Source organism: Salmo salar, chromosome ssa09 (assembly GCF_905237065.1).
Source record: "Salmo salar chromosome ssa09, Ssal_v3.1, whole genome shotgun sequence".
NCBI classification, from domain to species: domain Eukaryota; kingdom Metazoa; phylum Chordata; class Actinopteri; order Salmoniformes; family Salmonidae; genus Salmo; species Salmo salar.
The window spans coordinates 37,562,383-37,615,392 of NC_059450.1; the positions used below are offsets into that span (position 1 = coordinate 37,562,383).

At 44.9% G+C, this 53,010-nt stretch overlaps 2 protein-coding genes across 2 annotated transcripts in view; one reads left to right on the forward strand and one right to left on the reverse strand.

The window, feature by feature from the left end:
- The window catches only part of LOC106611282 (cysteine-rich protein 1), a 12,247-nt gene extending 3,544 nt beyond the window's left edge, over positions 1-8,703 (forward strand). Inside the window, exons 2-5 of the mRNA XM_014211328.2 lie at positions 6,546-6,640; positions 7,095-7,152; positions 7,886-7,939; positions 8,414-8,703. Of these exons, the coding sequence (XP_014066803.2) occupies positions 6,546-6,640; positions 7,095-7,152; positions 7,886-7,929 (197 nt within the window). The 3' untranslated portion in view covers positions 7,930-7,939; positions 8,414-8,703. The remainder of the gene's footprint in view (positions 1-6,545; positions 6,641-7,094; positions 7,153-7,885; positions 7,940-8,413) is intronic.
- Positions 8,704-19,813: 11,110 nt separating this feature from the next.
- Positions 19,814-50,355, reverse strand: LOC106611283 (cysteine-rich protein 2). Its single transcript, XM_014211329.2, has 8 exons — positions 50,073-50,355; positions 30,690-30,784; positions 25,549-25,606; positions 25,122-25,253; positions 22,793-22,861; positions 22,421-22,515; positions 21,957-22,014; positions 19,814-21,624 (listed from the first exon to the last, which is right to left on the reverse strand). Exons 1-8 carry the CDS (start codon positions 50,113-50,115, stop codon positions 21,557-21,559), a joined length of 618 nt encoding a protein of 205 aa, XP_014066804.1. The 5' UTR covers positions 50,116-50,355; the 3' UTR covers positions 19,814-21,556.
- Between the last annotated feature and the right edge of the window lie 2,655 nt (positions 50,356-53,010).

A 53,010-nucleotide genomic window follows, 5' to 3' on the forward strand; every position in this document is an offset into this window, starting at 1 on the left:
GTCTCTTTCTCTACTCACCCCATCTCGACTCTCCAGAGCCCCCAGCTCCCTGTCTCTCTCTCTCTACCCACCCCATCTCGACTCTCCAGAGCTCTCACCTCCCTGCCTCTCTCTCCCAGGGGTGGCTGAGCTCTCAGATGGAAGCAATCGTTCTACTGATGCTTAAGTCAATGACTGATGGAGGGAAAGTACTGTCTGCTTCCAGAGAGAGGAGAGCGGGAAACAATCAAACTTACCCCTCTCCCTGTAACGACAGAGAGACAGCTAGACAGAGATAGACAGAGACAGAGAGAAGAGAGAGTATGAGCCAAGGAAGGGCACCAACTATCACAGTGTGCAGAGATTTACCCAGGAACCACAAATAGAGGTCATCTTAACTACGTGTTCCCTCAATACATTATCTTCATGGACCATTTAGATTCAGATCTGAGCCAATCCAGGGTTATTCAGGGTAGTTGGAGTGGGGTAAGAAGGGTTATTCAGGGTAGTTGGAGTGGGGTAAGAAGGGTTATTCAGGGTAGTTGGAGTGGGGTAAGGAGGGTTATTCAGGGTAGTTGGAGTGGGGTAAGAAGGGTTATTCAGGGTAGTTGCAGTGGGTAAGAAGGGTTATTCAGGGTAGTTGCAGTGGGGTAAGAAGGGTTATTCAGGGTAGTTGGAGTGGTGTAAGAAGGGTTATTCAGGGTAGTTGCAGTGGGGTAAGAAGGGTTATTCAGGGTAGTTGGAGTGGGGTAAGAAGGGTTATTCAGGGTAGTTGGAGTGGTGTAAGAAGGGTTATTCAGGGTAGTTGGAGTGGTGTAAGAAGGGTTATTCAGGGTAGTTGGAGTGGGGTAAGAAGGGTTATTCAGGGTAGTTGGAGTGGGGTAAGAAGGGTTATTCAGGGTAGTTGGAGTGGTGTAAGAAGGGTTATTCAGGGTAGTTGGAGTCGTGTAAGAAGGGTTATTCAGGGTAGTTGGAGTGGTGTAAGAAGGGTTATTCAGGGTAGTTGGAGTGGTCTAAGAAGGGTTATTCAGGGTAGTTGGAGTGGGGTAAGAAGGGTTATTCAGGGTAGTTGGAGTGGGGTAAGAAGGGTTATTCAGGGTAGTTGGAGTGGTGTAAGAAGTGTTATTCAGAGTCGTTGGTCTTTCTCACACACACCCCCATTACAGTAGACACACCCCCATTACAGTAAACACAACCCAATTACAGTAGACATACCCCAATTACAGTAGACACACCCCATGACATTGACATCAAGGGGACTGAAGGATCTGTGTCTGTATATAAACTTCATTCACACACCCACCTACAGACAGACAGATGGACAACAGCTCTGAGTGCCTGAGGAATGAGCTGCCCATTCATAACCAATGGTGACAACAGAAGTGAAGGAATGTTGTTCGATGAATCACAATAGACCTTATTAACGTGTCGGCCATGATTGCTCCAGAGTAGGAATGAAAACCCCTGTGTGAATAAGTAACCCAACAGCGTTGCCTCTGTTACCCTCTGACACTGTAAGTCAACCTAGAGCACTTGAGACACAGCAGCACCATTATATTCTGTCCCAGGGTAGTGGAGAGGGACATCCTTTCTCTGTTTCCTCATCTTGTTAGTGGAAGTACAGTAATTACCAGAGGTGGGACCAAGTCATTGTTTTACAAGTCACAAGTAAGTCTCAAGTCTTAGCACTCAAGTCTCAAGTCAAGTCTCAAGTCAAGACCGTCAAGAATCAAGTCAAGTCTCAAGTCCTAAACTTTAAGTTTTGAGTTCTAAACAAGTCATAATGTGCTCTTCACCAAATGTAATACCATTTCATATTTTTAACAAGAGTAATAGTATATTACATTTACGCAAATCATGAATGCTTTTAAAAATATCTATATATTTATTACTTTCCAAATAAATGTTATATTTCCATGGGTAGCCATGAGAAAAACACCGCCTCCCCCCCAATAGTGATCGACTATCGAGGAACGCTATGGGGCGCAATCGGGCGACGTAGGCTTGTACACAATCGTCCAACCTTAACACACACACACACACACACACACACACACACACACTCTGTGTGGTTACAGTAGGCTAACGTATGTCAATGGTTTAAGGAACAGCAGTAACATCAGGCAGGATTTAGGCTACCAACTGCCTAGCCAGTTGTAGCTCAATCTTGGGTGCAATGATCACGTTCCCGCACTGACTGACTCTGTGGAGGCTCATTGACTTAACATTACGTTAGCCTACATGATACACCAGTAAAGTAATAAAATATATAGCTGTCGGCTATATTAGCCACGACTTACCATTCTTTGTGCAGCTTCCAATGTCAAGCAAAATTGGAAATTGTTCCGCCTCCGTCTGTAATTTTCTTCCCGCATGTTTTGCAAGTTGCAATCTGTTTTTTATTGATACAGCGTCGTCTTTATATCCGAAAATAATAATTTTGGGTATCATCTTTCCAAGGGCTCCATGTGAATTCACCCGCCGACGTTCCTCTGCACTGCCACGCACAACTTTTTCTCAGCTGACACAATTTGATTGGCTGCAGTCCGATTCAAACTGTAATCCGTTAAATGAAGAGTTGATGCGCTGCACACTTTTTTTAATAGCATCATTTTTAATATTTGGGCTTGGGGAGGGTATCAAGTCAGGTCGAGTCAAAAGGCTCAAGTCACGAGTCATTGGTGTTAAAGTCAAAGTCGAGTTGCAAGTCATCATATTTGTGACTCGAGTCCACACCTCTGGTAATTACTGTGGCCCAGAGGGAGGCCAAACCTTGGACCTGGTTCCATTCCACCCAGCCTCTACAGAACCAGCTGGAATGATGTAGGACTGACTGACTGGCTGACTGACTGACTGCACTGAGACACTGATTGACTGACAGATTTTTTAAAATGTAACCTTTATTTAACTAGGCAAGTCAGTTAAGAACAAATTCTTATTTTCAATGACAGCTTAGGAACAGTGGGTTAACTGCCTTGTTCAGGGTAGAACAACAGATTTTTACCCTGTCAGCTCTGGGATTCAATCTAGCAACCTTTCAGTTACAAGTCCAACGCTCTAACCACTAGGCTACCTGCCGCCCCAGTAGAATTTGATTGCTGACTGACTGACTGGCTGAGTGGAAGACTGACTGACTGGCTTACTGACTGCACTGAGACAGTGATTGACTGACTGACTGACTGGCTGACTGACTGACCGACTGATTGTACTGAGACACTGGAACAATAATCTGACAGCAGTTGCCAGAATGGATCCATACTCACACTAGGGGCTCGATTTAATCCGTAGCGCTGAAGAATTGTGCTACAGCTCCATAGAAATGTAAAGGCAATGTTCCTGCGTTCACAGAGACTGGATTCACGGTAAATGCTGCATATGTCGGCTCAATCGGGAAATTATCTTTACATTGAATTTGCGCTACAGTGCGGTTCTTCAGCACTACGGATTGAATCGAGGCCTAAATCACTGACATGACAAATACCAGTGGTGTAAAGTACTTAAATAAAAATACTTCAAAGTACTACTTAAGTGTTTTTTTGGGGTATCTGTACTTTACTTTATTATTTATATTTTTGACAACTTTTACTTTTACTCCACTACATTCCTAAAGAAAATAATGTACTTTCTACTCTACATTTTCCCTGACTCCTAAAAGTACTTGTTATATTTTGAATGCTTAGCAGGACAGGAAAATTGTCTAATTCACGCACTTAAAGAGAAAATCCCTGGTCATCCCTACTGCCTCTGATCTGTCAGACTCACTAAACACAAATGCCCTGTTTGTAAATTATGTCTGAGTGTTGGAGTGTGCCCCTGGCTATCCGTAAATTTAAAAAACAAGAAAATTGTGCCGTTTGGTTTGCTTAATATAATGGAATTTGAATTGATTTATACTTTTACTTTTGATACTTAAGTATATTTCAAACCAAATACTTTTGGACTTTTACTCAAGTAGAATTTTACTGGGTGACTTTCACTTTTACTTTAGTCATTTTCAATTAAGGTCTCTTACTTTTACTCAAATATGACAATTGGGTACTTTTTCCACCACTGACAAATAACTAATGATACATATGCCTACCGTGCAGGAACTCGGTAATACAGTATAGTCAAATGCAATTCTACAATATGTAGAGACCTTCAGAATCATTTACAGTAATTCCAAATACGAAGCAAGAGTTCACATGATGGATCTGTCATCTATTGGTTAAACATTTACTTTAAATGGTGTATTGAGTAAGACTTTAGCAGGACCCTCATTCATATCCATAGATGGTAGAGATAACGTTACGCTCCAGTGGGTTTTGAATTTTCTCTACTTTATTTATGACCAAAATTGATTAGAATGTCATTTTGCTTTCAGCACCTCCTGTCCTTATGTTTTGAAATTGTGTGTGTGTGTGATGCGTGTATGTGTATATGTGCTCAGTGTGTGTGATGTATGTATGTGTATATGTGCTTGAGTGTGTGTGATGTATGTATGTGTATATGTGCTCAGTGTGTGTGATGTATGTATGTGTATATGTGCTCAGTGTGTGTGATGTATGTATGTGTATATGTGTTCAGTGTGTGTGATGTATGTATGTGTATATGTGCTTGAGTGTGTGTGCTCAGTTTGATGAACTTTACAGCATTTGGCTCCCATCAGACACAGCAGATGCTTAGTTGGCCCTCTCTCCCATTGCATCGTGGGATAGGTCTCAACAGACAGCACTCCGAGCTTTTCTGCTCATAAAAACCATAAAACCCATGACTATGGCTTACCCCCCTGTTTAACGACCGGCTCCATGATGGCTGTTTGTTGCAAATCGTTCCTCACAGCTCAGCCCGAAGATAAATACTCTCTTTATCGGGTTTTTATATTTACAGGGAAGGAGAGGAAATAGGGAGGGAATGGAGGGCGTATTCCTCAGGGAGTCTCCTCTCTCTCTCTCTCTCTCTCCTCAGACACTCAGCCAAGCACCACACCCTCCCAATATTCTTGTGACTAAAGTGTTATCTGTGTGCTGGTCTAAACGAGGCCTGTAACATTACATCATGGAGCACACAAGCAGTATCCTCAGCAGACTACAGCCTGACATCCAGACAGTATCCTCAATAGACTACAGTCTGACATCCAGACAGTATCCTCAATAGACTACAGTCTGACATCCAGACAGTATCCTCAATAGACTACAGTCTGACATCCAGACAGTATCCTCAATAGACTACAGTCTGACATCCAGACAGTATCCTCAATAGACTACAGTCTGACATCCAGACAGTATCCTCAATAGACTACAGTCTGACATCCAGACAGTATCCTCAATAGACTACAGTCTGACATCCAGACAGTATCCTCAATAGACTACAGTCTGACATCCAGACAGTATCCTCAATAGACTACAGTCTGACATCCAGACAGTATCCTCAATAGACTACAGCCTGACATCCAGACAGTATCCTCAGCAGACTACAGTCTGACATCCAGACAGTATCCTCACCAGACTACAGTCTGACATCCAGACAGTATCCTCAATAGACTACAGTCTGACATCCAGACAGTATCCTCAGCAGACTACAGTCTGACATCCAGACAGTATCCTCAATAGACTACAGTCTGACATCCAGACAGTATCCTCAGCAGACTACAGCCTGACATCCAGACAGTATCCTCAACAGACTACAGTCTGACATCCAGACAGTATCCTCACCAGACTACAGTCTGACATCCAGACAGTATCCTCAATAGACTACAGTCTGACATCCAGACAGTATCCTCAGCAGACTACAGCCTGACATCCAGACAGTATCCTCAACAGACTACAGTCTGACATCCAGACAGTATCCTCACCAGACTACAGTCTGACATCCAGACAGTATCCTCACCAGACTACAGTCTGACATCCAGACAGTATCCTCAATAGACTACAGTCTGACATCCAGACAGTATCCTCAGCAGACTACAGTCTGACATCCAGACAGTATCCTCACCAGACTACAGCCTGACATCCAGACAGTATCCTCACGAGACTACAGTCTGACATCCAGACAGTATCCTCACCAGACTACAGTCTGACATCCAGACAGTATCCTCACGAGACTACAGTCTGACATCCAGACAGTATCCTCACCAGACTACAGTCTGACATCCAGACAGTATCCTCACGAGACTACAGCCTGACATCCAGACAGTATCCTCAATAGACTACAGTCTGACATCCAGACAGTATCCTCAGCAGACTACAGTCTGACATCCAGACAGTATCCTCAGCAGACTACAGCCTGACATCCAGACAGTATCCTCACCAGACTACAGTCTGACATCCAGACAGTATCCTCACCAGACTACAGTCTGACATCCAGACAGTATCCTCAGCAGACTACAGTCTGACATCCAGACAGTATCCTCACCAGACTACAGTCTGACATCCAGACAGTATCCTCACGAGACTACAGTCTGACATCCAGACAGTATCCTCAGCAGACTACAGTGCCCTTCTCGTGTGGTGTGGGAAGATGCATGTCATTGTGAGTGGGCCATTGTCCATTAGCTAAACGTGTCCTATTATCTCTTTGTCTCACAGCGGAGAGAGTGACATCGCTGGGGAAGGACTGGCACAGACCCTGTCTGAAGTGTGAGAAGTGTAACAAGACGCTGTCGGCCGGATCACACGCAGAGGTCAGCCGACACACACACACACACACACACACACACACACACACACACACACACACACACACACACACACACACACACACACCTACGCACGTGCACACTCAAACACACACACCCATGCATGTGCAAGCACGCACGCGGGCAAACACACAAGCATGTGCAACCACACTTCACACATAACACACAATTCATTATTAGATGAGAAATATTTTAAGGAAAGAATTAAGGATATTGGAAACATTTATTTATGATATGTGTTCTCTTGTCATAGATCGTATTGGTCATAAACTACAATTAAGCCCACATTCTGGTCCATTAATCTTTCATGTAATTGTTTGGCTTTTTATCTGAATACAATCACATGCTGGTATTTTCAGTCAGTCAGGCTGGTTCTAATACAGCCTGTACCCTCTCTTTCATTCTCTCTCTCTCTCTCTCTCTCTCTCTCTCTCTCTAGCACGATGGCAAGCCTTACTGTAACAGCCCCTGCTACTCTGCACTATTTGGGCCTAAAGGTGAGTTCCTATTTATAATGATCCTACATTAGAGGTGACAGGTGTCTTAACAATCTATCTTAATGAGGATATCATAATTGAGAGAGATCACAACCCTATTATCGTAACCATATTACCTAGGGTTGTTATCTGTTTTTGGTTCAAGGTACATGTCAATGTAAGAAGGTAGTTGATATATAAGTTGAGTTCAGTGATATGGGAGCCGTGTGTCTATATACGTACTCTGATAAAGCTCCACGCTGTAATCTTTGGGAGGAGAACCTCACTATCGGGTATTCCTGACCCTAACATCCTGTATGGAAAGTCTGTTCATTGTGAACCTGTGACAGAATGAGCTAATTTGAACCATTTACGATACCCACCTCAGTGGGTAAGGTTCACGCTTCCACAAAGAACATTGGGGTCATTAACATCTTATCAATCAATATATTTTATATTTTATCTACTGATAACCTAGAAACTCTCTCCTCAAAATACAGTCACTGTCTCTGAAAAGTGGGCTAGTCGATCCCCTTACATTGACAGATATCCTGAATGTGAGAAATAGTTGGAATGTTCTGTTGGAATTGGAACAGCGGTAGTCATAGGACATGTTGGTTCCGTGTGGTGGTTCTAGAAGAGCTGCTGTGGAACGGGGTCAATGTTTTGTCGACGTACAGTATGCAGTCCCCTGACCCAACACTCTCTCTCTTTCTCTCTGTCTCTCTTGCTCTCTTTTTCTCTCCCCCCAAAGGATTTGGACGTGGGGGAGCTGAAAGCCACACATTCACTAAGTAGACCAACTCAGGTACAGTACAGGCCATTCAGTGTACTCATTCAAATATAGACCAACACTGTTCATTTAAGTCACATTCAACTAGATCTTCATTATAATAACAATTTCAGGGTGCTTATATTTGTCCTGTTACACACAAATGTGTAATAAAAAATGTATTTCTTGCACCTCCCAACTCCTTCTGAGATACCTGCAGGTTAACCATTGTCCAGCACCCCTAGAGAAATTAGGGTTAAGAGCCTTGCTCAAGGGTACAGCGACAGATTTTTCACCTTGTATCGTTCGGTACTCGAACCAGTGAACTTTTGATTCCTTTCCCAACGCTCTAACCTCGAGGCTACCTGCCACCCCAGAATCAAAGCAAATACACAGAGAAAAATATACACCTTCACCACCAACCTCAACCTTACAAATGCTACAAACATTAAAGATTGTTGTTTCGTTATGCAAAATACAAATCTAACATGTTTTCTCTTTTGTTTGCAGGTTCATCCACCACACCAAATGGGTTGCAAGAAGAAGGCAACTCAGCATTCTACAGCATCCTCCATACTATGCTAAACAAAAACAAACAACCAAAAAGGCTCCTTTTTGGAACCACCGTTTTGTGTTATTTTCTGTCTTTGTGTTGTCTGGAGGAATCAGTCTTAATACACATTTTAATTGGCTATAGTGAGATGTTTACTATAGTCCCACTAGTGGATCGGAGGGTTAGACAATAACCTCTCTGTTCCTGTACATGTTTTTAAATTCTGATTAAACAGTCTTTTTCAAAATGTTTTTCTCTCTTATTCATTCATTCCTCATTGGCTTACTCAGATAGTACTTCAGTCTACTTTTTATATTATGGCATGTCTCCTGTCTCATTTAGGCGTTTCCTCCTTAATACACCTGATAGTTACATACAGAGCAATATGAGAATATTTCTGTGACTTCCACTTGCTACAATCCATGGAAACTTAGGCATGTCCACTATGTCCACTATGTCCACCGTGTCCACTATGTCCACCATGTCCACTGTGCCCACTATTTCTACTATGTCCACTGTGTCCTCTGTGTTCACTATGTCCACTATTTCCACTATTTCCACTGTATCCACTGTGTCCACTGTGTCCACTATTTCCACTGTATCCACTGTGTCCACTGTGTCCACTATTTCCACTGTATCCACTGTGTCCACTGTGTCCACTATTTCTACTATGTCCACTATGTCTACTGTGCCCACTATGCCCACTATGTCCACTATGTCCACTATGTCCACTATGTCCACTATGTCCACCATGTCCACTATGTCCACTGTGCCCACTATTTCTACTATGTCCACTGTGTCCACTGTGCCCACTATTTCTACTATGTCCACTATGTCCACTGTATCCACTATGTCCACTGTGTACACTATGTCCACAATGTCTACTGTGTCCACTATGTCCACTATTTCCACTGTGTCCACTATGTCCACAATGTCTACTGTGTCCACTATGTCCACTGTGTCCACTATGTCCACTGTGTCCACTGTGTCCACTATGTCCACTATGTCCACTGTGTCCACTATGTCCACAATGTCTACTGTGTCCACTATGTCCACTATGTCCACTATGTCCACTATGTCCACTATGTCCACCATGTCCACTATGTCCACTGTGCCCACTATTTCTACTATGTCCACTGTGTCCACTGTGCCCACTATTTCTACTATGTCCACTATGTCCACTGTATCCACTATGTCCACTGTGTACACTATGTCCACAATGTCTACTGTGTCCACTATGTCCACTATTTCCACTGTGTCCACTATGTCCACAATGTCTACTGTGTCCACTATGTCCACTGTGTCCACTATGTCCACTGTGTCCACTGTGTCCACTATGTCCACTATGTCCACTGTGTCCACTATGTCCACAATGTCTACTGTGTCCACTATGTCCACTGTGTCCACTGTGTCCACTATGTCCACTATGTCTACTGTATCCACTATGTCCACTACGTCCACTATGTCCACTGTGTCCACTATGTCCACTATTTCCACTGTGTCGACTATTTCCACTGTGTTCACTATTTCCACTGTGTCCACTATGTCCACTGTGTCGACTATGTCCACTATGTCCACTGTGTCCACTGTGTCCACTATGTCCACTATGTCCACTGTGTCGACTATGTCCACTATGTCCACTGTGTCGACTATGTCCACTATGTCCACTGTGTCCACTGTGTCCACTATGTCCACTATGTCCACTGTGTCGACTATGTCCACTATGTCCACTGTGTCCACTATGTCCACTATGTCCTCTATGTCCACTGTGTCGACTATTTCCACTGTGTTCACTATTTCCCCTGTGTCCACTATTTCCACTGTGTCCACTATTTCCACTGTGTCCACTATTTCCACTGTGTTCACTATTTCCACTATGTCCACTATTTCCACTGTGTCCACTATTTCCACTGTGTCCACTATTTCCACTGTGTCCACTATTTCCACTGTGTTCACTATTTACACTGTGTCCACTATGTCCACTGTATCCACTATGTCTACTACGTCCACTATGTCCACTGTGTCCACTATGTCCACTATGTCCACTGTGTCGACTATGTCCACTATGTCCACTGTGTCCACTATGTCCACTATGTCCTCTATGTCCACTGTGTCGACTATTTCCACTGTGTCCACTATTTCCACTGTGTCCACTATTTCCACTGTGTCCACTATTTCCACTGTGTCCATATCTGCAAGAAGAAAAACAGAACACATCGGCATCAGGCCACCGTAGATAATACTTATTGTCCACATTCCTTGGCAGTTGGCACAATCACTAACTCAATCAGTAATCTAATTTGATTAGGATCTGGACACAGGATTATGTACGTGAGCAGGAACAGAAAGCTTTCCTTCAACATTGCAGTAAATACATGGGTAATCTGATGATTAAAATTCCAGCTATTGATGAGGATGGACTCTTGAAACTGTCATCCTCTCTGTATTCTACCGTGGCTTCGTAACCTCACACATAAACTAAAGTTAACATTTTTGCTAATGACAGCAACATAGATATTACGACATTATCCTTCTGAATAAGTCCCTATCCACTTCCACAGTACATCAATTATGACATTATCCTTCTGAATATGTCCCTATCCACTTCCACAATACAAACATTATGACATTGTCCCTCTGAATAAGTCCCTATCCACTTCCACAGTACATCAATTATGACATTATCCTTCTGAATATGTCCCTATCCACTTCCACAATACAAACATTATGACATTGTCCTTCTGAATAAGTCCCTATCCACTTCCATGAAACAAAAATTATGACATTATCCTTCTGAATAAGTCCCTATCCACTTCCCTTCGACAGCCCCATCCACTCTTAGAGACATGATTCAGGGGACACATCCCTCTACTCCTTCTCACACCCACCCACTCTGTCCACTTAACAGCTGGACCCGTCTTGAAGGGAGGGAGGTTAGGGGAGGGAGGGATTGAGGGAGGGAGGGAGGGATGTAGGGAGGATGGGAGAGATGGAGGGAGGGGAGTGAGCAAGGGAGGCCAGGCTATTCCAGAGTACTAAAGGGAGATGAAGGGAAAGGAGGGTCTGGGACTTTTCCCAAACTATCCCATGGCCAGAAGGGCAGGCCAGAAGGGCAGTCCAGAAAGGCAGGCCAGAAGGGAAGTCCAGAAAGGCAGGCCAGAAGGGCAGTCCAGAAGGGCAGGCCAGAAGGGAAGTCCAGAAAGGCAGGCCAGAAGGGCAGTCCAGAAGGGCAGGCCAGAAGGGCAGTCCAGAAGGGCAGTCCAGAAGGGCAGGCCAGAAGGGAGTCCAGAAGGGCAGGCCAGAAGGGCAGTCCAGAAGGGCAGGCCAGAAGGGCAGTCCAGAAGGGCAGTCCAGAAGGGCAGGCCAGAAGGGCAGGCCAGAAGGGAAGTCCAGAAAGGCAGGCCAGAAGGGCAGTCCAGAAGGGCAGGCCAGAAGGGCAGGCCAGAAGGGCAGGCCTGAAGGGAAGGCCAGAAGGGCAGGGAAGAAGGGAAGGCCAGATCCTCCCTCGTGGCCTTTGTGGCTTCCACTGCCACACCCTGTTCCGAGGACATTGCCTTCAGCTCAGAGTTTACGACCAGCCGCCCATCCGCCCTCTGTCGCCCAGCAACTGGCTGGCAGCCACCTCACTAACCTCCCTCCCTCCTCTCCACTGTCACAGGGCCGACCCACCGCCCACTGTTACCACGGTAATGGACACAAACAAGACCCAACAGCCACCTGACAACCCAGACACCTCTCTCTCCCTAACCCCCTCTTCTCTCTCTCTCTCTCTCTCTCTCTCTCTCTCTGACTCCCACCCACTCGCATTCCTCTTTGAACAAAGACCTTCAGTGTCACACAGAAGTCCACCAAGCCATACCACAGACAGGGTGGTATGCCCAACTGATGAGGCCACAGAGCAAGGGGGGGGGGGGGGGGGTGATCAGTAATAGCATCTGTGAAAAGTGCATTTATCTCCCAACTCTTTTCTTATCTGTAATCTTCCCCTAACTGACAACTAGAATCAAAAGAGAATATAAAGTACATATACAAATTCCATGCATAGCACACTCAGAGAAAAAATATACAAATTGACTTCAGTTGTGGTTGGAATATTTTTAAAATATTTATAAGCTCAGTGCCAATCATGTCAAAAGAACCTGTCAAGTTCCACAGGATAACAAAAGACAAAATAGTTCTTTCTAAACACTTTTGGAAGAATGGGGGACAACATCTATCTGTGAAAGGGGGTTTCACAGAAAAATAAAAGAAATATATCAACATAAAAAAATGCGGGTCAATATTCTTTTTTTTTTTACAGGGTCCGTAAAAATGTTTTTTTTTTGTTCTGCAATTTCGCGGCATTGTGTTCTCGCACCTCTCTCTCTCTCTCTCTCTCTCTCTCTCTCTCTCTCTCTCTCTCTCTCTCTCTTTCCCCGTCAATTATCTTTTAACACTGGAAGGACAGACCTTAAAGGGGGGATGAACTTCCTGATTTGGCCTTGTTTTTCGGGTGAGTGACTGTAACTGCGTACTGTTTTGGCAGAGTGAATGTACAAATGATTCACACGTGCGAATGCACGCACAAGAGACACCCACATTAAAACATCCCACCAAGACAACTCTCATTTGGCTTTAGTTATGGCTGCTGCATTTCTTAATGATCAAGTGGTCATTAAGAAATGCAGCAGCCATGACTGAAGCCAAACAAGAGTGGTCTTGGGGGGATGTTTTAATGTGGGCGTCTCTTGTGCGTGCATTCGCATGTGGGAAGCATTTGTACATTCACTCTGCCAAAACAGTTAGTCACTCACCTTTCTAGATAACATGAACTAGTCTAACCAGGTCTTGTGTCTTGAAGTCCCCTAGGCTAGCTAGTGCTAGACAACTTCTTTCACCAATTAGCTACAGCCAGGCTGTTGTGCAACTTGGCTAAATTGGTTTGACATTGGATAGCCTATCTCTGGGGCTAGTTAGGGACCATCAATAAATTACACTATGTAAATGGGACAATGTTTTAATGTTGCACATCTTTTAGCTGTATATTAATTTCTACAATTTATAGTTGGTTTGAGTTTTTAAAATATTGTCACATGTACATTGTGTAATTTACTGATGGTCCCTAACTAGCCCCATATAGATATCGAATGTCAAACAAAATGTACCATAGGCGTTACGATCGGATCAGGTGCAGCTGAGCTCCGAATTGACGATTTGTGGGCATGCGGGCAGGATTGAAATAAACCCTTCATTCCAGGATATGCCATATCTTCCTATCATCTTGCAAACTTCAGTTTTGGATGAGAGCGAGATGGACTTTATGGCCAAAATGATCCTATTTACACGTAGTAAATTGTGACAATAGAATACATGCTTCTGACTCTTATCGATGCCACATAAGCTGATTTTCAAAGTGAGAAGTTGCTTTTGGGGCAGTCGCGCTTTAAGTGCCACCATGGTAGTCATGGTGACACTTCTCATTTGACGTGGTGCTCTGGAAGTGAAAACTACAATCAGAACCGTGTCAGGATGGCACCCTATTCCTTATATTCCCTATATAGGGCACTACTTTCTATGGACCCTAATCACACCCTGATCTGTTTCACCTGTCTTGTGATGTTAACTTGAGTGTAGCGAAATGCTTGTGCTTCTAGTTCCGACACTGCAGTAATATCTAACAAGTAATCTAACAATTTCACAAGTACCTTATACACACAAGTGTAAAGGAATGAATAAGAATATGTACATATAAATATATGGATGAGCGATGGCCGAACAGCATAGGCAAGATGCAGTAGATGGTATAGAGTACAGTATAGACATATGAGATGAGTAATGTAGGGTATGTAAACATGATATAAAGTGGCATTGTTTAAGTGACTAGTGATACATTTATTACATCCAATTATGAATGATTAAAGTGGCTAGAGATTTGAGTCAGTATGTTGGCAGCAGCCAATCAATGTTAGTGATGGCTGTTTAACAGTCTGATGGCCTTGAGATAGAAACTGTCTTTCAGTCTCTCGGTCCCAGCTTTGATGCACCTGTACTGACCTCGCCTTCTAGATGATAGCGGGGTGAACAGGCTGTGGCTTGGGTGGTTGTTGTCCTTGATGATCTTTTTGGCCTTCCTGTTACATCGGGTGATGTAGGTGTCCTGGAGGGCAGGTAGTTTGCCCCGGTGATGCGTTGTGCAGACCTCACTACCCCCTGGAGAGCCTTACGGTTGTGGGCGGAGCAGTTGCCGTACCTGGCGGTGATACAGCCCGACAGGATGCTCTCGATTGTGTATCTGTAAAAGTTTGTGAGTGTTTTTGGTGACAAGCCAAATTTCTTCAGCCTCCTGAGGTTGAAGAGGCGCTATTGCGCCTTCTTCACCACCCTGTCTGTGTGGGTGGACCATTTCAGTTTGTCCGTGATGTCTACGTCAAGGAACTTGAAACTTTCCACCTTCTCCACTACTGTCCCGTCGATGTGGATAGGGGGTGCTCCCTCTGCTGTTTCCTGATGTCCACGATCATCTCCTTTGTTTTGTTGACGTTGAGTGTGAGGTTATTTTCCTGACACCACACTCCGAGGGTCCTCACCTCCCCCCTGTAGGCCGTTTCGCCGTTGTTGGTAATCAAGCCTACCACTGTAGTGTCATCTGCAAACTTGATGATTGAGTTGGAGGCGTGCATGACCACGCAGTCATGGGTGAACAGGGAGTACAGGAGAGGGCTGAGAACACACCCTTGTGGGGCCCCAGTGTTGAGGATCAGCGGGGTGGAGATATTGTTTCCTACCCTCACCACCTGGGGGCGGACTGTCAAAAAGTCCAGGACCCAGTTGCACAGGGCGGGGTCGAGACCCAGGGTCTCGAGCTTAATGACGAGTTTGGAGGGTTCTATGGTGTTAAATGCTGAGCTGTAATCGATGAACAGCATTCTTACTTAGGTATTCCTCTTGTCCAGATGGGTTAGGGCAGTGTGCAGTGTGATTGCGATTGCGTCGTCTGTGGACCTATTGGGTCGGTAAGCAAATTGGAGTGGGTCTAGGGTGTCAGGTAGGGTGGAGGTGATATGATCCTTGACTAGTCTCTCAAAGCACTTCATGATGACGGAAGTGAGTGCTACGGGGCGATAGTCATTTAGCTCAGTTACCTTAGCTTTCTTGGGAACAGGAACAATGGTGGCCCTCTTGAAGCATGTGGGAACAGCAGACTGGGATAGGGATTGATTGAATATGTTCGTAAACACACCAGCCAGCTGGTCTGCGCATGCTCTGAGGATGCAGCCGGGGATGCCGTCTGGGCCGGCAGCCTTGCGAGGGGTAACACGTTTAAATGTTTTACTCACGTTGGCTACAGTGAAGGAGAGCCCGCAGGTTTTGGTAGCGGGCCGTGTCAGTGGCACTGTATTGTCCTCAAAGCGAGCAAAGAAGTTGTTTATTTTGTCTGGGAGCAAGACGTCGTGGTCCGCGACTGGGCTGGTTTTCTTTTTGTAATCTGTGATTGACTGTAGACCCTGCCACATACATCTCGTGTCTGAGCCATTGAATTGCGACTCTACTTTGTCTCTATACTGACGCTTAGCTTGTTTGATTGCCTTGCGGAGGGAATAGCTAGAATAGCTAGCAATCAGTGCAGATGAAGGGGAGGAGACAGGTTAAAGAATACTTTTTTAAGCAATGAGACAATTGAGACATGGATTGTGTATGTGTGCCATTCAGAGGGTGAATGGGCAAACCAAATATTTAAGTGACTTTGAACAGGGTATGGTAGTAGGTGCCAGACACACCAGTTTGAGTGTGTCAAGAGCTGCAACGCTGCTGAGTTTTTTATGCTCACCCGTTTCCCGTGTCAATCTAGAATGGTCCTCCACCCAAAAGACATCCAGCTAATTTGACACAACTGTGGGAAGCATTGGAGTCATCATTGGCCAGCATCCCTGTCGAACGCTTTCGACACCTTGTAGAGTCCATGCCCTGGCAAACTGAGGCTTTTCTGAGGGCAAAAGGGGGGTGCAACTCAATATTAGGAAGATGTTCCTAATGTTTTGTGCACTCAGTGTATACTGTAGATCCATACTGGATAATATACAGAAATGTAGATGAGTGTTCAAAGTGGAAATCTCATATAAGGCGTCTTTATTGTGTGTAGAGTGAGGTGGTGTGTGGGGCAACAAACATCTGTTCGGATTACTTGCTAAGAAGCCTACTATTCTACCATCATTGTGTACTGCCATCCTATATGCTATGGCATTGTTCTAGTGAAAGGGCATCAGAGCCTGCTGCGATGTTGAGTAAGAAAGACCTTGAGGCCCCCTGAACTCCACAACTCAGCAAGATTACAACAGAAGGTTGATTAAGGCTCAGAGGCTGTGCTTTTTAACTTTACTGTTTTATAGCAGGATCTTTAAAAAAATTCCCCTCAGTAAAACAGACATTAACAGGGAAAGCACAATACCATCGAAAATAAAGGAAGTTTATTTTTTTTCCTCCAGCGTCCCACAGAATTCTTTAAGATGGTATCCGACACACTCAGAGTCACTGAGTCATGGAATTCACATAAAAGAAGTGGACCTGGCCAATTCTAAAGGCTCTGTAATAAACACACACACACACACACACACACACACACACACACACACACACACACACACACACACACACACACACACACACACACACACACACACACACACACACACACACCTTTTCCAGCATGTCTTTACTACAAGACTATTTATTTTAGTTGTAAATCATTTTGGAGTTCTTAGTGAGTTTCATACAGTATGTGTTGCATGTCGCTCAGAGTTTCATACAGTATGTGTTGCATGTCACTCAGAGTTTCATACAGTATGTGTTGCATGTCACTCATAGTTTCATACAGTATGTGTTGCATGTCACTCAGAGTTTCATACAGTATGTGTTACATGTCACTCAGAGTTTCATACAGTATGTGTTGCATGTCACTCAGAGTTTCATACAGTATGTGTTACATGTCACTCAGAGTTTCATACAGTATGTGTTGCATGTCACTCAGAGTTTCATACAGTATGTGTTGCATGTCACTCAGAGTTTCATACAGTATGTGTTGCATGTCACTCAGAGTTTCATACAGTATGTGTTGCATGTCACTCATAGTTTCATACAGTATGTGTTGCATGTCACTCAGAGTTTCATACAGTATGTGTTGCATGTCACTCAGAGTTTCATACAATACTATGTGTTGCATGTCACTCATAGTTTCATACAGTATGTGTTACATGTCACTCAGAGTTTCATACAGTATCTGTTGCATGTCACTCCGAGTTTCATACAGTATGTGTTACATGTCACTCAGAGTTTCATACAGTATGTGTTGCATGTCACTCAGAGTTTCATACAATACTATGTGTTGCATGTCACTCATAGTTTCATACAGTATGTGTTGCATGTCACTCATAGTTTCATACAGTATGTGTTGCATGTCACTCATAGTTTCATACAGTATGTGTTGCATGTCACTCAGAGATTCATACAGTATGTGTTGCATGTCACTCATAGTTTCATACAGTATGTGTTGCATGTCACTCAGAGTTTCATACAGTATGTGTTGCATGTCACTCAGAGTTTCATACAGTATGTGTTGCATGTCACTCAGAGTTTCATACAGTATGTGTTGCATGTCACTCATAGTTTCATACAGTATGTGCTACATGTCACTCAGAGTTTCATACAGTATGTGTTTCATGTCACTCAGAGTTTCATACAGTATGTGTTGCATGTCACTCAGAGTTTCATACAGTATGTGTTGCATGTCACTCAGAGTTTCCAGGCTCTCTAGTTGTAGCGTCTGGTAACTGAAGTGCTGCTGTGATGTCACAGTGTGTACTAGATGCACAGGAAAGCAACCCTATGCTTTTCACTCTCTCCAGCCAACTCCTGGAGTGGAGGAATAAAGACTCATTACAGTACTGACTCTAAACATGAAGGCCAGAGTTTGATAAAAAAATGTTTTACTTTTTCCACTTCACAGACATTAAATATATTATGGGTACCATAATTGAGTCTTTTATGTTAAATGTTGTCAGTTTGTCCAAGCCTTGGCTCAGAGAAAATAAACTGTATGGTAATTTTCCCTCTGTACAGTATGAAATTGCGGTGACAGCTTATGGAACAGATGTATTTAATGACTGCAATACCAGGTGCTAGCAGCTACCATGTCACTTGGACATCCGACTTAAAACTGCAATGATGGTCCATTTCTGTACAGAGGCTGCATTTCCCAGGAGGAATCATAATTATCTCTCCATCTGGACTGAACTGTACATGCCTGCTTGGTGTTAAATCACGTTTCCCACAGAACACTGACTACACCACTTCCGCAACCCGTTCAAACCTCATGTTAAACAATTAATAATTGAGTGTCTTGTGGAATGGCAACTCAGAAAGTGCTTTGCTTGAACTTTGAACTATGAGATATCTTTAACGTATAAATTGTGTGTAAAGACTGACTGTCTTCAACAGTGATCCATTCATTCACTGTGGATTCTTCAGGCCTGCGTTGGAGGGATGAGTGTGTGTGTGTGTGTATCTGTGTGTGTGTATCTGTGTGCGTCTGTGTGTATCTGTGTGTGTCTGTGTGTATCTGTGTGTGTCTGTGTGTATTGTGACAACCACCCAACAAACAGCCCACAAGGCATTGATAATGGTGTGTATTATAAATAAAGAGGCAGGGTTGGCCTTGTAGTGAATAGAGTTAGGATGGGTTGAGCTCAGCTCAGACAACAGGGTGGGGTCGGCCCAAGGTCATTATTATGACTGTGAGCTACAAGGTCTGTTGTATAGACTGCATAATTTACACCAGTCATCTACGGCTCTGGGTTACATGATACAGGCAAGCAAACAGCTATTAACAAGTTATCATGTTAATACTGATAACCGTTTTGCATAAGTACCCATTTTGAGTGTTTACTGTGTGTTCATAAGCCTTTATAGCCTTTAAGTATTTGACTCAGAACCTAGTAGTTTAAAACACATGCCAGATTATGTGAACAGTAGAAGGAGAACCAATCCCATGACATGTGTTTATTGTAAGAGGACTGTAGAGAAAACCACATGGGTTTTATGAGGTCAGCCTGGGACAAACCACAGCCATGCACACACACACACACACACACACACACACATATATATACACACACACACACACACACACACATATATATATACACATACATACATACATATATATATACATATACACATATATATATATATACATACATACACACACACACACACACACACACACACACACACACACACACACACACACACACACACACACACACATAATGTAAATATGTATATAGAATGGCTCACACACAGGTCAAACCACAGGAGATCAGATCAAAAGTATAGATAGAAATTTTAATTAGTGGGTTCAAAAGACGGAAGCAACAGGACTGAAGAAGTGTAGCCATTTTCTTCACAAACAGCGAGTCCTGAAGTGTTTTAAAGCCTTACTACACAAAACAGATAACTGATCATCATAATCAATAACAGTCATATTATATATATAATACTAAGGCACATTCTAACAGAATGCTTTGTCTGCAGTGTCTGCCAGTTACTCTGTGTGTGTCCAAAATCAGACCCTATTCCCTGTAGTTGAATCCTTTTGACCAGGCCACTATATAGGGAACAAGGTGCTATTTCAGACAGACAAAGGTTCTATAGGCTACTTCCAACTATAATACTTCATCTCATAGTAATGTCAGTGAGGAATACATCAGGGTTCCTCAGTACACTAACATTTTGACCATATAGAATTGTACAGCTTTTGGATGGTCTATATTCTACAAGTTTATGTTTCGTCACTGTACAGCTTACGTTGCCTCATCTTCTTTCCTTAATTTGTCCCATAGGTGTAGCTGTAGTACAATGCAATTTCCTTATGCAATTTTACTGGTATATTCTTATTCTTAACCAATCAATAAATACATCCTGTGTCAATCAAACCAATTGAAAAGGATTCCATGCCTGAACTCTATACAGTACTGTACATACACAATTTACCCTGCCAAACCAGTAACAGGACCCTCAGAACAGCCTGGGTCCAGATGTGTTTGTTCTGTATTGCAAACTCCTATGGTATCCATTGGAAAAACAGAATCTGGAACCAGGCTACCCTCAAAAACCCACCACCCTAAAATAACATATCTGTCTGAAACCTAAACCCCACAGACGTTTTAATATCATCCATTTGATCAGGAATGGAGTTGGATGGCCAAAACAGTATAAATCATTCCTGCTGTTAAGATGAATGGTTGAAGTAGTGCTCCTGTCCTGATCAGCATCATCTGCACCTGCAGCCAGACTACTCCCTCTCTCCCAGGTGAGATAGATCCCTACCTGTAATCGTAACTTTGTATATTTTTATTGTTGGCCTGTCAGCATGTTACCGTGACAATCCAGCACCTTCCTTTAAAACACCATGTATCACTACTCTGAGGAAAGACTAAAATGTGTTATGTTTACAGAAAGGGATTATTTTAAACTTTTCACCTGGTCTCTAAACTCCCCCTCAACGGATCTATGCTGAACTGTCTCGTAAAGGGTACTTTAAGAGAAATACAATTAAAATATGTTTTATGGCAGTTCTTAAAGTACAATTTTATGTGGGGTTGTAATACGTATATATCAACGCTCGTAAATATACATAAACATGACATAAACTGATCATGAACTCATAAAAGTGAAGAATGGACTTCTTGGCCCTTATGCTTTAGTGGGGAGAGAGAATGGCATTCACATACATTAATGTGGTGCTTTTGTTTTTACTATGGACCCACTCAGGGTTAAATTGATTTCAATAAATATATATCTTTTTTAATTACGTGTAAATAAAATGTCATTTAGAAGGTTGCTGTGCTAGGAGGCTGAGGTGGGCATAGCCAGGTGGTACAGGGTTCAGGGGTTGAAGGGGAGGAAATAGAGGCTAGTGGCAGGGTCTCAGGTCTCTGGGCTGCTTATAGAATGAGCTATAGAGGCGAGTCTAGTGATAATAACACTGTGTTGGATTGTGGTCGTAGTATTGGAGAGGTCAGGTTGGTCTCGGAGGCTGGGGACTGGATGGGGCAGACAGCAGCAGCTCAGGGTTGGGCCTCTGTGCTGACATCCTTCTCGTAGATGTAGCTGCCTACACCACCAGTGTTCACCCCTGGAGAGACAAGAACACATTTTACATTTCAGTCATTTAGCAGGCGATCTTATTCAGAGCGACTTACAGTAGTGAGTGCATACATTTTCAGACGTCTAGGCAGGATCACATGCGGAAAATGTATTGCAGTATAACAAATCATTTATTTTCAGTTGGTGGTTTTGAAACAGTCTGAGTAAGTTGCATCACCTTTGTGTCGGAAGAGCAATATGAGCGGGTTCTTTAAAAAGCAATTCTACACTGCATAGACTACTGTTACAGTACAGCTAATACATAGGTCAGACAACAGCACTACCTGGTGGTTGAATAAAGAAGCCAAGCGACGCGCCTACCTTTTGGTCCAAAGAGACAAGCATAGCATGGCTTGTGGCAGTATGGCTGGCCATCATGCTGAAAAACAAATATTAAACATACACATGAAAATGTAATCATACCATGTATTCATTGAGAATATCCATATTAGAACACATTTATCGGGGCGGCAGGTAGCCTAGTGGTTAGAGGGTTGGACTAGTAACCGAAAGGTTGAAGATTAAATCCTATTTAGGTGCATTCAAGAAGACCAGCCTTAACAAGGTGTTGTGTAGATTCCCTGATATTAATAATGACTAGTTATTTAGGAGTTATTTGTAGATCAGTGATTCTGTGCAGTCAGGGCCATGTTCAGGCCAACTCCTTTGAACACTGTGATTGTCTTTGAATAGCTGGCCCCTTCCTGTGTAAACACCCCTTTCACCCCATCCTCATCCCTTCTTTCTCCATCACCTCCCATCCTATCCATCCCTCTCTCTCCTACCTCTGCATGGCTGCCGGCGGCCAGGGTCTTGCTGCACCTCTCACAACGGAGACAGGGCCGATGCCAGTCCTTCCCCAGGGACGTCACCTTCTCAGCTGTCACACACACACACACACACACACACACACACACACACACACACACACACACACACACACACACACACACACACACACACACACACACACACCTTAGAAATGAGATGCATTCATCTCAGGGTTGCTTCAGCAGGTGCCTCGGATATGTTTCAAACTTAATTCAAAGGAATGACAGACAGGAGCACACGATACCATGGCAACTGCACAACAGATAATTCTCACCCTGGTAGTGTGTGATAGGTACTTCATATTATGTAATATAATGGCTACTTACCAAAGTAGACCTTCTTGTTACACCTGGGACACAGGTTGGCCTCACCAGAGAAGGTAGTGATGCTGGAAGCTGTACACACACACACACCCACACACACACACACACACAGTAGTATGGCCTATGGCCTGCAACGATGCAAAAACCCAGTGTGAACAGCTAAATAAACTACCCTGTGACCGTCCCTGGAGTGAGCCTGGTGTTAGCCTTTCCCCTGGACTGAGCCTGGTGTTAGCCTTTCCCCTGAACTGAGCCTGGAGTGAGCCTGGTGTTAGCCTTTCCCCTGAACTGAGCCTGGTGTTAGCCTTTCCCCTGGACTGAGCCTGGTGTTAGCCTTTCCCCTGAACTGAGCCTGGTGTTAGCCTTTCCCCTGGACTGAGCCTGGTGTTAGCTTTTCCCCTGGACTGAGCCTGGTGTTAGCCTTTCCCCTGGACTGAGCCTGGTGTTAGCCTTTCCCCTGGACTGAGCCTGGTGTTAGCCTTTCCCCTGGACTGAGCCTGGTGTTAGCCTTTCCCCTGGACTGAGCCTGGTGTTGAACTTTCCCCTGGACTGAGCCTGGTGTTAGCCTTTCCCCTGGACTGAGCCTGGAGTGAGCCTGGTGTTAGCCTTTCCCCTGGACTGAGCCTGGTGTTAGCCTTTCCCCTGGACTGAGCCTGGTGTTAGCCTTTCCCCTGGACTGAGCCTGGAGTGAGCCTGGTGTTAGCCTTTCCCCTGGACTGAGCCTGGTGTTAGCCTTTCCCCTGGACTGAGCCTGGTGTTAACCTTTCCCCTGGACTGAGCCTGGTGTTAGCCTGGTGTTAGCCTTTCCCCTGGACTGAGCCTGGTGTTAGCCTGGTGTTAGCCTTTCCCCTGGAGTGAGCCTGGTGTTAGCCTTTCCCCTGGAGTGAGCCTGGTGTTAGCCTGGTGTTAGCCTTTCCCCTGGACTGAGCCTGGTGTTAGCCTTTCCCCTGGACTGAGCCTGGTGTTAGCCTTTCCCCTGGACTGAGCCTGGTGTTAGCCTGGTGTTAGCCTTTCCCCTGGAGTGAGCCTGGTGTTAGCCTGGTGTTAGCATTTCCCCTGGAGTGAGCCTGGTGTTAGCCTGGTTTTAGCCTGGTTTTAGCCTTTCCCCTGGAGTGAGCCTGGTGTTAGCCTGGTGTCTGCCTGGTGTTAGCCTTTCCACTGGAGTGAGCCTGGTGTTAGTCTGTTGTTAGCCTGATCTTTGCCTGGTGTTAGCCTGATCTTAGCCTGGTTTTAGCCTTTCCCCTTGGCGTGAGTCTGACCTGTATAGTAGGGCTCTAATCACAGGATGACAACAAGGATCTGCTACTCCTTTAGGATAAAGGTGTTAGCATGTTATGTGCCAGCCTGTATAGTAGGGTCTCTATAGAAGGGCCTCTATAGAAGGGCCTGTATAGAAGGGCCTGTATTTGAAGGACCTGTATAGAAGGACCTGTATAGAAGGGCCTGTATAGTAGGGCCTGTATAGAAGGGCCTGTATAGTAGGGCCTGTATAGAAGGGCTTGTATAGTAGGGCCTGTATAGTAGGGCCTGTATAGTAGGGCCTCTATAGAAGGGCCTCTATAGAAGGGCCTGTATAGAAGGGCCTGTATAGTAGGGCCTGTATAGAAGGGCCTGTATAGAAGGGCCTGTATAGAAGGGCCTGTATAGAAGGGCCTGTATAGAAGGGCCTGTATAGAAGGGCCTGTATAGTAGGGCCTGTATAGAAGGGCCTGTATAGAATGGCCTGTATAGAAGGGCCTGTATAGAAGGGCCTGTATAGAAGGGCCTGTATAGTAGGGCCTGTATAGTAGGGCCTGTATAGAAGGGCCTGTATAGTAGGGCCTGTATAGAAGGGCCTGTATAGTAGGGCCTGTATAGAAGGGCCTGTATAGAAGGGCCTGTATAGTAGGGCCTGTATAGAAGGGCCTGTATAGTAGGGCCTGTATAGAAGGGCCTGTATAGAAGGGCCTGTATAGAAGGGCCTGTATAGTAGGGCCTGTATAGAAGGGCCTGTATAGTAGGGCCTGTATAGAAGGGCCTGTATAGTAGGGCCTGTATAGAAGGGCCTGTATAGTAGGGCCTGTATAGAAGGGCCTGTATAGTAGGGCCTGTATAGAAGGGCCTGTATAGAAGGGCCTGTATAGAAGGGCCTGTATAGTAGGGCCTGTATAGAAGGGCCTGTATAGTAGGGCTTGAGTCAGCAGGAAGACAACACAGAGTCTGCTAATCCTTTTTAACAAAGTCAGCTCCTTCGGCAGCTACTTCCACTATTTCACATCTTTTCCCACGTCAACACTTACACACGTGGACACATGTAAACATGCGCGAAAGAACGCGCACACGTAGCATGTACCTTTGACAGGAGCCCTGGGTGCCAACGCTGCCTTCTCCTCAGGTTTGGGGGGGGCGTCCACGTCAGTCGGAGTCGGGTTATTGTTGAGGGGGGCTTCATACACATAGGACCCTGCTCCACCGATGTTTACACCTACAGAGGTCATAGGTTATATATATATATATATATATATATATATATATATATATATATATATATATATACACACACACACACACACACACCATAAGATACATATTATTTCATATAACATATTAGAAACATTTAACAATCATAACATATGGCTGTGGTTCAGCCCATCTGCTTACTACACAACAGTGTGTTTCTAAACAGTACAATCAAACTGGAGGTTATCAGGAAGTCAGTTTGAAGATCTTCAGATCGTTTTAACCACTGGGCTTTGGACAGACATACAAGTGTACTGCACCTTTTGGTCCGAAGAGGGCAGCATAGCATGGTTTGTGGCAGAAGGGCTTCCCATCGTGCTGTGTAAAGGGAATAAAGAAGAGGAGAATGACAGACAGGGAGTAAATAACAAGTCTAAAACACAAGACTAACAACCATATCTTGGCAATATCCCTTTTCTAGCCAGACTCATGCATTTTTGGGAAAAAAATGGTTATTGGATTGTGTGTGTGTGTGTGTGTGTGTGTGTGTGTGTGTGTGTGTGTGTGTGTGTGTGTGTGTGTGTGTGGGAGAGAGAGAGGCTGAGACAGAAAAACACCACAGCCTCCTGAGAAAGAGAGTCTGATAAATCAACAGTACTGGTCTGCTGGTTACAATGACGTTTGGACATATGGTGTAGATGCAACACACAGACATGGTAGAATGGAAAGTGGGGATCAAACCAAACGCCTCACATCCGGGTCCTGTTCAGGAGAATGGTTTTGGTTGGAGGATTACGGATTAGTGGTCATGTAATAGTTGTCAGTGGTCAAAGCCAGCCAGCCAGCCAGCCAGTAGGAGGATCATCAGGGTCTAGACCAGAGAGCAGACATCCAGTCCAGTCCTAATTCATCTTTCCTCCACTCCTCCATTTCTCACCTCGCCGCTTTCGCAAAATGGATTGGAGGAGGTTCGAGGGGAGGGAGGGACCTTGGATACTCTCCTCCAATACAGTTGAGGAGGAGGTGAGGAGATAGGATGTAAGTGGCATCTCCTCACAGGAGATATGCGATTTACTGGGCCTGGAAGTGGCATCTTTTCACAGGAGATACGCGATTTACTGGGCCTGGAAGTGGTATCTCTTCACAGGAGATACGCGATTTACTGGGCCTGGAAGTGGTATCTCTTCACAGGAGATATGCGATTTACTGGGCCTGGAAGTGGTATCTCTTCACAGGAGATACGCGATTTACTGGGCCTGGAAGTGGTATCTCTTCACAGGAGATACGCGATTTACTGGGCCTGGAAGTGGCATCTCTTCACAGGAGATACGCGATTTACTGGGCCTGGAAGTGGTATCTCTTCACAGGAAATACGCGATTTACTGGGCCTGGAAGTGGTATCTCTTCACAGGAGATACGCGATTTACTGGGCCTGGAAGTGGCATCTCCTCACAGGAGATATGCGATTTACTGTGCCTGGAAGTGGCATCTCTTCACAGGAGATACGCGATTTACTGGGCCTGGAAGTGGCATCTCTTCACAGGAGATACGCGATTTACTGGGCCTGGAAGTGGTATCTCTTCACAGGAAATACGCGATTTACTGGGCCTGGAAGTGGCATCTCTTCACAGGAGATACGCGATTTACTGGGCCTGGAAGTGGTATCTCTTCACAGGAGATACGCGATTTACTGGGCCTGGAAGTGGCATCTCCTCACAGGAGATATGCGATTTACTGGGCCTGGAAGTGGCATCTCCTCACAGGAGATATGCGATTTACTGGGCCTGGAAGTGGCATCTGCTCACAGGCGATACGCGATTTACTGGGCCTGGAAGTGGTATCTCTTCACAGGAGATACGTGATTTACTGGGCCTGGAAGTGGCATCTCCTCACAGGAGATACGTGATTTACTGGACCTGGAAGTGGCATCTCTTCACAGGAGATTCATGATTTACTGGGCCTGGAAGTGGTATCTCTTCACAGGAGATACGTGATTTACTGGGCCTGGAAGTGGCATCTCCTCACAGGAGATACGTGATTTACTGGGCCTGGAAGTGGTATCTCTTCACAGGAGATTCATGATTTACTGGGCCTGGAAGTGGTATCTCTTCACAGGAGATATGTGATTTACTGGGCCTGGAAGTGGCATCTCCTCACAGGAGATACGTGATTTACTGGGCCTGGAAGTGGCATCTCTTCACAGGAGATTCATGATTTACTGGGCCTGGAAGTGGTATCTCTTCACAGCATATATCACACTGGCTACAGTCCTTGTTGTCTAATAGCGTTATAGTACACCAATAACCCCTCATCTATGAACCCGCCCTTCAGTTTCCATGACAATAGGCTACAGGCTTTTCAGACCACGGCCAGGTTATCACCATGTCAATGCAGTCTAGGGCTGCAGGGCGGACTAGAGGACATTTAACATGTAATCACTGTGTGTGTGGAATCTGCTGTCTGTTCATGGAGAGGACAGACTAGAGGACATGTAACATATAGAGAGATTAAACCTTCCCTGTAGCTCAGTTGGTAGAGCATGGTAGAGCATGGTGTTTGCAATGCCAGGGTTGTGGGTTCGATTCCCACGGGGGGCCAGCAGAGAAAAAAAAAGAAAAAAATTGTATGAAATGTATGCATTCACTACTGTAAATTGCTCTGGATAAGAGCGTCTGCTAAATGACTAAAATGTAAATGTAATTAAACAACCCAACCCAGGCCAGGTCTGGCAGCACCCACTACTAGCCTGGTCACAGATACTAGCCTGGTCACAGATACTAGCCTGGTCACAGATACTAGCCTGGTCACAGATGTGTTTGTGCTGTATTGGAGTTGGTTATAGCCTGGTCCCAGATGTTTTTGTGCTGTACAGGAGTTGGTTATAGCCTGGTCACAGATGTGTTTGTGCTGTATTGGAGTTGGTTATAGCCTGGTCCCAGATGTGTTTGTGCTGTACTGGAGTTGGTTATAGCCTGGTCACAGATGTGTTTGTGCTGTATTGCAGTTGGTTATAGCCTGGTCCCAGATGTGTTTGTGCTGTATTGGAGTTGGTTATAGCCTGGTCCCAGATGTGTTTGTGCTGTATTGGAGTTGGTTATAGCCTGGTCCCAGATGTGTTTGTGCTGTATTGGAGTTGGTTATAGCCTAGTTACAAATGTGTTTGTGCTGTATTGCAGTTGGTTATAGCCTGGTCCCAGATGTGTTTGTGCTGTATTGGAGTTGGTTATAGCCTGGTCCCAGATATGTTTGTGCTGTATTGGAGTTGGTTATAGCCTGGTCCCAGATGTGTTTGTGCTGTATTGGAGTTGGTTATAGCCTGGTCCCAGATGTGTTTGTGCTGTATTGCAGTTGGTTATAGCCTGGTCCCAGATGTGTTTGTGCTGTATTGCAGTTGGTTATAGCCTGGTTGCAGATGTGTTTGTGCTGTATTGCAGTTGGTTATAGCCTGGTCCCAGATGTGTTTGTGCTGTACAGGAGTTGGTTATAGCCTAGTCCCAGATGTGTTTGTGCTGTATTGGAGTTGGTTATAGCCTGGTTGCAGATGTGTTTGTGCTGTATTGGAGTTGGTTATAGCCTAGTCACAGATGTGTTTGTGCTGTACAGTAGTTGGTTATACAGCACAAACTGGTCTGGGACCAGGCTAATCTACTACTGGGGTCTGGAGGGAAATTGTGGCGAGGACGGAGAGAGGACATTTAACATGTATGATGTAATCCTTTATAGAGAGGAAATAACCCAGGACAGGTCAACATCTAGTATCTAGTGATGACTGAGGTCTGGTCTGGGGGGAAATTTAGTTTGTGTCGTAAAAAAGATGCAGAATTCCCATCCTTCATTTCTTCCTGTTCTGTTCTGATCCAGGCCCAGGGACAGCGCTGTTTCACACAGGAGGAGATGTCCACTATTCCTGACCTGATCCAGGGACAGCGCTGTTTCACACAGGAGGAGATGTCCACTATTCCTGACCTGATCCAGGGACAGCGCTGTTTCACACAGGAGGAGATGTCCACTATTCCTGACCTGATCCAGGGACAGCGCTGTTTCACACAGGAGGAGATGTCCACTATTCCTGTTCTGTTCTGATCCAGGGACAGCGCTGTTTCACACAGGAGGAGATGTCCACTATTCCTGACCTGATCCAGGGACAGCGCTGTTTCACACAGGAGGAGATGTCCACTATTCCTGTTCTGTTCTGATCCAGGGACAGTGCTGTTTCACACAGGAGGAGATGTCCACTATTCCTGTTCTGTTCTGATCCAGGGACAGCGCTGTTTCACACAGGAGGAGATGTCCACTATTCCTGACCTGATCCAGGGACAGCGCTGTTTCACACAGGAGGAGATGTCCACTATTCCTGACCTGATCCAGGGACAGTGCTGTTTCACACAGGAGGAGATGTCCACTATTCCTGACCTGATCCAGGGACAGTGCTGTTTCACACAGGAGGAGATGTCCACTATTCCTGTTCTGTTCTGATCCAGGGACAGCGCTGTTTCACACAGGAGGAGATGTCCACTATTCCTGACCTGATCCAGGGACAGCGCTGTTTCACACAGGAGGAGATGTCCACTATTCCTGTTCTGTTCTGATCCAGGGACAGTGCTGTTTCACACAGGAGGACATGTCCACTATAACACTTAGACATGGTGAAAATAGAAGGTCATGAAAAAGCCTGTTCTGATCCAGGAAGCAGTGCAGTTTCACAGTCACGTACAGTAACAGCATGTGTGGAGGAGATATACAGTATATTCACTATAACACACAGACATGGTGGAGATAGAAGCTAGAATGGCTGTCTAACGGAGTAAAATAGAACCCTTTTACAATATGTTATACTGGTATTTCTATGTGCTGACTTGCTAGGTCCTAAAGTAACCTTCAGCAAGGTGTGTGTGTGTGTGTGTGTGTGTGTGTGTGTGTGTCAAATAGTCAATACAAAACTGAGGCCTGCATTGGGGGGCTCCCGAGTGGTGCAGCGGTCTAAGGCACTGCATCTCAGTGCTAGAGGCGTCAACAAAGACACCCTGGTTCGAATCTAGGCTGTATCATAACCAGCCATGATTGGGAATCCAATAGGGCGGCACACAACTGGCCCAGCGTCATCCGGGTTTGGCCGGTGTACGCCGTCATTGTAAATAAGAATCTGTTCTTAACTGACTTGCCTAGTTAAATAAAACATGGGATTTTACCATTAAGCTATACCAGGTGGATCTTCAGATGTTGCATCTTAAAGTTTGTAATTTCCACTTTGAAATTGCAGACTTGATTTTCCATTCCGAAATATGTATCAACCCCTACAAAATGTTCATGAATTATAATCCACATAATAATTCACATTTCCTGTTGCTGCCGGATTATTTTCCTGCTGTAACAAACTGGCTCAAATTAAGATTCTACGTCTGTATACTGATCCTATGTGTGTGAGCCTTCAGACCCACAGAAGTCATTGTTCATCACTCACCTCAGCATGTCCTCCTGCGTTCAGGGTTTTGTTACAGCGGCCACACTTCAGACAGAATTTATGCCAGTCCTTCCCCAGTGATGACACCTTCTCAGCTAGAGAGAGAGAAAGAAAGGAAAGAGAGAGGAGAAACAGAGAGATAGGGAAAGGGGGGGGGGAAGAAGATTGTTAGAGAAAGCATTTTAATAAAGCAGCATGTCCCAATCAATCAATCAGATTCCAAACTCTCCACCATGGCCAAGACCAAAGAGCTCTCCAAGGATGTCAGGGACAAGATTGTAGACCTACACAAAGCTGGAATTGGCTACAAGACCATCGCCAAGCAGCTTGGTGAGAAGGTGACAACAGTTGGTGCGATTATTCGCAAATGGAAGAAACACAAAAGAACTGTCAATCTCCCTCGGCCTGGGGCTCCATGCAAGATCTCACCTCATGGGGTTGCAATGATCATGAGAACGGTGAGGAATCAGCCCAGAACTACACGGGAGGATCTTGTCAATGATCTCAAGGCAGCTGGGACCATAGTTACCAAGAAAACAATTGGTAACACATTACGCCGTGAAGGACTGAAATCCTGCAGCGCCCGCAAGGTCCCCTTGCTCAAGAAAGCACATATACATGCCCGTCTGAAGTTTGCCAATGAACATCTGAATGATTCAGAGGACAACTGGGTGAAAGTGTTGTGGTCAGATGAGACCAAAATGGAGCTCTTTGGCATCAACTCAACTCGCCGTGTTTGGAGGAGGAGGAATGCTGCCTATGACCCCAAGAACACCATCCCCACCGTCAAACATGGAGGTGGAAACATTATGCTTTGGGGGTGTTTTTCTGCTAAGGGGACAGGACAACTTCACCACATCAAAGGGACGATGTACCATCAAATCTTGGGTGAGAACCGCCTTCCCTCAGCCAGGGCATTGAAAATGGGTCGTGGATGGGTATTCCAGCATGACAATGACCCAAAACACACGGCCAAGGCAACAAAGGAGTGGCTCAAGAAGAAGCACATTAAGGTCCTGGAGTGGCCTAGCCAGTCTCCAGACCTTAATCCCATAGAAAATCTGTGGAGGGAGCTGAAGGTTCGAGTTGCCAAACGTCAGCCTCGAAACCTTAATGACTTGGAGAAGATCTGCAAAGAGGAGTGGGACAAAATCCCTCCTGAGATGTGTGCAAACCTGGTGGCCAACTACAAGAAACGTCTGACCTCTGTGATTGCCAACCAACAAGGGTTTTGCCACCAAGTACTAAGTCATGTTTTGCAGAGGGGTCAAATACTTATTTCCCTCATTAAAATGCAAATCAATTTATAACATTTTTGACATGCATTCTTCTGGATTTTTTTGTTGTTATTCTGTCTCTCACTGTTCAAATAAACCTACCATTAAAATTATAGACTGATCATTTCTTTGTCAGTGGGCAAACGTACAAAATCAGCAGGGGATCAAATACTTTTTTCCATCACTGTATATACCTCTGTATAACCCATTGTGACTGTAGTCTTCTTAAGGTCTTTATATACCTCTGTATAACCCATTGTGACTGTAGTCTTCTTAAGGTCTTTATATACCTCTGTATAACCCATTGTAACTGTAGTCTTCTTAAGGTCTTTATATACCTCAGTATAACCCATTGTAACTGTAGTCTTCTTAAGGTCTTTATATACCTCTGTATAACCCATTGTAACTGTAGTCTTCTTAAGGTTTTATATACCTCTGTATAACCCATTGTAACTGTCACTCCTCTACAGTAAATTACACTAGAGGGAGAATGGAGTTCCTCAGTGCTTTACACTGTAGTTGGTTTAATGATTTTCCGTATGTTCCACTGATTCCTATTTGGTAGTCTAATAGGCAATTAGAGAAGTGGGTATTATGATTCTGAGTGTGCTTGAAGTGCACCAAATACGATGCTGCTGTGAGGTCATCAGGAAGAGTATGGCTGGACAGCAGGGTCTCAACAGCAGCTAACCCAAATCCCTTATATCCCTCTCCCCACATCCCCCTTCTCCTCCTCCCTCTCTCCAACCCCAACCCCGTTTCCATCCCCTCTTACCACCAGTCTCTCTTCCAGATCAGTCCAGACACTTCACCAGACAAGAGCTGTCCTAATTATACCCCGTCCGTCCTTCCCTCCTCCTCTCTCTCCCTCCCTCCTGCCTTCTCTCTCTCCCTCCCTCCCCCCTCTCTCTCTCCCTCATCCTCCCCGCCTCCTCCTCCCCCCCTCCCTCCCTCCATCCTCCTTCCTTCTCTCCCTCCCTCCCTCCCTCCCTCCCTCCCTCCCTCCCTCCCTCCCTCCCTCCCTCCCTCCCTCCCTCCCCTCCAGACAATGGTCCAGAGGTCTGCATGACCGGCTAAGCTCCCTACAGGAAACACCTTCTCTTACAATGGCAGGGCACAATCAGCCGGAAGTTAGGCCAGACCCCGCTTCCTACACCTTCCTCATCCCCTTTCTCCCTCCTCCTCTCCTTCCCTCTCTTCCCACATGGAGACAGAGGATTATTTTAGAAGGTTTGTTTCAGACCCCCCTCTGTTAGTCAGCGACTCCCCATTGGGCAGTTTATGTTCTCTCTCCAATCAGTGTCATTGTCATAACTTCTCACTGTCAACTACACAAAAGAATGACCTAGTAGGATGGGACACATGGCTATGCCAGCCAACACTGTCATTGTGTGAGGGATTGGTCAGTTAGATGATAAACAGGCCAGCTAACAGATGTATGAGTGAGACAGGGCGGAAGGCTATACCAGTCAGCCAGCCAGCCAGCCAGTCCTCTGTCATTGTGTGAGGGATATGTCAGTTAGATGATAAACAGGCCAGCTAACAGATGTATGAGTGAGACAGGGCGAAGGCTATACCAGTCAGCCAGCCAGCCAGCCAGCCAGCCAGTCCTCTGTCATTGTGTGTGTGAGGGATATGTCAGTTAGATGATAAACAGGCCAGCTAACAGATGTATGAGTGAGACAGGGCGGAAGGCTATACCAGTCAGCCAGCCAGCCAGCCAGTCCTCTGTCATTGTGTGAGGGATATGTCAGTTAGATGATAAACAGGCCAGCTAACAGATGTATGAGTGAGACAGGGCGAAGGCTATACCAGTCAGCCAGCCAGCCAGCCAGCCAGCCAGTCCTCTGTCATTGTGTGTGTGAGGGATATGTGATCAAGAGACCAGTTAAAACAGCACTTCAGTTTAAGGGGTTGCTGTTATTGTTAGAGGAGAGAGGTTGTGAGAGGGCTGTCTGGGATATGAGTGTGTGTGTGTGTGTGTGTGTGTGTGTGTGTGTGTGTGTGTGTGTGTGTGTGTGTGTGTGTGTGTGTGTGTGTGTGTGTGTGTGTGTGTGTGTGTTAGTAGAAGAGAAGGATACCCGGTTGTCTATCCCCTGGCTGTCCTCCAAACAACCATTTTCCCTATACGATGCCACACACACACACACACACACACACACACACACACACACACACACACACACACACACACACACACACACACACACACACACACACACACACACACACACACACACACACACACACAGCAGAGTAAAAGTTGTACATTTTTACAAGGCACCATGTTGACCCGCTAATGAAAGGTCACCACCATCACCCCTGCCTCGTTATGGTAATGTGTGAACACACTAGTGTAAACAAACACACCGGAGCTCAGAGGGAAATCCTCAGGATATGCTAGTTAACAAGGTAAACACTGCTGAGGATGTGGAAAGTTTGATGACAGCATAACTGAAAATATTGTGCTTAGCTCTAACGGGATAGTGTTCCAAACAACTTGATTACAACCGCTTAATTATCAACCCTAATGAGCCAGAAGCACCCAAACACCATAATTCACACACACATCACACACAATCTCACACACAAACACACAGTCTCACACACGCACGTGCAAACACACATGCACACACTCACACATGCACACGCGCACAGACACACAACCCAGGCCAAGGGGATGAGCTGAGCTGAGCTGAGCTTACCTTGGATCTCTGCATCTGTTAAACAAAGTCATCACAGGCAAATAATGACTAGACTACTCCGCCTTGAACAACATTGACACAGCTGAACTACATGCAACACTACTGCAGCAGGAACAGGAAGGAATGTCAATGGGATAGTGATACCTTATGAAATTACTTGAAAACTGGATTACAACTGAACTAAAATCCAATCAGCAGGATGACACCGTATGACCTCTGCTCTCTCATATCTGATACGTGTGTGTGTGTGTGTGTTACTGTGTTTCAATCTAAGTGTCATGCATGTAGTTCTACAGTAGCCACATAGATCGCAAACAGCTCCAGCATTTCCACACTTGGCTAGATGTGAGAACAGTATTCTACTAACTATAGACCCTCCATCACATGGAGTGATCTCTGGGAAATGAGCAAGGCAGTTAACCCCCAACGACTGCTCCCCGGGCGCCGATGACATGGACGTCGGTTACGGCAGCCTCCCGCACCTCTCTGATTCAGAGGGGTTGTGCAACTGACCAGTGATCCCGTTTCCACTTCCCCCTTTCATTATGGAGTTCACCCATCACTCCATCTCTTAGGCTAGGCTACATTCTTTCATTATGGAGTTCACCCATCACTCCATCTCTTAGGCTAGGCTACATTCTTTCATTATAGAGTCCACCCATCACTCCATCTCTTAGGCTAGGCTACATTCTTTCATTATAGAGTTCACCCATCACTCCATCTCTTAGGCTTGGCTACATTCTTTCATTATGGAGTTCACCCATCACTCCATCTCTTAGGCTAGGCTACATTCTTTCATTATAGAGTCCACCCATCACTCCATCTCTTAGGCTAGGCTACATTCTTTCCCACCAGCATCTGGAGAAGGTCTATTTAAAACACTACAAGCCCTGCATGAAGAACATTCTTCTTGTGACACATAATGAATTAATAGGTTACAACAAGTGACTCTATCCATTTAAATTCAATCTATTTGATTTATTTATTACGTTTACTTGGCAACAAAACACCAGTCTCAGAGTATGAGAAGTGGTGCACTGCACCAGGTCTAGCTGGTAGCTAACACCAGTCTCAGAGTATGAGAAGTGGTGCACTGCACCAGGTCTAGCTGGTAGCTAACACCAGTCTCAGAGTATGAGAAGTGGTGCTCTGCACCAGGTCTAGCTGGTAGCTAACACCAGTCTCAGAGTATGAGAAGTGGTGCACTGCACCAGGTCTAGCTGGCAGCTAATTTAGATCTGCAGTCCCCGCTATTCGTGAAGTAAACTGAAATTCCAATTTAATTTAACATTTTCCTCAGTACAATTGAAATGGAATTGACCCCAATGCAGAATACAGAATATAAATGGTATGTTTTTCGTTGAATGAACAGTATGATGCTATTTACATGTGTACAAGTGCACTATAGGCTACATATTTCCAAATTACAGTTGGTTGGACTTCTACATCAACCATTATTAATGTGGACCTGTCTGTTATTTAGCCCCCCATACTGTAAACCACCAACCCCTCTCCCTTTATGTCCCAACCCCCCCTTCCCTCCTCATTCCTCTCCAGCTGAGTCCATGCAGGCGTTTGTACTATTCCAGCCCTACTCTGATAACTGTACTATTCCAGCCCTCCTCTGATAACTGTACTATTCCAGCCCTACTCTGATAACTGTACTATTCCAGCCCTACTCTGATAACTGTACTATTCCAGCCCTCCTCTGATAACTGTACTATTCCAGCCCTCCTCTGATAACTGTACTATTCCAGCCCTCCTCTGATAACTGTACTATTCCAGCCCTCCTCTGATAACTGTACTATTCCAGCCCTACTCTGATAACTGTACTATTCCAGCCCTACTCTGATAACTGTACTATTCCAGCCCTACTCTGATAACTGTACTATTCCAGCCCTCCTCTGATAACTGTACTATTCCAGCCCTCCTCTGATAACTGTACTATTCCAGCCCTCCTCTGATAACTGTACTATTCCAGCCCTCCTCTGATAACTGTACTATTCCAGCCCTCCTCTGATAACTGTACTATTCCAGCCCTCCTCTGATAACTGTACTATTCCAGCCCTCCTCTGATAACGGCATGTCCCAGTACCCACCATGCACCTGACTCCTGAGGGCTGGGGGGCCTATAGGGTTGGTGACCAGGTGCAGGGGGCAAACAGAGTATCCTCTCCTCTCCAGCAGCAGACAGGAAGGAACAACATTCAGCCCGTGTTCCCCTCAGCATCCTCTCCCCATCCTGTCCTTTTAAATATAATGCCTGACTGGTAGTAAAAATAAATACACACCTTCGAGGCCAAATGACCTTTGCTGTGTTTAAGACAATGTCTATTCAACATTTACACAGTCCTATGGCAAAGGTTGGCATTGTAGCCTAAATCTATTGACATTCTTTACCTGACCCTGGCTTTGAATGTGGTTTGATTTAATGAGGTAACAGTTACAACCAATTGAACACTAGGATCAAACTCACTCTCAAACTGCGTAGGCTACATACATTACATTTCAACTGATTTCCAGCATCCAGCTCACTACAATCTAGAGGTCGACCTATTATTATTTTTCAACGCCGATACCGATTATTGGGCCCCCCCCCCCCCCCCAAAAAAAAGCCGATACCGATTAATCCGCAGATTATTATTTTTTTGTTGTAATAATGACAATTACAACAATACTGAATGAACACTTATTTTAACTTAATATACTGTTAAAAAAAATAAAGGGAACACTAAAATAACACATCCTAGATCTGAATGAATGAAATAATCTCATGAAATACTTTTTTCTTTACATAGTTAAATGTGCTGACAACAAAATCACACAAAAATAATCAATGGAAATCCAATTTATCAACCCATGGAGGTCTGGATTTGGAGTCACACTCAAAATTAAAGTGGAAAACCACACTACAGGCTGATCCAACTTTGATGTAATGTCCTTAAAACAAGTCAAAATGAGGCTCAGTAGTGTGTGTGGCCTCCACGTGCCTGTATGACCTCCCTACAACGCCTGGGCATGCTCCTGATGAGGTGGCGGATGGTCTCCTGAGGGATCTCCTCCCAGACCTGGACTAAAGCATCCGCCAACTCCTGGACAGTCTGTGGTGCAACGTGGCGTTGGTGGATGGAGCGAGACATGATGTCCCAGATGTGCTCAATTGGATTCAGGTCTGGGGAACGGGCGGGCCAGTCCATAGCATCAATGCCTTCCTCTTGCAGGAACTGCTGACACACTCCAGCCACATGAGGTCTAGCATTGTCTTGCATTAGGAGGAACCCAGGGCCAACCGCACCAGCATATGGTCTCACAAAGGGTCTGAGGATCTCATCTCGGTACCTAATGGCAGTCAGGCTACCTCTGGTGAGCACATGGAGGGCTGTGCGGCCCCCCAAAGAAATGCCACCCTACACCATGACTGACCCACCGCCAAACCGGTCATGCTGGAGGATGTTGCAGGCAGCAGAACGTTCTCCACGGCGTCTCCAGACTCTGTCACCTCTGTCACGTGCTCAGTGTGAACCTGCTTTCATCTGTGAAGAGCACAGGGCGCCAGTGGAGAATTTGCCAATCTTGGTGTTCTCTGGCAAATGCCAAACGTCCTGCACAGTGTTGGGCTGTAAGCACAACCCCCACCTGTGGACGTCGGGCCCTCATACCACCCTCATGGAGTCTGTTTCTGACCGTTTGAGCAGACACATGCACATTTGTGGCCTGCTGGAGGTCATTTTGCAGGGCTCTGGCAGTGCTCCTCCTGCTCCTCCTTGCACAAAGGCGGAGGTAGCGGTCCTGCTGCTGGGTTGTTGCCCTCCTACGGCCTCCTCCACGTCTCCTGATGTACTGGCCTGTCTCCTGGTAGCGCCTCCATGCTCTGGACACTACGCTGACAGACACAGCAAACCTTCTTGCCACAGCTCGCATTGATGTGCCATCCTGGATGAGCTGCACTACCTGAGCCACTTGTGTGGGTTGTAGACTCCGTCTCATGCTACCACTAGAGTGAAAGCACCGCCAGCATTCAAAAGTGACCAAAACATCAGCCAGGAAGCATAGGAACTGAGAAGTGGTCTGTGGTCTCCACCTGCAGAACCACTCCTTTATTGGGGGTGTCTTGCTAATTGCCTATAATTTCCACCTGTTGTCTATTCCATTTGCACAACAGCATGTGAAATTTATTGTCAGTGTTGCTTCCTAAGTGGACAGTTTGATTTCACAGAAGTGTGATTGACTTGGAGTTACATTGTGTTGTTTAAGTGTTCCCTTTATTTTTTTGAGCAGTGTATAATACATCAATAAAATCAATTTAGCCTCAAATGAATAATGAAACATGTTCAATTTGGTTTAAATACTGCAAAAACAAAGTGTTGGAGAAGAAAGTAAAAGTGCAATATGTGCCATGTAAAAAAGCTAACGTTTAAGTTCCTTGCTCAGAACATATGAAAGCTGGTGGTTCCTTTTAACATGAGTCTTCAATATTCCCAGGTAAGATGTTTTAGGTTGTAGTTATTATAGGAATTATAGGACTATTTCTCTCTATACGATTTGTATTTCATATTCCTTTGACTATTGGATGTTCTTATAGGCACTTTATTATTGCCAGTGTAACAGTATAGCTTCCGTCCCTCTCCTCGCTCCTACCTGGGCTCGAACCAGGAACACATCGACAACAGCCACCCTCGAAGCAGCGTTACCCATGCAGAGCAAGGGGAACAACTACTCCAAGTCTCAGAGCGAGTGACGTTTGAAACGCTATTAGCGCGCACCCGCTAACTAGCTAGCCATTTCACATCGGTTACACCAGCCTAATCTTGGGAGTTGATAGGCTTGAAGTCATAAACAGCACAATGCTTGAAGCACAGCGAAGAGCTGCTGGCAAAACGCACGAAAGTGCTGTTTGAATTAATGCTTACGAGCCTGCTGCTGCCTATCATCGCTCAGTCAGACTGCACTATCAAATCATAGACTTAATTATAACATAATAACACATAGAAATACAAGCCTTAGGTCATTAATATGGTCGAATCCGGAAACTATCATCTCGAAAACAAAACGTTTTTCCTTTCAGTGAAATACGGAACCGTCCCGTATTTTATCAAACGGGTGGCATCCCTAAGTCTAAATATTCCTGTTACATTGCACAACCTTCATTGACATGTCATAATTACGTAGAATTCTGGCAAATTAGTTCGCAACGAGCTAGGCGGCCCAAACTTTTGCATATACCCTGACTCTGCGTGCAATGAACGCAAGAGAAATTACACAATTTCACCTGGTTAATATTGCCTGCTAACCTGGATTTCTTTTAGCTAAATATGCAGGTTTAAAAATATATACTTCTGTGTATTGATTTTAAGAAAGGCATTGATGTGTATGGTTAGGTACAGTCGTGCAACGATTGTGCTTTTTTTGCAAATGCGCTTTTGTTAAATCATCCCCCGTTTGGCAAAGTTGGTTGTCTTTGTTAGGAAGAAATAGTCTTCACAGTTCGCAACGAGCCAGAACTGCTGCATATACCCTGACTCTGTTGCAAGAGAAGTGACACCTTTTCCCTAGTTAAAAGAAATTCATGTTAGCAGGCAATATTAATTAAATATGCAGGTTTAAAATATATATACTTGTGTATTGATTAGGAAAGGCATTGATGTTTATGGTTGGAGCAACGTGTACCTAAGCGATTATATGCAACGCAGGACAGGCTAGATAAACTAGTAATATCATCAACCATGTGTAGTTAACTAGTGATTATGATTGATTGATTGTTTTTTATAAGATAAGTTTAATGCTAGCTAGCAACTTACCTTGGCTTCTTACTGCATTCGCGTAACAGGCAGGCTCCTCGTGGAGTGCAATGTAAAGCAGGTGGTTAGAGCGTTGGACAAGTTAACCGTAAGGTTGCAAGATTGAATCCGCGAGCTGACAAGGTAAAAATCTGCCGTTCTGCCCCTGAACAAGGCAGTTGACCCACCGTTCCTAGGCCGTCATTGAAAATAAGAATGTGTTCTTAACTGACTTGCCTATTTAAATAAAGGTGTAAAAAAAATACAAAAAAATAACGGCTAAATCGGCGTCCAAAAATACCGATTTCCAATTGTTATGAAAACTTGAAATCGGCCCTAAATAATCGGCCATTGCGATTAATCGGTCGACCTCTACTACAATCTGATTTTTAAAAATGTTCTAATATCCAATTCGTAGCTGCAGCGATGGGACAAGACTAACTCCCGTACGGACTCGGGAGAGGTGAAGGTCGAGAGCCGTGCGTCCTCCGAAACACGACCCTGCCAAGCCGCACTGCTACTTGACACACTGCTTGCTTAACCCGGAAGCCAGCCGCACCAATATATCGGAGGAAACACCGTACAACTGGCCTTGCCACAGGAGTCGCTACAGCGCGATGGGATAAGGACAACCCGGCCAGCCAAACCCTCCCCTAACCTGGACGATGCTGGGCCAATTGTACGTCGCTTCATCGATCTCCCGGTCGCGGCTGGCTGCGACACAGCCTGGGATCGAACCAAGCTCTGTGGTGATGCAGCTAGCACTGCAATGCCTTAGACCGCTGCACCACTCGGGAGGCCCTCTAAAATCTGAATTTCTAATTAGCCCCAAGACCATAGGCATTATGGTAATAGTGTATCTTAAAGCTTTAACTTTATTTTATGCCTTCTGATGGGCTGGGTGGACAGGTCGTATATACACATCTAATCCTCTCAGATCTATAGCAGTGGCTCAAGAGTAGGGGGTTGATTTGTGATTCAGCATTAGACGTGTCTCTCTGTAGGGTGTGTGTTTAGTTTCACCTCTTCCCTCAGGCTGGCTGATTCAACACAAGTGCAAAATAAACTGGGTCTATGTTCCAAATGGCAACCTATATAGTGCACTAATTTTGACCAGGGTCCATAGGGACAGAGCCTAACTTCCCCTAGTTTTGGAGGTCGCCTGTCGCCTCAATCAAGGCCAGGTTCTCTCTCTCTTTCTCTCTCTCTCCCCTTCCGTCCCCCTCTCTCTACCGCTCTCGTTCTGTCCCAGCGTCCCTCCATGAATTTCATGACCTCATGACTTGGGCTTGCTGATGTAAATGTTCTCTCCAGGCTGCATCCTGGAGTGCATTGAAGCAGTGAAATAACTGTCTTCCTGTCTGTTTGTCTGTACTGGAGAAGAACAGAGAGAGGAGCCTCAAGCCTCACACATTTTTATAGACACTCTGCCTTGCCTCGTTCACCTTTGCTCTTTCTCCCCCCTCTCTCACCCCAGCCTCTCACCCTCAATCCTAACTCATCTGCAACCACTAACCAGCCAGGACTTTGTGTTCTGAACTGAAGAGTCTACATACAACATGGCTCTTTTCCAGACAACGACTGGCTGGCATGTTACAATGGAATCAAGACCTTGTGACTGCTAATGGCACCCTATTCTTAAAGTGCACTACTTGTGACCAGGGCTCTGGTGAAAAGTAGTGCACTATTTAGGGAACAAAGGGTGCCATTTGGGACACATCCATAGACCACGTGGCAGATGAGACTTTGTTGACGAAACCTATTATACTCTATATGGGGTACTTTACACCTGTGGTCTGGTTGTCGTTTAGTGGTGAAACCAAAGGCTATTTGAAATTCACATTATCTTTACAGAGTCACAGAGCGAGCAGTCAGTGCATTAAATAAAGGGGCTTTAGTTCACCCTGCTCAGCTGAATATTGAAGGCTCAGGAAGACATCCTTTACAAAATGTCTAATAAAAAAAGGCCATTTCACAGTAACAGTTTGGGCGGAGTAAATTATTCATGATTTTCTGCAGCTAGATGATAACCAAATTAGACCTTAAACAGCCATCACTAACAGAGAGGCTTCTGCAGAAATACAGACTCAAATCACTGGCCACTTTAACGTCAAATCTATTTAAAGATCATGTCTTTTATGTAAGAAACCATTTCGCATCAACCACCTGCAGGTCAGAGCGATGAGGGCAGTTCATCTCTCAGAGCAGAGTTTACACAGGATCAGTGTTCAAGCCTCTATTCTATTTGTTTTCTACTATGCAGGTATGTTCATTACATAATGAAATGAGCGGGAAAACGCCTGTCAAAAGCGCACCGCACATGCAAATGGTTTAACATGACAGCGACAAATATCCATTAGAAATTTAGAAAGAGGGGAGATCTAAAGATGCTACAACTAGCATGGGTTACTAATATGACTATGCCTTTGGGTACCAGACAATGAAAGAAAGTTGATTTGAAAACCAATAGAACATGAGAGAAATAGGCTACATGGTTTCAATGGTATATCTTCAGAAAATAATTGCCTCTACAGTTCTATGATCACATCTTACTTTTAAGGAAGGTAAGTCGTGCCTCATAATATGAAATAAAACCTTCAGGTCTCAATCAATTAAGTATACGTTTTCAAAATGCATACTGCCTCCAGCTCATTGCAAAGTGGTGTGTAATGCACTGAAGCCTACCGTTGGCTATAGGCACTTGGCGAATGGGAAGCGTGCTTCAATTACCATTTGAGGAATAAGATTGGTAGCTCTTTTTAATCGTGGCCATGAAAACTCTTCTTTTTTTTTTTTTACATGTGATTGCATTTAGATTTGTTATGCAACGATTGGTCTTATAAAAGCACGTTTGAGAAGCTGTAGCAGCAGCTCTTGTGCTGTCTGACAGATATTCCGCTCATAAGCTCTGTATCATGCTGTGCATGTGTGATAATCATAAAGACTAATGAAAATACACGCGAGACAATTTAATTCCACTAAATTATGCAAATTAAGTGATATAACTATAAGCATGACCGGTCAAATGTATTTACATCGACTGGTGTTTCCATCAATGAATAGGCGGGGGGGAGGAGTCAAAAGCCAGCTATTATCAGCTAGGGCTGGGCGGTATACTGTATTTGACTAAATACCAGTATTGATGCACGGACCGGTTTGGGTATTTCCTTTCCTACTATTGTCACGCCTGCTCCCGCTCCTTCTCTCTGGCGCTTCATTACGCACACCTGTCACCATCATTACGCGCATCAGCGCTCATTGGACTCACCTGGACTCCTTCACATTTGTTGATTGCCCCTCTATATCTGCCTATTCCTCGGTTAGATCCCTGTGTCAGCATTGTTGTTTTTGTTTTCCCCTGTCCAGATGCTGTTCATATTCTGTTCCTGTCTGTGTTTCATTAAATGTTCACTCCCTGTACTTGCTTCTCGTCTTCAGCGTCTTTCCTTACAACTATAACCTACTATGTCAGTTTTTATAGTTTACTCAGTTTTCTACTTGAGTCATCTTTATCCTGCTCATCCTGCTGCATGCCACTAACTACACCAAGCCCTGCCCCCTGTCACTCATGGAGAGCAGTTCCTCGACCACAGAGTCACAAGAACTTTCTTGCATGATCAGATAGATGCAACAAGATGTTGGTGACAGCCAAAAATATTTTGGCCATATCGCCCAGCCTTATTACCAGCTGATGAAAACCCTGCTGTGTGTGTGTGTGTGTGTGTGTGTGTGTGTGTGTGTGTGTGTGTGTGTGTGTGTGTGTGTGTGTGTGTGTGTGTGTGTGTGTGTGTGTGTGTGTGTGTGTGTGTGTGTACACGTAGGATAGGAGTGTTAGTGTACTGTGTGGAAAATAGGGTGTTCTTCTCTTCTGCCCTGACAGAGCCTGTCTAAGAGGAGGAATAAAGTATTCTAGAACCCAGAAAGAACACAAGTATAGCTACTATACAGACAAAGACAGACAGAAAGAGCCTTGTGTGTCTTGCTTAAAATAAAGACAAAGCCACTTTCTCCCAGCTGAAGGGAGTTAGGTCAGGTGGTTAAAGAGAGTTGTGTAGGTGATATTGTAGTAAGGCAGCAAGCCCAGCTCCTTCATTCCAGAGTAGCATTCTAGAACTCCTGAGTGACATCACCCTGATGTTCCAAGTTCCAGCTAAGCAGAGGGCAGCATAGCCAAGAACAGCACCAGACCTCTCCCAGACCAGACCTCATTACTTCCTGCACCAAAACTGTTATTATACTTAGTTACTCACTCACTCTCCAATAATCACTTAGAATGCAGACAAACCCACACAGGTCTCTTCACTGACTGTTCTCTCAGGGCTAGCACTATAGTCAACTAGGATATTCCCAGTAAAACTGTTACTATAGTTGTACTGTAGAAATATGAACGCAGCATGCAACAATTTCAAAGATTTTACTGAGTTACAGGTCATAGAAAGAAATTAAACAATTGAAATAAATTAATTGGGCCCTAATCTATGGATTTCACATGACTGGGCAGGGACGCAGCCATGGGTGGGCCTGGAAGGGCATAGACCCACCCACTTGGGAGCCAAGTCCAACCACTGGCAAGCCAGGCCCAGCCAATCAGAATTTGTTTTTCCCCGCAAAACAACTTCATTACAGAAATAAATACTCCTCAGCTCCCCCTCCCTCCACAGACGATCACACAGGTGAAGAAGCTGGATGTGGAGGTGACGTGGTTACAAACTAAAATCTTAAAATCAGGAAAAATACAACAGAGAAAACATCACAGATTTTATAGGCCCCCCCTTAGAATTGTTTATTAACCAATATTTTACCAGGTATATTGACAGAAAACATTGGGTACTACTTTCTCTTGTACACTAAGGACCCGTGGAAGAGTTGTAAAAAAACACATTGTTGCTTGCACTATTGTTTCCTATTTTTAAAAGTAGCTCTCATGCTAGAAAAAAAGTTGAAAACTCTTGCTCTATAGCCATCATGTGTATTATCTGGCCTTGCTGGTCATCTATGAACGTTTGAACATCCTGAAACCCAGTTCAGCCAGAAGAGGACTGGCCAAACATCAGAGCCTGGTTCCTCTCTAGGTTTCTTCCTTGGTTCCTGTTTTCTAGGGAGTTTTTCCTAGCCACCGCGCTTCTACATCTGCATTGCTTGCTCTTTGGGGTTTTAGGTTGGCTTTCTGTATAACACTGACAACTGCTGATGTAAAAAGAGCTTTATAAAATACATTTGATTGATTGATTGATTTTGACCTAGACTAGTAACTGACTGTTGTCAGTTATAGCTACAGCATCAACCCCATACAGTATCAACCCCATACAGCATCAACCCCATACAGCATCAACCACATACAGCATCAAACCCATACAGCATCAAACCCATACAGCATCAACCCCATACAGCATCAACCCCATACAGCATCAAACCCATACAGTATCAAACCCATACAGTATCAACCCCATACAGCATCAAACCCATACAGCATCAACCCCATACAGCATCAACCCCATACAGCATCAACCCCATACAGCATCAAACCCATACAGCATCAAACCCATACAGTATCAAACCCATACAGCATCAACCCCATACAGCATCAAACCCATACAGCATCAACCCCATACAGCATCAACCCCATACAGCATCAACCCCATACAGCATCAACCCCATACAGCATCAACCACATACAGCATCAAACCCATACAGCATCAACCCCATACAGCATCAACCCCATACAGCATCAACCCCATACAGCATCAACCCCATACAGCATCAACCCCAAACAGTATCAAACCCATACAGTATCAAACCCATACAGTATCAACCCCATACAGCATCAACCCCATACAGCATCAACCACATACAGTATCAAACCCATACAGTATCAACCACATACAGTATCAACCACATACAGTATCAAACCCATACAGCATCAACCACATACAGCATCAAACCCATACAGCATCAACCACATACAGCATCAACCCCATACAGCTACAGTATCCCCAGTATCAACCCCATACAGCATCAAACCCCATACAGCATCAACCACATACAGCATCAAACCCATTCAGCTACAGTATCCCCAGCATCAACCCCATACAGTATCGACCCCATACAGCATCAAACCCATACAGCATCGACCCCATACAGTATCGACCCCATACAGCATCAAACCCATACAGCTACAGTATCCCCAGCATCAACCCCATACAGTATCGACCCCAAAACAGTATCGACCCCATACAGTATCGACCCCATACAGTATCAACCCCATACAGTATCGACCCCATACAGTATCGACCCCATACAGTATCGACCCCATACAGCATCAAACCCATACAGCTACAGTATCCCCAGCATCAACCCCATACAGTATCGACCCCATAAGTATCGACCCCATACAGCTACAGTATCGCCAGCATCAACCCCATACAGTATCGACCCCATACAGTATCGACCCCATACAGTATCGACCCCATACAGTATTGACGCCATACAGTATCGACCCCATACAGCATCAAACCCATACAGCTACAGTATCCCCAGCATCAACCCCATACAGTATCGACCCCATACAGTATCGACCCCATACAGCATCAAACCCATACAGCTACAGTATCCCCAGCATCAACCCCATACAGTATCGACCCCATACAGTATCGACCCCATACAGCTACAGTATCCCCAGCATCAAACCCATACAGCTACAGTATCCCCAGCATCAACCCCATACAGTATCGACCCCATACAGTATCGACCCCATACAGTATCGACCCCATACAGCATCAAACCCATACAGCTACAGTATCCCCAGCATCAACCCCATACAGTATCGACCCCATACAGTATCGACCCCATACAGTATCGACCCCATACAGTATCGACCCCATACAGCATCAAACCCATACAGCTACAGTATCCCCAGCATCAACCCCATACAGTATCGACCCCATAAGTATCGACCCCATACAGCTACAGTATCCCCAGCATCAACCCCATACAGTATCGACCCCATACAGTATCGACCCCATACAGTATTGACGCCATACAGTATCGACCCCATACAGCATCAAACCCATACAGCTACAGTATCCCCAGCATCAACCCCATACAGTATCGACCCCATACAGTATCGACCCCATACAGCATCAAACCCATACAGCTACAGTATCCCCAGCATCAACCCCATACAGTATCGACCCCATACAGTATCGACCCCATACAGTATCGACCCCATACAGCATCAAACCCATACAGCTACAGTATCCCCAGCATCAACCCCATACAGTATCGACCCCATACAGTATCAACCCCATACAGTATCGACCCCATACAGTATCGACCCCATACAGTATCGACCCCATACAGCTACAGTATCCCCAGCATCAACCCCATACAGCATCAACCCCATACAGTATCGACCCCATACAGTATCGACCCCATACAGTATCGACCCCATACAGCATCAAACCCATACAGCTACAGTATCCCCAGCATCAACCCCATACAGTATCGACCCCATACAGTATCGACCCCATACAGTATCGACCCCATACAGTATCGACCCCATACAGTATCGACCCCATACAGTATCGACCCCATACAGCTACAGTATCCCCAGCATCAACCCCATACAGTATCGACCCCATACAGTATCGACCCCATACAGCATCAACCCCATACAGTATCGACCCCATACAGTATCGACCCCATACAGTATCGACCCCATACAGTATCGACCCCATACAGCTACAGTATCCCCAGCATCAACCCCATACAGTATCGACCCCATACAGTATCGACCCCATACAGCATCAACCCCATACAGTATCGACCCCATACAGTATCGACCCCATACAGCATCGACCCCATACAGTATCGACCCCATACAGCATCAACCCCATACAGTATCGACCCCATACAGTATCGACCCCATACAGCACTACAGATAAACATGGTGCCCCAGGCAGCACTCCACCCAACTGTGATATGAAAACTTCACCCCACCATACGCAGTCTCAGTAAAACATGACTTGTTTCCCTCCCTCTGTGCGCACGTCTTTGTTACCTCCCTGTGTGTTACATAAAAATCAATAAATTAGGGGCAAAGACATGACTCACCAAAGAATGGCTAACCTTGTAAAAGAGGCAGTGTTATGCAGTATGTCATATAATGGTATTTGGTGCTCATCTGAAATCGTATTTGCCTGCTGTATGCTTCCAATTGCCTGACTTGAGGGACTCTGCCATTGGCCCATAGGATGAGCAGCAGCTGTGATGCACACAGCCTATTTTGCTGTTACAATGCAACAGACGATTCCACCCCCTTAATTTATTTGGACCCCATGGAAGCTTCATGCACTGTTAGGTGGTGATGTGTGTGTGTGTGAGATGTAGTTAGTTCGAGACAGGATGAGAACTAGCCAGGAATAACTGTTTGTTCCATGCTGATAGCAAAACAACACACACGGACACACATGCGCACACACACACACACAGATACAGTACACACAGATACAGTACCCACAGATACAGTACACACAGATACAGTACACACAGATACAGTACACACAGCAATCAGGTGACTGACTTTATCATGACATCAACTTATATTTGACGCGTGTGTGTCCGTTAATAAATCAAATCTCTACACTGCCCAAGCAGATGTTTGGTATCTCTGTTTGTGATCTGGGCATACGGTTGAGATGGAACAACAGGTTTGGAACTGACCCAGTTTGAATAGAACATAAGGCCACACTGCCTCCCTTCATAATGAACATTTGGCATTATCACATACTCGGCACTGACCGAGTAAGCAAGGACTGACTGTGCAGCAACCTCCAAAGCCAACTGCCATAGATGTGTATATCCCGAGCACAACACATTTACTAGGCTATGTCATAGTTCAGTGTCAGAGATGAATCCAATATTTTGGGAATTTTAAATCATTTGAATACATACATACATACATACATACATACATACATACATACATACATACATACATACATACATACATACATACATACATAGCAAATGTCCCACATATTGACAAGGAAGTTTTTGTGAGATTGAATGGATGTTTTTCAGGCACTAGTCTTATCCTCTATTGCGACTAACGTAATTACACTGCAACGTATTAGTCCATTAAAACGGTTGTTCTGAAAATGGGTTACTCTTATTTTAGTTATGTCAGGAACGTGACAGGCTGAATACTATAGGACCATAAGGGCTTAGAAAAATAATCTAATTGAGTACATTTACAAATCCAAAGTAATCAAATTTATTACATAAATGAGCTATTAAAAACAACAGCTATAATGCAGACGTACTACTGTTTATACATGTTGGTCCTCTTTGATAATGAACAGACACATTGTAGCTAGCTTTTGTAAACAATGACAAATTGTGCCAATTTGTGCCCACAAATTTGGTGATTTTGGGTATGGATATTTTCGACATTATTCTTTGTTTAAAACACCGCTTTAGCTAGCTAAAACGGGCTAACCTAGTAGCAGGTTGCACTGACTCTTTACATAATTTCCCAAGGGTGTTATTTCGCTAATAAATCTCAGCTAACCATGCGCACCAGAAAATAACGTTAGATAAGAGTCAGGAAATCAAGTTACTTACCAAAATACACTGTCTTGTCACACTTGGGACACTTTGAAGCCATGTTGCGATGGTTTTCTCGATGAATGACCAGAGTTCTGTGTCCACGTCCTCTTTCTATCTCATTCAAGCATAAGAGCTGCTCTGTTCGCTGAAGCTGAGAGCATCTCTTTACATCACCGCGCAGCGTTAGCGTAAAGCCCGCCTCTTGCACCTGTTTGGTCCGGCTCACCGTCAGTCACAGACAGAGCGAAAGAACAGCAGCGCTTCCAGGACAGTGATGTCTAACGACTCGGATTCAGTCTGGAGCACTCCGTCTTTCCACACGCCCACTTTCCACTTTCCTTTTTTCCACCCGGCGAGTAGGCAGTGGTTGGTTGAACCACAATGCGCTCTTTCACTGGAGACTTATAGCTTTTTTTTAGGGCATGCATGATGATGGCAGATGTTGACATTTGAAATCGTTGTGCTTGCATAATGAATTAATGGTTGATCTGAGTCAGAAAGATGGGGGTAATAGCTGAGATATTTGTTTTACTTGTTCAGGGAAGCTTAGTAATAATATAACATGTATTTCATGACCAGTATCCTGACATTTGACTGTTCAATCTGTAAACTCCATACAAACATGGGTCATGTTATCTGTATTCACATAGTATGCCTACAAGCAGCTGTTGAATGAACACATATGCTCCTCTCTCTGACTACATAACATGTTTGCCTTTATCTTTCGCCAGAGGAGGGAGTGCAGGTATTTCTTTCCAAGCTACATGACTGTTAGTTATCTCACCCATTCACACAGTGCTGTCCTGTGTAGGCCCTGGCCTCTTGGTGACATTCTGCAGGTCCCAACCCAAGAACACCCACATTCTCCAAGTGGAAGCTATTTCCCAGAGCCCTGTGAGTTTCCCAGATGATTAGCAGCATGCCTCAGCCTGTGACCACTTCATCTTATCTCACTCCAAACTCACTTACTGTTTTTTTAACCGTCGGGCTGTCTGTCTGTCTATCTGCTAAGTGTCTGTCTGTCTATCTGCTAAGTGTCTGTTTGTCTATCTGCTAAGTGTCTGTCTGTCTATCTGCTGAGTGTCTGTCTGTCTGTCTGTCTGTCTGTCTGTCTGTCTGTCTGTCTGTCTGTCTGTCTGTCTGTCTGTCTGTCTGTCTGTCTGTCTGTCTGTCTGTCTGTCTGTCTGTCTGTCTGTCTGTCTGTCTGTCTGTCTGTCTGTCTGTCTGTCTGTCTGTCAGCTGAGTGTCTGTCTCACTTGGTGTGTGTGTGTGGTATGTGGGTGGGTACGTGTGTGTGTGTGTGTGTGTGTGTGTGTGTGTGTGTGTGTGTGTGTGTGCGCGCGCGTGTGTATGTCAGAGAGAAACATGACTTCATTACCATGTTCAGCTCATTCAGCTTTGGTGCTCTGGCTCGGAACAGGACGATGGTCAGAAAGGTTCAGAGAGAGTTGGAATTAAGGCAAAGACAGGAGGGAAATTGAGGCGAAGGGTATTCACTAACTAGTGATCTAAAATAGATGCTTTTGCCTCCCAGCTTCTGGGAAAGGAACACTTACCCCATAACACTTCAATGTGATAGGGAAAAAGTATGTTACTGACCCAGCAGGAGAGAGTTAGACATAGGGAAAGAGTAGGTTACTGACCGAGCATGAGAGAGTTAGACAGGACATAGGGAAAAAGTATGTTACTGACCGGGCATGAGAGAGTTAGACATAGGGAAAGAGTAGGTTACTGACCGAGCATGAGAGAGTTAGGCAGGACATAGGGAAAGAGTAGGTTACTGACCGAGCATGAGAGAGTTAGACAGGACATAGGGAAAGAGTAGGTTACTGACCGAGCATGAGAGAGTTAGACAGGACATAGGGCAAAAGTATGTTACTGACCGAGCATGAGAGAGTTAGACAGGACATAGGGAAAGAGTAGGTTACTGACCGAGCAGGAGAGAGTTAGACAGGACATAGGGAAAGAGTATGTTACTGACCGAGCATGAGAGAGTTAGACAGGACATAGGGAAAAAGTAGGTTACTGACCGAGCATGAGAGAGTTAGACAGGACATAGGGAAAGAGTATGTTACTGACCGAGCATGAGAGAGTTAGACAGGACATAGGGAAAGAGTAGGTTACTGACCGAGCATGAGAGTTAGACAGGACATAGGGAAAGAGTAGGTTACTGAGCGAGCATGAGAGAGTTAGACAGGACATAGGGGAAAAGTATGTTACTGACCGAGCATGAGAGAGTTAGACAGGACATAGGGGAAAAGTATGTTACTGACCGAGCATGAGAGAGTTAGGCAGGACATAGGGAAAAAGTAGGTTACTGACCGAGCATGAGAGTTAGGCAGGACATAGGGGAAAAGTATGCTACTGACCGAGCATGAGAGAGTTAGACAGGACATAGGGAAAAAGTATGTTACTGACCGAGCATGAGAGAGTTAGACAGGACATAGGGAAAAAGTATGTTACTGACAGAGCATGAGAGAGTTAGACAGGACATAGGGAAAAAGTAGGTTACTGACCGAGCATGAGAGAGTTAGACAGGACATAGGGAAAGAGTAGGTTACTGACCGAGCATGAGAGAGTTAGACAGGACATAGGGAAAGAGTAGGTTCCTCTCCAAGCATGAGAGAGTTAGGCAGGACATAGGGAAAAAGTATGTTACTGACCGAGCATGAGAGAGTTAGACAGGACATAGGGAAAGAGTAGGTTCCTCTCCAAGCATGAGAGAATTAGACAGGACATGTTCCATGTTGTCTGTTGTCTGTAGCTTGTGAGGTGTGGAAACACTTTGTTGTTTTTATGGATTTTGTCTTGTTGCTTTTTGTTCTATGTTGCTCTGTCTGTATGCTACATCTTGCTTGTCCTATGTTGCTCTGTCTGTATGCTATGTCTTGCTTGTCCTATGTTACTCTGCGTGTGCTCACTGTTCAATGATTGTCTATATTGTAATTGTTTT

Excerpts from the sequence above, each read along its gene's own strand:
- LOC106611283 (XM_014211329.2), bottom strand. The coding sequence starts at position 50,115 with ATGGCTTCAAAGTGTCCCAAGTGTGACAAGACAGTGTATTTTG. Across the intron at positions 30,785-50,072 it reads TGACAAGACAGTGTATTTTG|CTGAGAAGGTGTCATCACTG; the intron begins GTAAGTAACTTG and ends CTCTCTCTCTAG. Across the intron at positions 25,607-30,689 it reads ACGCAGGAGGACATGCTGAG|CACGATGGGAAGCCCTTCTG; the intron begins GTGAGTGATGAA and ends CCCTTTACACAG.